The sequence below is a fragment of the Zea mays genome, chromosome 1 (assembly GCF_902167145.1).
Source record: "Zea mays cultivar B73 chromosome 1, Zm-B73-REFERENCE-NAM-5.0, whole genome shotgun sequence".
In the NCBI taxonomy this organism is placed as follows: domain Eukaryota; kingdom Viridiplantae; phylum Streptophyta; class Magnoliopsida; order Poales; family Poaceae; genus Zea; species Zea mays.
The window spans coordinates 301,652,044-301,722,589 of record NC_050096.1 but is presented as its reverse complement, the minus strand read 5'-3'; the positions used below and the strand labels follow the sequence as shown (position 1 = coordinate 301,722,589).

Genomic DNA, 70,546 nt, shown 5'->3' with positions numbered 1-70,546 from the left:
CTTTCTCCCATTAGTACCTGAGTGTGCAATAAAGGAGGGACATTGACCCTAAGAGCTAGTTTGGTGATCATAGAAATAGAGGGAATCTATAGGGGAGAAATCCTCTTGCTATTTAAAATCATCTTTCTAAAATAATTACACAAGATGTTGTAGTCATGTTACAATAACTACAACATATAACACATATTGTAATGAAGCCGCAAGATCTTGAACAAACAATTTCTATTTTGCTGACCTTACTGACATTCAATATATGACCATCAGACAATCATTTTTATGCGATCGGGAATGCTTAGCCTATCTTGTTATCCCCAAGCCTACGTATAGCAAAATTGTCTAATTTAATCTAATTCCAAGTGCATTTGTCAGCAATTTGACAGAGACTAAGTTAAACTTGATAGTATGTCAAGCCCACCTAAAGAGAGAACTAAAAAACTCATGTTTACATCAAGGTAATAAGTAATTAAATATCAAAAGGCATTTGAAACAAGTGAGTTAGTGGTACACTAGAAGCTTATGTGCCATCAAATAGAGGGCAACCATGTTTAGATTTGGTTTATCACTAGCATGTGTGATGTGCACTGGATATGGTACACCAGACAGGCACCCAAAAAGTTATACAAATGAGTGTTTGAACCATACACTCGACGAACGTGTACACTATAGCACCAGACAAGGCACCTAGAGAGGTTGCAAACTGAGTGTAAGAGATTGAGTACTCACCGGATGTGTTCAGTATGGCACCAGACAAAGCACTCAAGGAGGTATTGAAAGTCGCCTAGAGGGGGGGTGGATAGGCGAAACCTGAAAATTAAAACTTTATCCCCCAACTAGATCCTTTGATTAGTGGTTAGAACAAGATGAACAATTATTGAAGTATAAAAACTAAGTTCTTGCTAGTAAAGAGTATAGCTTTCAAATAATGCGGAAGTGATAAATCAATACAACTAATAATTCTATGATAACAAAGCAAGAAAGCTTAGATGAAAAAGGGCACTAACTCAAGTTCTTTTCTTGCGGAGTGTTGCTTCACTTAAATGATATTTTAACTTGAAGCAACACCAAATGATATGAGCAAAGAATAGTGCAAGAGAACTTAGAGTAAGGGAAAGCAAACAAATCACAAGCAAAAGCACAATGAACACGGGTGATTTGTTTTACCGAGGTTCGGCCCTCGAAGGCCTAGTCCCCGTTGAGGAGTCCACTTAAGGACAGGTCTTTTTCAACCCTTTCCCTCTCTCCCGATCACACAAGGATCGGCGAGCTCTTCTTCTTCTCAAGGATCACTCTCGATCCCACAAGGACCACCACAATCTTTGGTGTCTCTTGCTAGCTTTTACAAGCCTCCAACACTTTGGAGGAAGTTCGAATGGGAGTCAAAAACTCCACGCGCAAGTGAACACAAAGATGTAGCACACACTATCTCTCAATGAATCTCACAAGGCGCTAGGGCTAAACTCAATTGAGTAGCTCTCAATTGCTTGCTCTCTCTTTTGTGGCACTTGTGTTGGTTGTAGTGGACTAAATCTTGTGTATAGGATGGATCAATGAATATAGGTGGTTGGGAGGGCTTGAGTATGTCAACTAGATGACTTGGAATGTTGCTTGGACTCCCCCACCTTGAAGTGGCCGGTTGGGGTGGTATTTATAGCCACCATCCAAAAACTAGCCGTTGATGAAGTCTGCTGGCGATGGGCGCACCGGACAGTCCGGTGCACACCGGACATGTCCGGTGCCCCAGCCACGTCATCCTATCCGTTGGGGTTGGAGCTGGTCGACCGTTGGAGGCTTTTGTCCTCATGTGGCACCGGACAGTCCGGTGCACACCGGACAGTCCGGTGCCTCTCTGATCCTCTGCTCTGACTTCTGCCGCGTGTACTGTTCTGCACTGTATACCGTCAGAGTCGACCGTTGGCGCGAAGATGACCGTTGCTCCGCTAGCACACCGGACAGTCCGGTGCACACCGGACAGTCCGGTGAATTTTAGCGGAGCAGCCTTCGTGAAATCCCGAGGCTGTCGAGTTCCTGAGGCCGCGTTCCGTTGGAGCACCGGACACTGTCCGGTGTACACCGGACAGTCCGGTGAATTATAGCGCGCCGGCTTCCGAGAATTCCCGAGAATGAAGAGTTGGAGTCAGCGTTCCCTGGTGCACCGGACAGGTACTGTTTACTGTCCGGTGGCACACCGGACAGTCCGGTGCGCCAGACCAGGGGTGCCCTCGGTTGCCCCTTTGCTCCTTTATTTTGACTCTTGTCTTGTTCTTTTTATTGGTTTTATGTTGAATCTTTGGCACCTGTAGAACATATAATCTAGAGCAAACTAATTAGTCCAATTGTTTGTGTTGGACATTCAATCACCAAAATCATTTAGGAAAAGGTTTAAAGCCTATTTCCCTTTCAATCTCCCCCTTTTTGGTGATTGATGCCAACACAAACCAAAGCAAATATATAAGAGAATAATTGAACTAGTTTGCATAGAATAGGTGCAAAGATTACTTGGAATTAAGCCAATATTCATAAAATATGCACGGATGCTTTCTTTCTTTATTTTATTTAGTATTTTGGACCACGCTTGCACCACATGTTTTGTTTTTGCAAATTCTTTTTGTAAATCCATTTCAAAGATCTTTTGCAAATAGTCAAAGGTAAATGAACAAGAGTTTGTAAAGCATTTTCAAGATTTTAAATTTTCTCCCCCTGTTTCAAATGCTTTTCTTTTGACTTAACAAAACTCCCCCTAAAAGCGATCCACCTCTTAGTTGTTCAAGAGGGTTTTGATATACCATTTTTGAAATACTCCTTTCTCCCCCTTTTTGAACACAATAGGATACCAAATGATAAATACTTTTGGAAAGCACTAAGTTTTTGAATTTGGTGGTGGTGCGGTCCTTTTGCTTTGGGCTCATTTCTCCCCCTTTTTGGCATGAATCACCAAAAAAACGGAATCATTAGAGCCCTCGAAGTGCTATCTTCCCCTTTGGGCATAAATAAATGAGTTAAGATTATACCAAAGGCGAAGTCCGGTCCTTTAGCTTTGGGCTCTTACTCTCTTCCAGAGACGAAGTTCTTTTCTTTGATGCTCATTTCTCCCTCGAAGAATAGAGAGTTCCTTGGAGTGATGGCGAAGTATGATATACGGAGTGGAAACCTTTGTTTTCGCCGAAGACTCCATTTCCTTTTCAATCTACGACTTAGCATAGAATATACTTGGAAACATATTAGTCGTAGTCATGGTACGGGAATAATAAGATATATGCATTTGTACCAAAATGAAAGAGATATGATCAAGAGATATGTCAATTAAGCATGATCATAGTTCTATATAATATAGATTCCTCCCCCTAAATATGTGCCTTGAGAGGAATACATATTTTGGCCTTAAATGCCAAGTGCACATAATTAGGTTAATGAGAACAAGTCTATATCATAGAGAGAGTGAAGTGCATTGTGTCATAGTATATGAGTGATGCTCAAGACAGTTTATGCACTTATGAAAGCATGTTGCAAACATTTTAAGCATTTTCCTTTAAGGATTTCAAAAAGACTTAAGGACCATCCACCTTTGGAACAAAGGTAGCTTATCCTCGTTACAAGGTTAAGCTTTAAGCTCTTTGACAATAGAATCACTTCATCTAGTTTTAGCAAAGATGCAATAATGCATGAGTGAAATTTTAAGAGGTTAAACTAGGTATGAAGCAGGGATAAATGCAAAGGACATGCTTTCTCTTCCTTTTATACAATATATGCAAAGAGTGTATATAAGAGGAAGATTTAGGTACAAGTTTAAATGAAAGGAAGTGGTTTTACCCTTTTGTACCTTCTCATAGAGACGCTCTCTTCATTGTGCTTTGTCCTTAGTCTTAGTTGCTTAAGACCTATACTCAATGACAATATATGGAAATACTTTGCACAAGAGAGAGTTCTACAACTAGTGATCTTTTTCAAGTTATTGTTAGCATATATCAAATGGATCACAAGTTGCATAAATGAATCATGAATTCTCCTTTTTCCTTAGTGCTTATCAAGATAGATGTCAATTAAAATTACCAATTGAGATCAAATTGAAATTACATGAGGCACTAAGAAACATAAGTGATACTCGAAGTTGTTTAATGATCAACCAATATGCGATCAAGAGAGCAACAAGGACATTAAACTTTCAATCAAGCTTAAAAATAGGAGAATCCAATAAGCATGCTACTTTAGAAATGAAAGCAACAATCCTTGATAAAAGCGACATTATTTTAACAAGTTGGATTGATGTGTAGTAGCATACTAAATGAGAAACATTATTCTCAAGCAAGAGACTATATGAAATTACTAAGATAAAGCAATAGTCTCAAAATATAATAATGGACTCCCCCTAAAGATATGCATCAAGTAATTTTAAAGAAATGATTTCGATGCATTTACTTTAAAGAACATAAAGGGAGAAGCATTATACATTTTGATCAAGGCTCATAAATTTAGCAATAGACAACTTAAGCCTTGTAATCTCATAATGAAAAAGAATTTAGAATGCTTACAACCACACCATTGATTATTGCGAAGACCTTATTGTCCAAGTAGGTGTTGTTATCCTTGATGTTTTTCCTTTTTCATTTGAGTGTCCTCCCTTTGTATTTGTCTCTTTTTCCTTCCAAACTTAATGAAAATACTCAAGAGACATGTTAATAGCGCAAGGGAGTATATGGTGAAGGATGATTACTTTAGATAATTAGCATACAAAATTCATCATCCATAAGTCACACAGACATGAAGTAAAATCCTTAACATTAGTGCATTTCATTTGAGAAAAATGAGTGAGCACCTTTTAAGCATTTTAATAATCATCGGAGATTTTACTTTATCATATTAAAGTTAGTTAATCATCACTTGGAAGCAAATCAATATGATAACATATACATAAATATTGCAAAGGCATTAAATAGATTCTAATGGACATGAGCAATAAGAAAATGATATTTGAATGCACACTTAGTTAATTTTGGTCCAATAGCGAATCTATTCCTCACAAGGGTAGAATATGATAATTTAGATTAAATACCCATTGAGATGGGAACTAAATTTATCCAAGAAGATGAGTTCCCATACCTTTGCTTTTACCTTTCTTCTTTTGGGTGAAGGTCAACCCATGAGGCTTGTGTACTTTCCCTTCTATGCATATTTATAAGTAAGCTCAAGAGATACGTTAGTAACACAAGCACTAGTTTCCATTTAGTAATCATTTTGACAAAGAATGAAAAGTGAATTACTATTGGCATGGAAACTTTATAATATGAACTAGATTATTCCATGAAGTATGCCTAGTTTTAACTCATAAAACAAGCATGGTTAAATTCTTGAGACTTAAGGGAATAAATCTAATTCATAACATGGAGAGCGATAATTGTAGAAGAATCATATCCAATTTAAGCAATAAAACATACATTATTGGATTGATTTTCCTTGCCATGGTGGATTACGCATTTCCATAGAGAAAATTATCTGTACAAGTGAGACTACTTAAATTATTTAGATAAAAACAATAGTCTCACTTTTCTAGCTATAGAGAGAATTTTCCTTTTATAAGTGTCCTAAGTATTTGAATTCCTTACATGACACCTTATTCTTTTAAGAACATGAAATATCTCTCTATATCTAGAACATGGCAATAATAGAATAGTTAATGCAAGGACATGCCATGTGAACTTGCAACAATTTTAAAAACATGTAGATTGTCATAATATAGAATTTGATAAATACGCAATCTACCATATGAGAGGAATTTCTTCAAAGAATGATGACATAATTTTAAAACATCCTTAAGTGCTTTCTATTTCTATGTGACTACACAAGACACATGACAAATTAAGATAATTGCACTTAAGAATATAAATGTTACCATCCCTTGACTTTCCTCCATGTTGTAGGCTTTGATATTCCGCACATGATAATTCTTTAATTCCTACAACATCAATATCTTCCCCGAGATGATATGGGTTTTGAATAACATGTTGAAATAACCTTGGGTCAATCTTGAATATGTAGATTATTTGAAGATTGATAGCTTGAGTTGATAAGAATTGAATTAACTCCCTCAAGCACCCCAAAGGTTCATACCATCTCCTTCTCCTACAAATCTTGTCAAGCACATTTTGGTACCCATCGCTTGATGGGTCCGTTAAGGTTAGTAAACAAAGATCTAGGAACCCAAGTGTCCTTTGTGCTAGCGCTTGGTAAACTTGTTACCTTTCTAGCACAAGTTGCAACCTTGGGTTGCCTAGTTATATATGAATCAAATGACAAGTTAGGAGTGGGATTTTTACCAATGGGACAATCTTTGCATTGATGTCCCTTCTTTCGGCATGTGTAGCATAGGCGTTTTCCAAGTTTTGAAGATTTCTTCTTTCCTTGTTTGTTGCTTGCTACATGGTTAGTAAAAATTTTCTTTTCTAACCCTATGCCTCTTTGTTTTAAATGGGGACAAGATCTAAGTAAGTGTCCCTTCTTGGAGCATTTAAAACAAAGTCTATCATCCTTGTTAATAATCAAGCCATTAATATAGGGACATGACCTAATCAAGTGCCCCACTTCAAAGCATTCACTACACCTCTTAATGTGAAGTGTGGCTTGATCATTACCTTGGATGTTACCTTTTGTGGAGGCGTGGTTGAGGCTTTTGGAGGAGGTGTTGAATTTCATCTTTTGTTTCCTCCTCATGGCAATCCTCAAATTCTTGACATTTTCTTCAAGGGATGTAGTGCATGCCGCGGTTTTTCCCGTCTCAAGCTTCTTCACCATGTGATCACGGTTATCTTGAGAAGATTGGGCAATGCATTTCCCTTTTAGTTGTGTCAAGCTCTTCCTTAGCCTCTCATTTTCTTCTTTGAGCTTTTGATATGAATCATCATTTGTTCCTGCAAATTCTAGCTCAAAGGAAGATTTGCTTGTTGACACACAACAAGCATTAGCACATGGTAATATAGTATCAATTTGAATACATGTGCATGAGTGAGGTTGTTGGGATTTTAAATTTTCTATCACAACCTCATGAGCAATGTTTAATATGATATGATCATCTCTAAGATTTTCATGAGAGCATAGGAGCATATCATATTTTTCTTGAAAAGCTAGATTTTCAATTTTTAGCTTTTCCACTTGGTCCTTAAGCAAGGTATTCCTATTTACTAATTGAGCGATACAATGTGAAGCGTTATCTTGCTCAATTGAAATAGTTTCATACCTTTGGACCAAATCAACATGAGAGCACTTTAGCTCCTCATGTTCTTTAGTCATCTCGTCAAAGTGTTGCATCTTTATGAAGAGAATATCTTCTAGCCTTTGACGAGCTTCGCTTTGCTCTCTCGCTCTTTCTAGAAGTTTGAGCATGACCGCCTTATCTTCTTGGCTTAGGCGAGCGTAGAGATGCACAAAGCTTCTTTCTTCCTCCTCATCCTCATTTGTGCTTCCGCTATCATTTTCATTAGCCACACAACACATGTGGGAATCGAAATGGGAAGACAAACCTTTTGGAGAGGTGGATTCATCGTTTGGTCTCCATCGTTCATTTTCTCCTTCTTCCTTGCAAGGGTTAGTATCACAAAAACTAAAGGAAGTAGAGGCATCAAATGAACTATTATGTTTGGACTCATCAAACTTGATTTTAATTCTAGTCCAAATATCATGCGCATCGGGAATGGATTCGTCATAGTTTGATATGAAGGCACGATAATCTTCTTTGCTAAGAGAATTGTTTAAGATGTCAAAAGCTAGGTAGTTTAAGCGATAACATCTTTGATCCTCCTCGGAATTAATTTTTCCATTAAAACTAGAGGGAAAAATACTCTTGTCAATAATTTGTTCTAATTGAGGATGTATGGTTCTAAAGGCATTTATCACACTAGTAGACCATGAATCGTAATTAGAACAATCATCACATAATATCTCAAGAGTTACCTCCTTTTGAGTTGCGTTCGTTGGAGGAGTCTTCTTGTTCTTTTGGGATCTTCTACGAGCCATCACTTCGAGTTGTTAGACTCAAGATGAAGTGCCTAGCTCTGATACCAATTGAAAGTCGCCTAGAGGGGGGGTGGATAGGCGAAACCTGAAAATTAAAACTTTATCCCCCAACTAGATCCTTTGATTAGTGGTTAGAACAAGATGAACAATTATTGAAGTATAAAAACTAAGTTCTTGCTAGTAAAGAGTATAGCTTTCAAATAATGCGGAAGTGATAAATCAATACAACTAATAATTCTATGATAACAAAGCAAGAAAGCTTAGATGAAAAAGGGCACTAACTCAAGTTCTTTTCTTGCGGAGTGTTGCTTCACTTAAATGATATTTTAACTTGAAGCAACACCAAATGATATGAGCAAAGAATAGTGCAAGAGAACTTAGAGTAAGGGAAAGCAAACAAATCACAAGCAAAAGCACAATGAACACGGGTGATTTGTTTTACCGAGGTTCGGCCCTCGAAGGCCTAGTCCCCGTTGAGGAGTCCACTTAAGGACAGGTCTTTTTCAACCCTTTCCCTCTCTCCCGATCACACAAGGATCGGCGAGCTCTTCTTCTTCTCAAGGATCACTCTCGATCCCACAAGGACCACCACAATCTTTGGTGTCTCTTGCTAGCTTTTACAAGCCTCCAACACTTTGGAGGAAGTTCGAATGGGAGTCAAAAACTCCACGCGCAAGTGAACACAAAGATGTAGCACACACTATCTCTCAATGAATCTCACAAGGCGCTAGGGCTAAACTCAATTGAGTAGCTCTCAATTGCTTGCTCTCTCTTTTGTGGCACTTGTGTTGGTTGTAGTGGACTAAATCTTGTGTATAGGATGGATCAATGAATATAGGTGGTTGGGAGGGCTTGAGTATGTCAACTAGATGACTTGGAATGTTGCTTGGACTCCCCCACCTTGAAGTGGCCGGTTGGGGTGGTATTTATAGCCACCATCCAAAAACTAGCCGTTGATGAAGTCTGCTGGCGATGGGCGCACCGGACAGTCCGGTGCACACCGGACATGTCCGGTGCCCCAGCCACGTCATCCTATCCGTTGGGGTTGGAGCTGGTCGACCGTTGGAGGCTTTTGTCCTCATGTGGCACCGGACAGTCCGGTGCACACCGGACAGTCCGGTGCCTCTCTGATCCTCTGCTCTGACTTCTGCCGCGTGTACTGTTCTGCACTGTATACCGTCAGAGTCGACCGTTGGCGCGAAGATGACCGTTGCTCCGCTAGCACACCGGACAGTCCGGTGCACACCGGACAGTCCGGTGAATTTTAGCGGAGCAGCCTTCGTGAAATCCCGAGGCTGCCGAGTTCCTGAGGCCGCGTTCCGTTGGAGCACCGGACACTGTCCGGTGTACACCGGACAGTCCGGTGAATTATAGCGCGCCGGCTTCCGAGAATTCCCGAGAATGAAGAGTTGGAGTCAGCGTTCCCTGGTGCACCGGACAGGTACTGTTTACTGTCCGGTGGCACACCGGACAGTCCGGTGCGCCAGACCAGGGGTGCCCTCGGTTGCCCCTTTGCTCCTTTATTTTGACTCTTGTCTTGTTCTTTTTATTGGTTTTATGTTGAATCTTTGGCACCTGTAGAACATATAATCTAGAGCAAACTAATTAGTCCAATTGTTTGTGTTGGACATTCAATCACCAAAATCATTTAGGAAAAGGTTTAAAGCCTATTTCCCTTTCAGGTATATAAACTGTGTACTTTGAGTGGGCATCTTCGGTGATGCACCGATCATGGCACCAAATACTAGTACAATAATGACTAGTTTCTAAAACTAGTCGTTGGAGCTACACGGACATGTCCGGTGTAGAAAGTTGGTGTGCACCGAACACTCTTGAAAGCTGAATGGAGAGCCATCAAATAACTCCTTGGCTTAGGGATATACTGAAGGACGAATAAGCGACCAAATGGGCATGGATGTGAGCCAATAAAAATATTTACGTTGAGGCACTCTTGGATTGATTCCCAAATTTCAGTCCAAACTCATATGGCACCAAAAACCTCTCCAAAATTTTCAAATCAAGGATACCTCAACCAATTGGTGATTGGATGCCCAAAACAAGTTCCTAGATTATGAGCACATCAAAGCCAATGAAACTCAACTTGAACACTGGAAAGTTTGAGGAAAAAACAAAAGAGTTCTCTAGGCAGAGCTGCGGTGCCACTTGGATGGTCAGCCCCACTAGGGCGTGACAATGTCGTTCAGAGGCGCAACAGTGTCACTCAAGGAATAAAAAATGCTTCGATCGAACTCAAAATTTGTAGGCGAGCAACTTGAGCATCAAAAGATGAAAGCTTGAGAACTAGATTAGAAAACTCAAAGTCAAATTGTGGTTTTGTCAAAAGTACACAATTCAATTAGAAACCTGTCCACAAATTTGAATCGATCCATACCAGATGTGACAATGATTCCTTAATAGTTTCACAACTCAATCTCAACCCCACAATACTTCTCAACTAGAAAGGCAAAGATCAACCCAAAATCTTAAATAAAAGAGAAAGGGGGAGAGGATTCAACTCAAAACCAAAAGCCAACCATATTTGCATATGAATTGAAAGCTCAGATGTCAATGTGCGGTTACGACCACACTTCCTCAAAATCTCGAGTGCATCCTCCAGTGTTCAAAACATCTAAGGATCTCCTTACTTATGGAACTAGGGAAATTAAAATAATAAGCTAGAGAGATGGCTAAGTGGTTTAGCCCTCCCCTCTTGTTTATAGAGGGTTATTTCTCTTTCTTAATATATCCCTAGATTCATAGAGCTTATGCTCTTAACTGTGGCAAAATAGACTAACTCTTGATACATTGATCTGATGGCCACACTCTCTTCATAAAGTTGCTTTGCATTAACGCACCCTCTACGATGACTACATGTGTCGCCTCTAATTCCCTTCAAAACTATGTCGCCGAGTTCTAAGACCAAACCAGACAAAATCTACGAAACTATTGCTAGGTGATTTTGAGGCTCAACCACTAAACATCCACAAATATCGTACTCCGTAAGAATTCCCCACGTCCTATACACGTGTCTTGTTGGTCCTCAACCACATTGGCAACACAATCTGCTCTACCATGTCCTTGCACCCGTCGATTTACCTAGGTGTTAACTACCACGACTAGTCACCCAGCTTCTCCACTCCCTCGGTTAAGACCCAACACTCGTCCTTCACTGCTCTTGGTCCATCAGCACAAACCGGTGTAACCTTCACTATCAACCATCGTACTCGAACTCCACACCTGCACACACAAGTTAAGAGACATGTTGCACATACACACTCATGTCCCGGTTAGTCCCCTTGACTCAACCTAACATGCCACTCCATTGAAATTCACTCATCACAAACCCAACCTAAGATGCTACTCCATTGAAATTCACTCATCACAAGTCAAGGACACGATCAACCTTGTGTTCGCATATACACACTCTCGATCTCGTCCATGTGAGGTATCTTTCCCATTTCCATTTGGAGAGAAAGGGAATGTATTTTCCTAGTGAGATGATTGAGATTTGTCAATCATGATATTAGTGCCTCATTAGTGTATTGACATAAGCAAGTGTTCATCCACCATTCTCATTAGCCATGGAAAGATCAAGTGAGAGTTTGTGCTTGTTACTCTTGGTGGTATCCATCACCTAGATGGCTTGGTGATGACTGAGAGCTTAGAGATCATCCAAGTTGTGGGTGGCTAACTCAAATTGTAAATGGTTATGGGTGATTCAGTATGCCAGAGTGATGAAGAATCAACTCATATAGAACACTTGGTCCTTATGTGGATCAAAGGGAGAAACACCCTTGTGTGGGTGGTCCAACAAGGACGAGCCATTTGCAATTTTGTCATTATGATATGTGGGCTTCACCATTTTTTCATCGTCCCCACAAATCATAGACATAGATGGCATAATAGCAATTAGGCAAAACTATGACAAAATAGCAATTTTTCAACAAGGACTAGTGGAGAGTGTCGACTCTTTAATTCCTCAACAAAACATCATCGTTTCTCTAACCCTTTTACTTTGGGTATTTACACTTGAGCAATTCATATCATGTCTTTACTTTGTTAGAACTGTCATGTTAGAATAGGATTGGAATCTAGGATGCAAAACTTTTGGTAGTATAGAAACACTCTTAGGTTGAAAGGGAAATGGCCATAAACCATTTTCTATATTGATTTTGGTGCTTGATGACCATCACAATCATATGTACTAACTAGTTTGCCAAATTTGTGATACACGTGTTCATAAGATCAACTTCAGAGTTTCTAAGTCAGAAATAGCTCAAGTCTAGCCATATAGCTGTAAAACTTGGAATAGAAGAACTAGCATCAGTTCTATAGTTTGGATAAGTTTTAAATACCCATAGGAACCTTTATGACACATCTAGCAAGTTTGGAAAGTTTAGATTCAGCAAATCACTCCTTTAAAGCTAGTTTGAGCCAAATCTAGAATATAAGAAAGACAAGTCAAAATACCAAGTTTGTGACTTAGACTAGTTGGATAGTCTCTAGATATGTTTGTCTAAATCATGAGAACAACCAACCAAATCAACTTCAAGATCATTTTCTAATGTTTGCTAAAATTGGGCTATTGTTTGGTGCACCGGACCGCTTATGCAGAGAGCCTAAAACTTAGCTTATGCCGGTTGACATACCGAACCGCCTATGCAGAGAGGGTGTAAATGGACTTTGCCCAGCTAGCACACTGGACCCCCCATGGTCTGATGCATCGGACCTTCCAATAGCAACGGTTGGCTTCAACTTTTAATGATCAAATCTGACATGCCAGGGTACGGTGCTCCCTGACATGACTGTTGCCATCAGAAGGGTCACCTACTACAGTAGCTGTTAGAAGGTTCGGTGGTGCACCAGACCAGCACATAGGGATGAAAACGAACGGGAACGGGCAGGAAACTACCTCTCCCATTTTCGTTACCATTTTTTTACCGAAAACGGGAGCGGGAGCGGAAAAGGCGGTTGCGAAAACGGTTACGGAATATATGGGTATACGAAAACGAACGAATACAAATGAATATTCACCGAAAACAGACGGTAGCCGGACAGTAGTCGGAACAACTACATGCACACAGTAGTGACAGCACACAAGCGCTGGAAAAAAAAACAGCGCACTACATAGTGCGCCCACGGCCAATGCGAGGTTAACAGTAGTCCAGCATCCAGGCCAACAGCTTTACTTATTAGGGTCCCTAGCTCCATGAGGCACATGCACACTACAGAGTCACACAGGAAACAAAGCTACAATGTCTCAAGGCCTCAAGCACAGATGCAGTCGTCCAGCTGAGCAGAGGCAGAGCTGCTGCACACACACAGGCTATATATTCGTGCACTTGAAACTCCCTATGGGAAACGACAGTGGCCAATGGGCCAAGAATTCATGGGCTTTGATACATGCGCACGATCCGCAAAATGTAAAACGGGATAAAACAGGAAATTTCCGATACAATACGGGATACCGTAAATACGGGCGGGAAACACCTTCAACCGTTTTTTATCCCGTTCTCGGATATACCTATCCCGGTTCCCGTACCGTTTTCACATTTTCCCGATAAAACGAAAACGGACGGTTCTAAACGAGAATACGGGACGGTATAATTCCTGTTCGTTTTCATCCCTACCAGCACATAGGTGGTCCAGTGCACCCAGAATTTGCATAGTTTCGCCCACTTTATTCCAACGGTTATTTTGGGTGTTGGGGCTATAAATACACCCCTATTCTGCACTTTGAATACACAATAGTTGGGTATTCACTCCTATTCACTAGAGCAACACTCCAATAGAGATCAAAGCCTCACAAGCAATGTTTCCAAGTCGTCTGATTAATCGCAATTAGTCGCTATTAATCGTCCATGTCGGTTTGGACCAATCACGGTTAATCGCCCAAGTCGTCCGACTAAACGTGATTAGTCACGATTAATCGTCTTAGTCGATCAGGTAGAACGACCAACAAGACGTCCGACTTGAAAACATTGCTCACAAGTGCCATAAAAGAGAGAATCAGGCAAGAAATAGCTACACGTGTGCTTTGTTAGATAGTGCCTTATGAGAATACATAAGAGAGTGTTTGCCTCTTGTGATCATTTGTGTGTGGAGTTTTGACTCCCATTCATTTGTAAAAACTAGCAAGAGCCTCCAAATTTGTGATGAGCCTTATGGAGACTTCGGTCTCTCGATTCAAGAAGGAAAACTCAAGCTTCATCTAAGTGATACCTTAAGAGAGGGAAAAGGTTAAAACGATCTGTCCTAAGTGTACTCCTCAACGGGGACATATGTTCTTTGTGGAGCCTCTAAGTTCCCTTGCATTGATCTTTATTTATATTCCTTTGTGTTGCTTCAAGTTTATTCAGCATTCTTTAGAAGCAACACTTTTGCAAGAAAAAGAACTTAGCCCAATACTTTGATTATTGTTCATCTTGTTCTAACCGCTATCTAGTGGATCAAGTTTGTTTTAAAGTGTTAAAATTCAGGTTTCGTCTATTCACCCCCTCTAGGGGACTATCATAGACACATGGGGTGAAGTGAGCTATCTCATAGGATTTATTTTTTTCAAGAAGTTTTAGATAGCACAATTCATCCTGCCTCATGCACATCTTAATCCTTTTAGGTCTAATCATACTTCTCTAGAAGGTAGGGATAGAACTTTCGTGGACATGACATGTCCACCTAGCGGAGTGTGGGAGTAAGCGCCATGCACCTAGCCTCAACGGGGCAGACCAATTGAGCAACCTAACCTGCAAGCGAAGGTTGTTCTTAAGGGAGCGGCAGAAAACCGTCCGCCTCATTGCGATGGGAGGGCTTGATAGCAACCCACGCGTCCTATAGGCCACATTACTAGTGTAAATGGTGATGAAGGTCTTGGGGATATGGCTATGTAGGCTGAGGAGGTGGAGCCACGTGCGGTGGCTCTAGATCTTAGGACATGACTCCAGGAACTGAACCATGTCGAACCATGGATGGTGCATAAGAGCGTGTGGATGACACTTCACGCCTAATTGCAGCCCTCACTAAATGTGTTCGCATGGTTTGAGACGACCCAAGGCCATACTAGGTTACATGCCTACATCTATGAACTTGGGGACATATTGTCGACAGTATTCTACAACTGCCTCCCCGACATCAAGCTCAAGCATCGAAGGGTCGTGGAGAAGAGCCTCCATGACGTCGAGGGGCCTAACAAAGATAGCCATGCTAAAATCGAGGCACCATCATGCCAGTTCTGATGTCCAATGTGGAGATGGTCAGATAGGCCAACAAGCTTGGAAACTAACTCGATAGGGCCCTCAGGAGTGACACTCGCCGAAGGATGGTAGTCTCCCAACGCTTGGAGAGGTCTTACGCGTGCTAGAAGAAACATGGACAGGAGCAGGGCCAGCGGCAGAGCGCAGCATGTTCACTGTGGCTTCTACAGTATTTTATCTCTATTTGCAGCTGCAGCAGTCCGAACAACTACAACAGTTACAGCTCCATCTGAGGCAGCAGAGGTCTAGACTACGCTAGACCACCACGCCGTCTATGACATGGTGCACTGTCAACATTGCTAGAGCCGGTGTTAGAGGCCACCCCTCCATTGACTATGTGTGTCAATGAAGCCATGTTGGCACCAAAATAGCAAAGTGCGAGGTTTCTCCAATGTCAACAACATCCGCACAGACCCAGGAATGACAGGCTAGCATGAAAACAGGCTTAATATAGGTTTGTTTTCTACTAATAGTTATGAAGAGCGTTTTGACACAGTATCCGAGAGTTTTGCTTCTCCTCTCCGAGTGTCGCTTCTCTTAGAATCTGACAATTACCGTTTCCAAGGCCTACTGTAAACTCTCAATGGTGACAATATGCTTGTTCTTTGGGTGAGCCAATATTGAAAATGGCTGTGTACAAAATTGTTCTGCAGAACTAAATGGGTACATTGTAAAAAATATAACTATAATCCATGAAATGGTTAACTGTTGGGATACTACACTGAACAAGACATTTAGGTCATGGAGATGTTGGGGAGTCACTTCGTCAGCTTCAATGGGTCACCGGCATTTCACCACTAGTCGATATTCCGTGAAAACGATGGCAGCGGCGCACCTTCTTGGGGCCTCAAGATGACGAGAACACCAAACATTCCAAGCATTGGCAGTAGCAGAAGCCATTTCAGCAGCTTATAGTAATGCATGTGGAAGGTGAGTGAGAACTCGTCGGAGAAGTACAGCCCATTTTTATCGATCATCTCCACGACCACAGTTCCAGTAGTTCTAACAGGAACAGTGGGAAGCATCATCCGTTGCTTCCCTGGTTGATGATACACACCACTGACAACAATGCGCCTATCTCCTTGATAATTCCCCGGAACAAGTAAAGTTACCTGAAAATTAACCATAAAACGAGGGTAGTTGAAGTTAGTGTGCATATTTTAGCTCATTCCTCACGTGATACTTTGGGCTCGGAATTTACCGTCACGTTATAAGGAGCTTGCTTCCCATAGGGCACCCTGTACTTGTCAACGATTTCAAACTCTATCCAGAAATTCTTGCCCTCTTCGTCACGGAAGGTCCTGGAACCATGCTTAACATAGATACCTTCACGGTTGTACTGATATGCAGCATTATTCCTTCCTTGGTTTGATGACCTCCATTCCTGCCATCAAATAAAATAGAAGTTTGGTTGAGAAAAGATAGATTGAGAAATTCACGCTATCATGTTAACCAAGCGTTTTACAGATTAAACATCCAAAAACTGAAACAATGAAAACCTTAAAGGGGGTATGTGATTCTGAAGTTCAAGCATATAGGTTGCAAAGGGTTAACCGAGAGATTAATGCTTTATCCGAGATGTGTTATACTGTAAAGTAAAATGAATACCTAAAGAAACAGATTGCCTACCTTAAGCGGATGGTGTGGTGATTGAGTGGAGAAGCAGAAGACGTTGCCATTCATAGTGGTAACAATAAGATCAAGGTCATCTCCACCATCCACGTTATCAGCCAAAACCATAGTGTACCTGACAGTCAAAGTGCAACAATCAGCCCACTTTATGGAAATGATGTACCCAATCCCCAGCAATGATATCAAACATCTAGAAAAGCAAAGAAGATAAGGCATACGAGGTCTCTCCAATGTCAACAACATCTGCACAGCCACTCGATCCCTCAATCAAATATAAATAACCATCAAAGGACGTTGTTGCAAGAGTTAGCCCTTTTGCATTGTCTCCATGTTTGCTCATGTCGAGAAGTAGAACAGGACTCATGATTCTTCCATGTGTTCTATATGGGAAAGGTTGGATTTTTGACCCATCCTTTCCACTAAGAACATAGATGTTTCCTGACACAGTTGGGACCACAACATCAGTGTGGCCATCTCCATTGACATCACCAACAGTAGGTCTCTGTCATCATATGATAATAATCAGACTGCATTGTAAAAACCATGGCCAAGTAATAGCAAAAGAAATATAAAGTAAAGGAAATTGTGGGGTTGAAAGTATATATGATATCTCCTTTTGGCCTGAAACTGGCCTATAATGTCTCAGTCACAGTCAGTCAAAATAGTGCTGACCTCATTTGGGGGGGAGCTTCTGGGGTTTGGAGCTTTCTGTGGAAGCAGAAGCTGGCAAAAAAAACTCTCACAAACAGGGTCATAGGATAATGTTATGGTCGCTAGATCGGTGAAAGATTGGAGAGGGGTATCGATGGGCAGGAACGTCGGCCGGGGGCCTCTGCCCACGGCCGAGCAAGAGAAATCCCTTCTAATTCTTGCCTACTTTATTTCTCATTCATTGTTTACATAAATAGGTCAGCTGGCCGCCCCTATCTAGCTAGAGATCCTTATCTCCTTAAAACTCTCCTAAAAACTCTCAACAACTACTAACTGATAATCTCCCTAGATAATCTCAACTAATCTCCTAGATAATCTCAACTAATCTTTTAATCTTATCTCTAACTATCCTTATCTAATCCCCTTTGTAGGGCTCATGGCTGCTGCTGTCGCAGCCCCTCCGTGGGCCTCCTTAGGCCCTGACACTACACCCCCCTAGACAAGCAGCTCGTCCTCGAGCTACAGCATCCAAAAAACGACCTGTAATGACCTATCATCGAAAAATGAATCTTTTACATCTCGACTCATCTTTAATTTTTCTAGATATACTGCAACTGCAAGCATCATCCTGTGTCCCAAGGAAATGTTGCACAGCGAAGAGGAGGGCGCGAGCTGGAATCACGGAGGTAAAGACACAGCAGCCTTTGGAGGCGGACCCGTGGAGGCCAACGTTGGTGTTGCTTGCAGCAAGTGAATCCCGTGCAGTGCAACCCCTCATGGTCCTACAGCCACCATGCGCAAAGGGTGGTGTGGCTGGAGCAGATGGCGGCGAGGCCAACAGACCCCCTTGTACGAAGGAGAGTAGTCGTGGTAGTTGCACGGTCGCCGCAGATGAGGGCCAGCGTCGGACGGAGCGTTGCAGAGGGGCACCATGCCTTGCAGCCTCTTGTACGCGGAGGTGAACAACCACCACGTTGCTCGGGCGCGCTGGTGCAGCTACGACTCCCCCGCAATGGAGCACCCCCATCATCTGCTTCACCCGCCGACGCGCTAGGAAACTGCGTGCTGCAGCCTGCAAGTGGACGGTAGCCGCCGTCTGTCACGAAGCAAGCACCCTCTCCTGGACATCGCTCTTGGGTTCAAGGGTAGCGGTAATGGCTGCCCCTGATGACGGTAGCGGCCATGGCTGCCCCTGATGACGGGGGCGGTGTCGGCGATGAGGGCACGACAAACGTGGCAGCAAAAGTCGCCACTGCTGCAAGGGAACCAAAGCGCTGTTGGCGCATGATCTTGAATTGTGGCCACGTGACCTCACGCTCGTCGTGTTCCAGCCGCCAGAACCAAGTATGTGCATGGCCGGTGAGGTGATACGATGCCAGCCAGGCCTTGTCGGACTCCAGAGTGCGCTGGTTCCAGAAGAACTACTCGCAACCATTGAACCACCCCAAAGGGTCACCATTGTCGTCGTAGATGGGGAAGGAGGGGGGTGCTGCAGTCGTCGACATGGTAGGGTCGACGCCAGGGGCTGGTACACCGGTGCTGGTATATATGGTTGCCCCTAGCGTCGTAAGCCATGCAGCTGGTGATGAAGACAGCCCTGAGGGCGCAACGCAACTGGTAGGCATCTCGCCGCCCACGAAGATGTAGATGCCGGAGCGGGCGACGACGGCCAGGCCACTGGTGCTGGCGTGCTGCTGGAGAGCGCCATGTTGATTGCATTGAGCCTCGCAAACAGATCGTCGAAGTACGCTTGGTCGGGAACCCAAGGACCCACGAGAGGCAGAGGCGCAGCCGTGGGCCGCTCATACTACGTGACGTTGGTGTAGGGGTTCCGGTAGTAGAGGTAGCCGGTGATGCCGTCGACGAGGCCGCACCAACGACATCGGGTCCGGTTGGGTCTAGGCAACCCGCAATGGCGTGTACAACGGGGCTGCGACGGGTCTTCAGGCGCGTACAACGGGGCTGCACGCCCGGACGAGCCACTACCGCTCGACATCGGGTCCGGTTGGGTCTAGGCAACCCGCAATGGCGCCCACAGCGTGGTGCGGAGGTGGCGTCCCGGCGGCGCGGGGCGGAGGCGTCCCAACGACACGGAGGGTGACGTGACCTGTCGATGTGGTGACAAGACCTGTCGATGTGGAGGTGGAGGCAGCGGCGGTGGACCCATAGCGGCGAGGCCTCCGGTGTGGAAGTGGCCTGGCGGGGGGCGCTGAGTGGGTCGCCGGGCTGCGCGCGAAGGATCGCGCGTCGGCGCTGGCGGGTCGGCTGTACGCGCGCTGGTTGAGGTGTGGTGGTGAGCGACGACGTAGATGTGGCGGACACATGGCGGAGATGTGGTGGCGGCTGCGTGTTGCGGGCGAACAGGGCAGGAACAGACGCGGTGAAAGGGCGATGGGAAAAAAATTGGCTCTGAATACCAAGTGTTATGGTCGCTACTCGCTAGATCAGTGAGGGATTGGAGAGGGGTATGGATGGGCAGGAACGTCGGCCGGGGGCCTCTGCCCACGGCCGAGCAAGAGTGTTTCTCCCTTCTAATTCTTGTCTACTTTATTTCTCGTCCATTGATTAAATAAATAGGCCAGCTGGCCACCCCTATCTAGCTAGAGATCCTTATCTCCTTAAAACTCTCTTAAAAACTCTCAACAACTACTAACTGAAACCTTCCTAGATAATCTCAAGTAATCTCCCTAGATAATCTTAACTAATATTCTAATCTTATCTCTAACTATCCTTATCTAACCCCCCTTGGAGGGCCCATGGTTGCTACTGTCGCAGCCCCTCTGTGGGCCTCCTTAGGCCCTGACAGATAAGTTTAAGCCAAAATGGGAGAATCTCTAAGTAAGCAATCTAAGCAAGATTCTGGATGTATACATTGCTCTGAGCTAAACTAAGAATGCAACTTCAGCACATGCATCAATTGCAGTGCATAGATAATCACACGGAATGTAGCGCCTTGCCATACAGATAGATAATGAGCTAACTAAGCAACCATCAATCAACATCTTACAAAAAAAATACATGAAACTTGCCTGTGGAATCAGACTCTTTAGATGCACTTCCCAGATTTCTTCTCCCTCTGCAGTCCATGCTGCTACATTTCCATGGGAATCAGTGGTAACCATCTCGATTTTGCCATCATCATTGATGTCCGCAGCAATGACTGGTGCGTGAATCTCAGCCATCTCAAGGGGGAATTTGTTCCTAACCTTACCTAATTCACAAAATCCAAATAAGAAGGCACGGGTGCTTTTACGTATATAAACAGCATAGCAGCGCACAGAAAGCAAGAGGATAAAAAAGACAGGAATTCATTGTATTCTAGTGATGATTCAGTGCATTGCAGTATAATTTCCAAAGAAATATGGCATGTCACAGATTTTTTTTCTTTCTCAAACACCCATGGGAGCTGTGTGTCATTTCATTAAGAAAAAAGGGTACCAAATGTACAGCACCACACATAAAAGACACAGAATCCACCACAGCACTACAAAATTTGTATTACCTTTTTTTTCTCCTTTAATCAACCAATGCAATTTTTCTCATAGCCCGACTAGCAAAGCTAGTTCAATATAGACCACTAATTTCATTCGATAGTCTTCTTTTTTACTAGGGTATCAAATGGGAGCTGCATGTCATTTCACTAACAAAGGTACCAGATGTACAACATCACACATACAAGCCACCCAGAACAGAACCCATCATACCACTGCAGAACTTGTATTACCCACCACCCCTCTTTCAATCAACCAATGCGATTTTCATAGATGGACCAACAAAGATTTGATTGAATATAGATCACTAATTTCATTCAGTAGTCTTCTGTTTAACTAGGGAACAAATCCCTTTCCTCTTTTTTCCCAAGCCACGGAATGACGGAATAAATCATATTTTCTTTCAAGGTGGTGCCTTAGCCAAGAATGGAATACTAACCAGTGAAGTGGTGTGTTCTACCCTTTACCAGGGTGGATTATTAGTTATTATACCACTATTTGTGACTACAACAGTAAATACCACTATTCTCGTAATGAAAACTATTATATAGAAACTTGATATGTGCAAAATATAGGAAAAACCAGCTCAAAAAAACTTCTTTTGGATCCAATCCTTAAAATATTAAGAGACCAAAAACTTACCACGATGATCAATAACATAAAACAAGCCATAAGCAGTCCCAATAAGGATGTCCAAATATCCATCACCATCCAAATCAACCACAGTTGGAGAGGAAAACACATGAGCACGGAAATTTACAGCATCCGTGCTCAAATCAAGATCTGCAGCCCATTTAACTTGCCGGGTGTCAAGGTTAAAAACAACTATACTGCTCGCGACATATTTTCCCATGTCAATTCCTTCTAGTTCTTTCGCATGATCTGAATCACGATAATATCTGCCAACAAAAGCCAGCGAAGATAAACAAAATATTCTAAAGTGGTAGTTTGTGGTAGCAAAATATAAAAGAAGACTAACAAACACCTAGCATTGGCACTTAAGATAACACATCATAAGTCCACCAAAAACAAACACCTGGTTTGGCACAATTTTGTTCACAAAAAATCTGCACATACCAGTATTGTGAAAGTAAAGTACAAAATCTGGTGATAAAGCTTATTAAAAAGAATCAGGGAAGCTAAGGTTCAATCTGAATAAGACCTACACATGATAATATAGAAATAAAGTTTTGTGAGTTTGTTCTTGGGACACAGATTGCACATATATTTCTTTTTTTTTCATTTTCAAGGCCACAAGTACAAATTTCATTGATAAACAAACTGTTATGCTTCAATTCTATTATGTAAGTAAACCAAATTTTAATCAATTTGAAGTCATAATTAAGAGGTCATGACTAACTTCAACAGAATGTATTTGTAGCAAAGAGAGAATACTTACTCATGATCAAAGAAGTATGATACAGCAATCACCATTTCTTGTACACCATCTTTGTCAATATCTGCAATTACCTGTAGCAGGAATGAGGATAATAACTCAGAGCCTATTTATGATACGGATATAAAAAAACATAAGCAAAAGCAAATAGGGCATCACTTACTGGGGTGGACAAGATGTGGGCATCTATGCTCACATAATCTTCCTCTTTCTCATGTTCTTGCTCTTTCCAATCCTCATCTCCCCACAAGCGATCATCAACATAGTCATCATAATCATAATTGTACTCATCAGGAAGATCTTCTGGGTCCCGAAACAAGTCAAATGATGCATCTGCATCTTCGTCTAGGGGTTCACTATTTTCAACAGTGGCTGCTGCTTTTGCCCCCGAATCACTTTCATGAGTTTCTGAGCTTCCTGTTTGATCATCACTCTTGTCGGCTGTTTCAAGCAAGCGTCTCTGAGTATGTGTTTGCGATGTATTCTCTGCTTTAGTAGTGACACTAGAGATGCTCTCAGAATGAGTGTCGTTTACATTGTTTGGCAACTGTACATTCTCTTGCACTTGCGTAGAATTAAGTTTTGTTTCAGCTGAGTGTTGCTCGGATGAATTTTTCAGGGCCTCACCTCCCTTCATACTTCCTACAATAATAAGCAAAAGTAAATAACAACAAAACGGATATTTCTTACAAATTCTACAAAAACAAATGCATAGAAGGTTCATATCCACATAAGTTAGTAACTTAGTATAGTTGGTACTGCTGAAACATGCATGCAATTCTTTTTTCCTTAAAGCAAGTCGATGGAATCAGAGAGTTCTGCTAACTGAAACCATCAAACCAAGGTAAGCTTTATCATGAGATTCAAAAACAAGACATTTCTATCAATAAAGTAACATATAAGACTGCACTCCCATAGAAGATTATTGGATACCTGATTTATTCTGATCTATTAGGGGAGTTTCATTAGAAGTAGCCACTTTGGCAATTGAACTGTCATTAACATCTGGATGGGAGCGGTCAACTGGATCTGGATTTAGCCCAACATACCAATCTTTACGTACTTTTCTACGAGGTACCTCAAGCTTGTCCATCATCATATAACCTGACACCCTACATAATAAATAAATAAATATTGCTACATTTGACAGGGATAAACCTGTACATCATAGTCATAGAGTTCCTTACCTAAAGAAATTTACAACACCGTTGTAAGTAGCCAAAGCTATTTCCCGTACACCATCCTTGTCAATGTCATACAGAAGAGGACTTGAATGAACATTTGACTGATGAAATGCAGGCCATCCTGAAAAGTGTATAACAAATATATATTAACAGGAACAATACCCAAAACCAATTTATTTTAGCATGTCCTAAAAGTTCAAGAGAAATCTCCTAAAACTTTTCCAGGAGCTAAAAAGGTATTACGGCATCACTTAAAGTACAGAGAAGACTTCTTTTCAGAATCTGCAAGGAAGAGCTAAGAATGTAAAATGGCATTGAAACAACACCTGGCAGTTTGTCTCCATCAGTGCCTTCAAGAACTTCTAAGTAATGAACAAATGATGGCACCACTACTTCCAATTTTCCATCACTACACAACAGAAAAAGGTTCATCAACAGTGTGTCCATAACGAAATCTTTTGAAGGAAAATGCATTCAAATATTAAGTGAGAGAATGGAAACATATGTGTTTGACCTTTTAAAAACAACTTTGTGAAAACTGCATATAGCATTCACTTGACTGGTGGTTTGGGAGACAAAAAAATTAAGTACAAGAAACAATATGGTCTGATATATTGTAATGGCAATGCTGTACTCATTCAATTTTGCATAAAACACTAACAGTTACAGAATGCTTGTTGTGAAGCTGACATTGTTTCATGCATGACGCAATATCCTCACAAGAGCAAAACAAATGAAAGACTAAATGATTAAGGTGTTCAGCAACAGCAAAAGACAGACACCAAATTAAGTGACAAATACCTGTTGATATCAGCGATCAAAGGAGTTGCATAAATGCTGGAACTAACTTCAGTCTGCCATCTCAGCTCCACATGCTTCGGACATTTGGTTTTCAATAAAGCATCTTCATCTCTATAACACAATGTATAGATAAACTTATTGAGTGTGTTAATCAATTCATATAGACAGCCAGTATTACTTTACTTGACTTTAAAAGGTGTGATTTTCAATTCAGATAGTACTTAAGCATGTGTCAGAAATTTAGTGACAAGCATAATTAAACTTACATCCTAAGTTCACTTTGGCAGATGGCAACTTAGATGAAATTAGTTGGATGCATATAAGCTATTCTAAAAAGAAGTTTCACCTACTTTTGCAGATGTTAACTTAGCTGAAATTAGTTGGGTGCATAGAAGCTATTCAAAGAAGAAGTTTCACCTTGGCAGCTCTACTTTCTAATTCTTGCGTTGATGCACTTTCAAGCTATTCAAAAGACGCCATAACGCTCAGACTCAGAGCAAACAGCAGTTGCTCACTTTCACTATCCACTATACGACGTGGTGCTTAAACCCCCCGAATCACTCAAAACCAAATGCGAAATTGAGACCACGAGACTCAACGAACAACAAACAGGTGATCACTAGACAAATCCAACGCCCAAATCAATTTCAGCGGCACGCTCGCGTATTAGCACCCAAAGGCAAAGCTCGTTGGTCTCATAACCCGCAGCACGCCCAAAACGACACCAGCGGCATGCGCGCCAGGATCCAGCAGCAACCCCAAATCTAGAGCGGCTCGTAAACCGCGGATGGGAGGGATTTTGGGAGAAGCGCGCGGTGCTCACAAGTGGGGGTAGGCGAGCATGTCGTCGCTGGCCTCGCGCTGCCGGAACTTGTTGGTGGAGTTCTTCGCCTGCTCCGCCGCCGCGGCGCCGGCGGCCACGAGGAGGGCGCACGCGGCGGCAAGGGCCAGGAGGGGACGCATCTGCGGGTAAGTCTTCAGCTCCTCCCTAGGGCAGGGCTGACGCGGCCGCGCCGGGTGCCGGGAGGCGGGCGCAGGGGAGAAGGGGGATCTCGCGCGGTTGCGGTGGGCGAGTGCGACTAGCGGGGCGGGGGCAGTGGCCAAGCCAAGCGAGGGAGCAGGAGCACGAACCAGACCGAACCAGCCGATCGGAAATGCCAGCGCCCACTATCAGGTATATTACGGTCTTAATTATTAGGGCATGTACAACCCAGATACTGCTGCACTGTACTTCAAGTACAAGATACAACTAAAACACAACATAATACAGTGGTCATGTCTAAAACATGTGTCTTACGATATTCATTGTACCAATCAGAGTATTCAATAAATTAAAGTGACCAATCAGATAGTCTCCTGTCTCGAACATAGAGCTAAGGGTCTGTTTGGTTGAGCTGTGGCTGTGAAAAAAGTTGCTGTGGACTGTGAGCTGTGAAAAAAGCTGTTGTAGGCTGTGAGCTGTTAAAAAGCTAAAAACCGTTTGATGAAAACCACTAAAACTCGTTAAAAATTCTTCGATATATGTTTTTATAGTTCCATCCGAAAAGCCACTAAAAGCAAGTCCAGGGGTGCTTTCAGATTTGCACTACGAGAAAGTCGGCTTTTAGGAAAAGCTGCTTCCTGGATCCAGCCCTTTGGTTGGCTTTTGGCTTTTAGGGGGCAAAAGTCAAAGCCAAAAGTCAAACCAAACACACCCTAAGACACTGTGTCTTCGTCAAGATATGTGTCTTGAGTTTTTTTACATTCACCCCCCTAGACACACTGTAAGACACAACTTAAAACACCCACTGTACATGCCCTTAAGGTATACTGAGATATAACTTAACTAATTTATAAATCAATATCTCTACTACTAATTATGTGTGGACGGTGCATGGTTCTGCCCCGCCGCGACACCGTGCCCCCGCGCCCGTCTCTCCGAAGCTGCCCGCGTCTCCACCCAAGACCCCGACCCACCCCTGTTGTGAATCATCTAGGCCTCTTTGGTAATGTTTTGGTAATTAATGACAACTGTTTGTGGACTAACGATTCTTGGAGAAATAAGAATGCAGGGTTGGACCACATAGAACAGGAAATGTTGAAGAATCATACGCATTAGTTGTGGATCAGATGAAGGGAAAGGTATAATATAGGTTTCACTTTTGCCGGTCATGAGGAGTTTAGAGAAGATACCTGACCGGATTAGTAGGCTAGATAGTCGTACTATTAAGAGGGGTCAATGACTCAGATCTGTGTAAAACTTAGTGCCTCATAGAGCATCAAGTAGTTGCATTTGCATGAGGACTAACAGTGCTTCTCATTTCGTGAGTTAAAAGTTCATTCAAAAGCATGTTTGAAAATTGCGAAGTCTTGGTCGCGCGGACTGTCCGGCCCTTGGGGGTGGACCGTCCGCGATCCTCCAGAGGGTCCGAAGTCTGACCATTTGTGTTGACACTGTGTTCTATTGCACTGCGGACCGTCCGGGCCTTAGGGCCGGACCGTCCGCAGTCCTGACCAGAGGAAGGTGGCTTCGGGTCAGTCCCTGAATTATAGGCGGACGGTCCGCCTGTGAGGGGCGGACGGTCCGCATGTGTCTAACTCGTTTTTGGACAGGGACTGTGTGTTTTTATAGATTTGTACTACGGACGGTCCGGGGGACCAGTCCGGACAGTACTGTCTCAGGTCGCGGACGGTCCGGGATTTATAGCCGGACGGTCCGCGTGTGTTAACTTCTCTTGATCCGAGGCTCGGGTGTTTCAGGCTGCCAGGTCGCGGACGGTCCGGCCCTGGAGGGCGGACTGTCCGGACCCACCTTTTGTGTCAGCTCTGACAAGTTTCAAACGGTCAATATAGCCGTTACTTGTACGGCGAACCGTCCGGCCCTAGGGCGCGGACGGTCCGCGTGTGCGCAGAACTGCCCCCTTTTGCACATAACGGTTGGTTTTAGATGGGGGACTATAAATAGAAGGGTAGCTCGTGTGAGAGACCTCTCTTGGCCATTCCTTGCACACATTGAGCTCACTTGTGATCCTCCAACTCACTCTCTCACACTCTTTGCTTGAGATTGCATTCTAGTGAGAGATTGAGGGTTTCTAGTGCATTTGCATCATTTGGTGATTCTTGAGGCACTAGGTGGTACACCGAGCAAGCGTCGTTGGCTTGTTACTCTTGGAGGTTGCCGCCTCCTAGACGGCTCGGGTGATTGTCTCCGTCGAGCTCTCCAAGAAGATTGTGGAGAAGCCGCGGTGTTGATTGTGAGGGGTTCGCGCCTACCTCGCCGGAGCGGCAAAGGTGACATTAGTGGAATCGAGGTATTGAGTGATTTCTTGTCCACTTGGCTCAAAGATCAAGTCGTGTCTTGATAGAGGAGCAAGTGAGAGCTTGAAGTCCACCTCAACGTGGATTAGGGGTGATCGGCAAATCACCGATACCACGGGATAAATTTCGGTGTCTATTCCTTCTAGCATTACTTATTGCCTTACAATTGATTAGTGTTTTGCTTATTGTTCTTCAAGTATTCAATCTCCGTAGTTGTCTTTCATACATTGTTTACTTATTGACACTAGTAAATTTATTTCTCTTGTTGTACTGATTAAATTTACTTAGTATTGTTGTTTTTAGTCAAAACCGTCTATTCACCCCCCCTCTAGCCGGTGTCCTAGATCCTACAAGTGGTATCAGAGCCGAGGACTCCATTGTTTGTGGATCTAATCATCCCGGAGTGGGACAAAATGGCTAGTAACAACAATGTGCACATTGGGAAGCCACCGCACTTTGATGGAAACAATTATGATTATTGGAAAATAAGAATGTCAATGCATCTTAGAGCAATGGGTGGAAAAATTTGGCCAATTGTTAGAGATGGATTTGTTGTATTGAAGGAAGATGAACCATCCGTTAGTGATAATGAGAATATCCTCACAAATGATCAAGCCATGAATGTTTTTTATGATGCTCTTGATATAAATGAGTTCAATCGTATCAAGAATCTCACAACCGCTCATTAGATTTGGATAAAACTAATGGAGATTCATGAAGGAACTACAATTGTGAAGAGTGCCAAACTATATGTGTGCAAAGGGAAGTTTGAGCAATTTATTATGAAAGAAGATGAGAGTGTATCCGATATGTTCAATCGGTTGAATGAGATAGTAAATGAACTCAAAGGACTTGGTTTTAATGTACCGGATGTGGATTTCACACACAAGTTCCTTAGATCACTTCCGGAGAAATATGAGACTATTGTGACAATGCTAGTAAGGAGTGATCTATCTACAACTTCTCCAACCGAAGTATTGGGAGAAATTCTCACTCAAGATATATTTAAGAAGTCACAAGCCGATGCTTTAAGTTTGGCAAAGAAGGTGAAAAATGAATCTATTGCTCTCAAAGCCAAGGCCTCAAAGGCAATTGAAAAAGAAGATAGCAATGATGAAGGAAATGAAAGTGAGAGCGATGGTGACATGGCTTTATTTGTAAGGAAATTCAATAAATTCATGAAGATGAAAAGAGGCCAACCTAGAAGAGGTCAAACATCTAGAAGAAATGCTTTCAATGATAGAAAATGTTTTGAGTGTGGGGAACCCGGTCACATTGCCATGAATTGCCCAAGCAAGAAGAAGAAGGGCAAAGATGAAAGTGACAAGAAGAAAAAGAAATACTATAACAAGAAGAAAGATGGCAAAGCCTACTTAGTTGAATGGGACTCGGATGATAGCTCGGATGATGATGATGATGACACCTCATCCAAGCTTAATGCCGGAATTGCCATCAAGGAAGCTCCCTCACTCTTCTCATCCCCCCATTGTCTCATGGCAAAGGGAGATGCTAAGGTAAAAATCATCACCGATTTAAATGATATAAAAGATGATGATGATATCGATGATGTTGATGATGATGGCTATTCATATGATGATCTTGTTAGAATGTTAGGTGAGGCCGATGACTACATGCACAAAGAAAAAGAAAAATTTAAGACCTTGAAGGAATTGTATAAAAACCTCCAAGTGTCTTTTGAGGAGCTCAAGACCTCTCACAATGACCTCAAAGAAAATTGTGAGAAGCTTGCGGATGCTCAAAAATCATCTATTGTGCATGAAGTTGAGGTGGTCACTAAGGATGTTGGAGTCACTTGTGACTTACTTGATAGTCTTACAAGTGAACCACTACCTACTAACTCTATTTGTGATAAATGCAAAATTTCTCTCAATGATAACATTGCTCTTGATGAATCAAAAATTATTGTTGAGAATGAAGTGTTAGTGGATAGAATAAATACTCTAACTCATGACCTAGAAAAGGCATATGGTGGTAAGACTAAATTGGATTTCATATTGGGAAGTCAACGATGCTCTCTTAACCGTGAAGGTCTTGGATATGTTCCCAAGAAAGGAAAGAATGCTTTTGTAAAGCAAAAGACATTGTTTGTGAAAGAATGTGACAAAGTGTGTCACAAGTGTCACAAAAAGGGACATGTTAAGAAAAATTGTCCCAAGTTCAAACATGTATCCTCCACTTGTTTTGAGCATTGTTATGTTCTTTCTCATAATGCAAAAGGTGTTCATGCTAAATTTGTTGGTACTTCAATTGTTGGAAACAAAAAGAAAGCTATTTGGGTGCCAAAGACCTTGGTCACTAACATCCAAGGACCCAAGCAAGTTTGGGTACCTAAAAGAGATTGATTTCCTTTTGTAGGTAAACTACAAGGCGGGAGGGAATCATTGGGTGTTGGATAGTGGATGTACTCAACACATGACCGGGGATATGAAGATGTTTACCCAAATGAGTGAGGAAGATTGCTCAAATTATGATAGTATCACATTTGGAGATAATCGTAAAGGAAAGGTTAAAGGTTTGGGTAAAATTGCTATCTCAAATGATCATTCTATATCAAATGTGTTATTGGTTGAGTCTTTGAATTTTAATTTACTTTCCGTAGCTCAATTATGTGATTTAGGATTTTGTTGCAATTTCACGGTTGAAGATGTTATTATCTCTAGTGTTGATGGTAGCAATCTTAAATTTAAAGGTTTTAGACATGAAAATCTTTATCTTGTTGATTTCTCATCTAATGAGGCAAAGCTCACAACTTGCCTATTTTCAAAAGCTTCACTAGGTTGGTTATGGCATAGAAGACTTGGTCATGTTGGGATGAAGCAACTCAATCGGTTAACCAAGCATGACTTAGTTCGAGGCTTAAAAGATGTGAAGTTTGAAAAGAACAAATTGTGTAGCTCTTGTCAAGCCGGTAAGCAAGTGGCAAATACTCATCCAAATAAAAGTCAAATGTCCACTCATCGACCTTTGGAATTACTTCACATGGATTTATTTGGGCCCACATCTTTTGTAAGTATTGGTGGTAATTCTTATTGTCTTGTGATTGTGGATGACTATTCAAGATTTACTTGGGTTTATTTTCTACGAGACAAATCCAATGTGTTTGAAACATTCAAGTCATTTGCTATATTGGCCCAAAATCAATTCGATTTCGACATAAAAAAGGTTAGAAGTGATAATGGGTCGGAATTCAAAAATGCAAGAATTGATCAATATTGTGATGACAAGGGTATCAAACATGAATTCTCTTCCAAATATACCCCGGAACAAAACGGTATTGTTGAAAGGAAGAATAGAACTCTTATTGACATGGCTAGGTCTATGTTAGCGGAATATAGTATATCGGATTCTTATTGGGCCGAGGCAATAAATACCGCTTGTCATTCATCAAATAGACTATATTGTCACAAGCTCTTGAAGAAAACTCCATATGAATTGCTCATTGGTAGAAAGCCAAATATATCATATTTTAGGGTATTCGGTTGCAAATGTTATATTTTGATAAAGGGGAGCCGGCTTTCTAAATTTGAGAAGAAATGTGATGAGGGTTTTCTTCTTGGATATTCATCAAATAGTAAGGCTTATAGAGTCTTCAACAAAACTCATGGTATTATTGAGGAAGCATATGATGTTGAATTCGATGAAACAAATGGGTCTCAAGATGAGAGTGAAAATCTCGATGATGTTGGGGGAACTCAATTGATAAATGCAATGAAAACAATGGCCATTGGTGAAATAAAACCAAAGGAAGATGATGATGAAAATAGCGTGGTTGTCATTCCTTCATCCTCAACTATAAATGAGGAAGATCACCAAAGCCAACAACTCAATGAAACCATGGATACTCATGATCAAGGTACTTCAAGACCTTCGGTTCCTCCTAATGCTTCAACAAGCAATTATCAAACGGTATCAAGAATTCATCATTCCATTGTGAAGGATCACCCGGTTGATCAAATTGTGGGTGATATTAGTAAGGGTGTTCAAACTCGCTCTCGCATAGCTTCATTTTGTGAACATTTCTCTTTTGTATCTTGTATGGAACCTAACCGTGTAGATGAAGCTCTACTTGATGTTGATTGGGTGAATGCAATGCATGAAGAATTAAATAACTTCGCTCGAAATGAAGTTTGGGAGCTTGTTGAGAGACCAAAGAACCACAATGTTATTGGTACAAAATGGGTGTTTCACAATAAGCACAATGAAGATGGTGTGGTAGTAAGAAACAAGGCAAGATTAGTTGCACAAGGATATACTCAAATTGAAGGATTGGATTTTGGGGAGACATTTGCTCCCGTAGCAAGATTAGAAGCAATCCGGATTCTACTTGCTTATGCTTGTGCACACAATATCAAGCTCTACCAAATGGATGTAAAGAGTGTCTTCCTAAATGGTAAGATTAGTGAACTAGTGTATGTTGAACAACCTCCCGGTTTTGAGGACCCCAAAAGACCTAACCATGTGTTCAAGCTTTCTAAAGCTCTCTATGGGCTTAAGCAAGCTCCACGCGCTTGGTATGAAAGGCTTAGGGATTTCTTGCTTTCCAAAGACTTCAAAATTGGGAAGGTTGACACTACTCTATTCACTAAAAGAATTGGCAAAGATTTATTTGTCTGTCAAATCTACGTTGATGATATTATTTTTGGATCTACTAATGAATTATTTTGTGAGGAGTTCGGAAAAATGATGTCAAAAGAATTTGAAATGTCTATGATAGGAGAATTGAGCTTCTTTCTTGGCCTTCAAATCAAACAATTGAAAGATGGAATTTTTATAAGTCAATCAAAATATTTGAAGGACATGCTCAAGAAGTTTGGTTTAGAAAATGCTAAGCCTATCAAGACTCCAATGGCAACAAATGGTCATCTAGACTTAGATGAAGGAGGTACTATGGTTGATCAAAAATTTTATCGTTCAATAATTGGTAGTTTGCTTTATATTACCGCATCTAGGCCCGATGTTATGTTTAGTGTATGCATGTGTGCTCGATTTCAAGCTTCTCCTAGAGAGATTCACTTGAAGGCCGCTAAAAGAATTCTAAGATATTTGAAGTATACTCCCAATATTGGTCTATGGTATCCCAAAGGTGCTCAATTTGAATTAATTGGATATTCGGATTCGGACTATGCGGGGTGCAAAGTTGATAGAAAAAGCACCTCCGGTTGTTGTCAATTTCTTGGTAGATCTCTTGTTTCATGGTCTTCTAAGAAACAAAATTCGGTTGCTCTATCTACCGCCGAGGCGGAATATATATCGGCCGAAAATTGTTGTGCTCAATTATTATGGATGAAACAAACCTTATTGGACTATGGAATTATTTTCAAGAATGTGCCTCTCATGTGTGACAATGAGAGTGCGGTAAAATTGGCTACCAATCCGGTCCAACACTCAAGAACCAAGCATATTGATATACGGCATCACTTTTTAAGGGATCATGTTGGCAAGGGAGATATCTCTATTTATTCCATTGGCACCGATGATCAATTAGCAGACATTTTTACAAAACCTTTGGATGAAACAAGATTTTGTTCTCTAAGAAGTGAAATGAATGTGATCGATATCTCAAATGTGGCTTGAAGTTGATCACACATGTGTCGTCTTGCATCTCGGGTCTAAGTATGCTCTTTATGCTATTTATTTGGTATTATTTGTGCATTTTTCATTTCTAATTGCTCTAGATAGTTTAATTCAAAAATTTTGCATTACTCAATTACATCATATGTATATGCATGCATACCAACTCTTGGATTGGTCAAAATGTCCATATATGAGCACCAATTCGGATTTGAAATTCAAAATCAGAAAGTGGACAGCAATTGGAAAAATGAGTATCAGGCCGCGGACCGTCCGCCCATGGACCGCGGACCGTCCGCAGCATCAGGAAATGGACAGTCTGATCAGCCTCGCAGACCGTCTGAGATCATCAGGGCGCGGACCGTCCGCCGCCCCAGCGCGGACCGTCCGCGACAGGGCAGTAAAAAGGGCAGTGGCCGCAGACTTGCCAGTTGTGCTCATTCGCTTGTTCACTCTTGCTCTCCACTCGCCAAATATTCTCCTGTGTCGAGTGTGCGCGGACGGTGAAGTAAAGTTGCGCGCGGACAGTCCGGCAGCTTGTGGCAACATTCCATCAACATGTCTTCATCACGGTATCTTCAAATCTTGTGGATTTCATCAAATTTCTTCAACTTTGAGATTATTTGGGTTTCCTCTCTGATCTGAAATTGAGCAGTGGGTTTCAAAATCTGATTGGTGGGATTGATAGTTCTCCTCAATATCAATGCTATGCAAAATTTTGAACTTGTTTGGCTGGGTAATCTCTGCAAAATCATCAAATTAAACTTTTGTGGCGGCTAGGGTTCTTTGGAATCGCCCCTGGTCGGTCGCGGACCGTCCGCCTGGTGGACGCGGACCGTCCGGGCCTCTGGCGCGGACAGTCCAGCCCCCTAGCGCGGACAGTCCGGACCCTGGCAGAGCATTACAGTTCCATTCCTTTTTATAGTGGTGATTGGTATCAATTATTTATCTATGGATGTCTGTCACATTGTTGCAGTGGTTTTGGTGGTCTTCGCAAGAAACTTGCAGGTCGCTTTAAATCCAAGCGCCCTCGTGGAAATGATGATGATTATACACCTACCACTGATTCAGAGGCCCAATCCTCAGCTGGGGGCACTGAATCCATGGATGTTGAAGATTTTCCTCATGTTCATCCCGATTACCCTATTGATACCCAAGGATGGACTTTTCCAAAGCGGAGATTTTCTATGGCTGAGTACTGCTCTAGACGGACTGTGAACCAGTATACTCTGCCATCTGATACAAATATCCAGTTTTTCCACACTCAGCTGCAGTTTGATGTCTTTTGGGGCACCCTGGTGGATACAAATTTTCATAAGCATCAGGTGATTGATTGGTCCTTCTTGCTAAGTCAATCAGTCATGGAGGGTCTGATCCCCAAGTTTGAAACATGTGGACTATATCAGTTTATGGGACAACGCACAGATTTCAATGAAATGGCTGTTAAGCAATTCCTGGCTACCTCTGAGATTGATATTGAAGAAGAATCTATCACCTGGATGACTGGCTTCAAGCGCTATTCTGCTTCTTTTGCTGACTTTGCCGCTGCCAACAGTCTGGACTATGGCACCATTTCTGCTGGGCTGGATCTTTATACTGAAGATAATTTTGAGGATTTTGTGCAGTTTTATGAGCCAGCCAGGCTCGGTATACCCAGGAGGTTTGGAGAGACAGCAGGACTCAGACATCATCCTGCTGTCATCAACAAGATTGCCAGAGTCACCATTCTTCCCAAGAGTGGTGATAAGAGTAAAATTCGAGATAAGTTCTGGAACATAATCCAGCACATCATGAATGGTGAAGTCATGAACATTGTTCTTTTCATGATGAGGCAGCTTAATGATTTGAAAATGGACAAGAATCAAAATTTGGCATATGCTCCATACATTATGGCTCTCATCAAATCCAAGACAAGATTTGAGGGCCCATGCGAGATTGTTCACACCTCATTCAGGCCTTTTAAGAATGAGATCGGGTTTCTCACCAGGCCACTCACTCCCTTCCCAGATGATGAGGAAGACCCTGGCTATGAGGGTGGAGCAGCTCCTAATGTTGAGGGACAGCAGATGCCTCCTCCTCCACCTCCTCCTCAGCCTCAGCACTATTGGGAGCCTGCTCCAGGATACTTTGATCCTTATTTTCACACTATGCAGCAAGGGCTTGAGACTCATATTGATACTCGCTTTGAGGGCCTGATGACACATGTGGATCACCGCCTCGATGACATGCAGTCTCGCTTTGACAGTAACTGGGATGCGCTCAACTCTGAATTTTCTGACTTTCGTGATCAAATTCACACTAATGTCACTGATCACATCATGTCCAGGCTGAATAATATGCAACAGAGTTTTCAAGATAACATGGGTGCTCTTTCTAGTCAATTTGACAATCTTTCTACAAATGACAACATGCATGATATAAGTCAGAGGCAGCAGCAGCTCCAGCAGGATTTTGGCCAGTTCTCCTCCCTGTTTGACACCTTCAGCACTCATTACTACAACATGCATCCTCCGCCGAGTGATCAGTGAGGCCTCTCCTTTGTGGCAATTGATGCCAAAGGGGGAGAGAAGTGATGAGAAGTTGTCTGGCATCTCCTTCAGGGGGAGTTGGTGGTTCTATGTGGACATTAAGACCATGCATATGCATTTTACCTTTTCATGCCGCTTGCATTAGTTTATGTCTTACGCATTTGGAACTTGGTTTGATCTATTAACTCTATGTCGTATGTCTGTGGACTATTATCTGTAATATTCTGTGGGATGAACTATGTTTTAGTTCAAATTACTCTGTGGTTGGTTAATCGAGGTGTGATTATAATTGCTGCGCTCACTCTACGGATCATCTCTTGTATGCCTCGATAACCATAATTGTAGGAAAGTCTCCATCAAGCTCCAATATATTATGTGTGTTATATCTTTAACTTCAAATAATCCTGCACACACTTAGGGGGAGCCTTTCTTACATACTGAGTTTTTATTGGGATTTATCTATCTCTTGGACAGAACTTCAAATCAAGATAAGTCCTATGAAACTCATCTCCAAGATCTATCTTATACCTTAGGTATGAGAGAGATTTGGAGAAACAAAACTTCTCTTTAATATACCATGTGGTGTTGTCATCAATTACCAAAAAGGGGGAGATTGTGAATCATCTAGGCCCCTTTGGTAATGTTTTGGTAATTAATGACAACTGTTTGTGGACTAACGATTCTTGGAGAAATAAGAATGCAGGGTTGGACCACATAGAACAGGAAATGTTGAAGAATCATACACATTGGTTGTGGATCAGATGAAGGGAAAGGTATAATATAGGTTTCACTTTTGCCGGTCATGAGGAGTTTAGAGAAGATACCTGACCGGATTAGTAGGCTAGATAGCCGTACTATTAAGAGGGGTCAATGACTCAGATCTGTGTAAAACTTAGTGCCTCATAGAGCATCAAGTAGTTGCATTTGCATGAGGACTAACAGCGCTTCTCATTTCGTGAGTTAAAAGTTCATTCAAAAGCATGTTTGAAAATTGTGAAGTCTTGGTCGCGCGGACTGTCCGGCCCTTGGGGGCGGACCGTCCGCGATCCTCCAGAGGGTCCGAAGTCTGACCATTTGTGTTGACACTGTGTTCTATTGCACTGCGGACCGTCCGGGCCTTAGGGCCGGACCGTCCGCAGTCCTGACCAGAGGAAGGTGGCTTTGGGTCAGTCCCTAAATTATAGGCGGACGGTCCGCCTGTGAGGGGCGGACGGTCCGCATGTGTCTAACTCGTTTTTGGACAGGGACTGTGTGTTTTTATAGATTTGTACTACGGACGGTCCGGGGGACCAGTCCGGACAGTACTGTCTCAGGTCGCGGACGGTCCGGGATTTATAGCCGGACGGTCCGCGTGTGTTAACTTCTCTTGATCCGAGGCTCGGGTGTTTCAGGCTGCCAGGTCGCGGACGGTCCGGCCCTGGAGGGCGGACTGTCCGGACCCACCTTTTGTGTCAGCTCTGACAAGTTTCAAACGGTCAATATAGCCGTTACTTGTACGGCGGACCGTCCGGCCCTAGGGCGCGGACGGTCCGCGTGTGCGCAGAACTGCCCCCTTCTGCACATAACGGTTGGTTTTAGATGGGGGACTATAAATAGAAGGGTAGCTCGTGTGAGAGACCTCTCTTGGCCATTCCTTGCACACATTGAGCTCACTTGTGATCCTCCAACTCACTCTCTCACACTCTTTGCTTGAGATTGCATTCTAGTGAGAGATTGAGGGTTCCTAGTGCATTTGCATCATTTGGTGATTCTTGAGGCACTAGGTGGTACACCGAGCAAGCGTCGTTGGCTTGTTACTCTTGGAGGTTGCCGCCTCCTAGACGGCTCGGGTGATTGTCTCCGTCGAGCTCTCCAAGAAGATTGTGGAGAAGCCGCGGTGTTGATTGTGAGGGGTTCGCGCCTACCTCGCCGGAGCGGCAAAGGTGACATTAGTGGAATCGAGGTATTGAGTGATTTCTTGTCCACTTGGCTCAAAGATCAAGTCGTGTCTTGATAGAGGAGCAAGTGAGAGCTTGAAGTCCACCTCAACGTGGATTAGGGGTGATCGGCAAATCACTGATACCACGGGATAAATTTCGGTGTCTATTCCTTCTAGCATTACTTATTGCCTTACAATTGATTAGTGTTTTGCTTATTGTTCTTCAAGTATTCAATCTCCGTAGTTGTCTTCCATACATTGTTTACTTATTGACACTAGTAAATTTATTTCTCTTGTTGTATTGATTAAATTTACTTAGTATTGTTATTTTTAGTCAAAACCGTCTATTCACCCCCCCCTCTAGCCGGTGTCCTAGATCCTACATCTGCCTCCCTCGCCGCAGCGCTCGCGCTCCCCCGCGACAGCCGCCATGCGCCCTATCTCTGCCGTGCCTACGCCTCCTCCCTCGCCCGCCCGAGACCCGCCACACTCCCTCTACGCGTCTGCCTCCTCCTCGGCCCGGATCCCGCCGCCAGCGCCTGATATGGAGATGAAGGTGTCGGCCTCCGATGAAACCCTAGCTGTCGTCTTGGACCACCTCAAGCCCCACACCGTCGGCACCTTCCTCCCCCTTCGCCGCGTCGGCCCTCAATCTGCGTCCGCGACAGGTACCCCTCTGCCCCGGATCGTCGCCCCCGCCCTCGATCCGTGTCCGCATTGTGGCGTCCATAGTCTCCATGGAAGGCGAGGCCACACGTGGATTGGGTACCCCTCTGCCCCGGATCGCCGCCACCGCCCTCGATCCGCGTTCGCGCTCCATCCCTTGCCACAGACCGAGTAGGAACAGGAAGCGTCGACAGATCCACTTTGGGAGAAAAGGAAGTGAAAGGGAATTAGGCTTACACCTAGTTCCTAAATAATTTTGGTGGTTGAATTGCCCAACACAAATATTGGACTGACTAGTTTGCTCTAGTGTATAAGTTATACAGGTGGAAAAGGTTCACATCTAGCCAATAAAAAGACCAAGTGTTGGATTCAACAAAGGAGCAATAAGGCAACCGAGGGCACCTCTGGCTGGAGGCACCGGACTGTCCGGTGTGCACCGGACAGTGTCCGGTGCGCCCGTAGACTTCGTTTTCTACCCTTCGCCAGAGGACTTCGACTTCAACCCTTCGCCCTCGGGAATTCGCGGAGGCCGGCGCGCTATAATTCACCGGACTGTCCGGTGTGCACCGGACATGTCCGGTGCGCCAACGAACCGCGGCCTCCGGAACTCGTCATCCTCGGGTTTTCACGACAGCCGCTCCGCTATAATTCACCGGACTGTCCGGTGTGCACCGGACTGTCCGGTGTGCCAGCGGAGCAACGGCTCTCTGCGGCGCCAACGGCTCCCTGCGCAGCATTAAATGCGCGCGCAGCGCGCGCAGACGTCAGGGCTGCCCATACCGGTGCACCGGACATCAAACAGTGCATGTCCGGTGTGCACCGGACACCTTGGCAGGCCCACAAGTCAGAAGCTTCAACGGTCAGAATCCAACGGCAATGGTGACGTGGCAGAGGCACCGGACTGTCCGGTGTGCACCGGACTGTCCGGTGCGCCATCGAACAGAGGCTGCCAGCAACGGTCACTTTTGGTGGTTGGGGCTATAAATACCCCAACCACCCCACCATTCATTGCATCCAAGTTTTCCACTTCTCAACTACTACAAGAGCTCTAGGCATTCAATTCTAGACACATTCAAAGAGATCAAATCCTCTCCAATTCCACACAAAACCCTAGTGACTAGAGAGAGTGATTTGCCGTGTTCATTTGAGCTCTTGCGCTTGGATTGCTTCTTTTCTTTCTCACTTGTTCTTGAGATCACAACTCCATTGTAATCAAGGCAAGAGGCACCAATTGTGTGGTGGCCCTTGCGGGGAAGTTTTGTTCCCGGCTTTGATTAGAGAAGAGAAGCTCACTCGGTCCGTGGGACCGTTTGAGAGAGGGAAGGGTTGAAAGAGACCCGGCCTTTGTGGCCTCCTCAACGGGGAGTAGGTTTGCAAGAACCGAACCTCGGTAAAACAAATCTCCGTGTCTCACTTGCTTATTCGCTTGGGATTTGTTTTGCGCCCTCTCTCGCGGACTCGTTTATATTTCTAACGCTAACCCGGCTTGTAGTTGTGTTTATATTTATAAATTTCAGTTTCGCCCTATTCACCCCCCCCCCTCTAGGCGACTATCAATTGGTATCAGAGCCCGGTGCTTCATTAGAGCCTAACCGCTCGAAGTGATGTCGGGAGATCACGCCAAGAAGGAGATGGAGACCGGCGAAAAGCCCACTACAAGCTACGGGAGCACTTCATCGGAAGAGTCCCGCACCAAAAGGAGGGAGAAGAAGAAGAGCTCCTCCAACAAAGGGAAGGAGAAGAAATCTTCTTCTCACCACAAAGAGAAGAAGGAAAAATCTTCTTCCCACAAGCCGCATCGGAAAGGCGACAAGCACAAGAGGATGAGGAAGGTGGTCTACTACGAGACCGACACTTCATCAACATCGACCTCCGACTCCGATGCGCCCTCCGTCACTTCTAAGCGCCAAGAGCGCAAGAAGTATAGTAAGATCCCTCTACGCTACCCTCGCATTTCCAAACATACACCTTTACTTTCCGTCCCACTAGGCAAACCACCAACTTTTGATGGTGAAGATTACGCTAGGTGGAGCGATTTAATGCGATTTCATCTAATCTCGCTCCACAAAAGCATATGGGATGTTGTTGAGTTTGGTGCGCAGGTACCATCCGTAGGGGATGAAAACTATGATGAGGATGAGGTGGCCCAAATCGAGCACTTCAACTCTCAAGCCACAACCATACTCCTTGCCTCTCTAAGCAAGGAAGAATACAACAAAGTGCAAGGGTTGAAAAATGCAAAGGAGATTTGGGATGTGCTCAAAACTGCGCACGAGGGAGATGAGCTCACCAAGATCACCAAGCGGGAAACGATCGAGGGGGAGCTCGGTCGGTTCCGGCTTCACAAAGGGGAGGAGCCACAACACATGTACAACCGGCTCAAGACTTTGGTGAACCAAGTGCGCAACCTCGGGAGCAAGAAGTGGGACGATCACGAAGTGGTAAATGTTATTTTAAGATCTCTCATTTTTCTTAATCCCACTCAAGTTCAATTGATTCGTGGTAATCCTAGATATACCAAAATGACCCCCGAGGAAGTTATCGGGCATTTTGTAAGTTTTGAGTGCATGATAGAAGGCTCGAGGAAAATCAACGAGCTTGGCGACTCATCCGAAGCCCAACCCGTTGCATTCAATGCAACGGAGGAGAAGAAGGAGGAGGCTACACCAAGTCGACAACCAATCGACGCCTCCAAGCTCGACAATGAGGAAATGGCGCTCGTCATCAAGAGCTTCCGCCAAATCCTCAAACAAAGGAGGGGGAAAGACTACAAGTCCCGCTCCAAGAAGGTTTGCTACAAGTGTGGTAAGCCCGGTCATTTTATTGCTAAATGTCCTATATCTAGTGACAGTGACCGAGGCGACGACAAGAAGGGGAGAAGAAAGGAAAAGAAAAGATACTACAAGAAGAAGGGCGGCGATGCCCATGTTTGTCGGGAATGGGATTCCGACGAAAGCTCAAGCGACTCCTCCGACGACGAGGACGCCGCCAACATCGCCGTCACCAAGGGACTCCTCTTCCCCAACGTCGGCCACAAGTGCCTCATGGCAAAGGACGGCAAAAAGAAGAAGGTTAAATCCAACTCCTCCACTAAATATGAATCTTCTAGTGATGACAATGCTAGTGATGAGGAAGATAATTTGCGTTCCCTTTTTGCCAACCTTAACATAGCTCAAAAAGAAAAATTGAATGAATTGGTTAGTGCTATTCATGAAAAGGACGACCTTTTGGATTCCCAAGAGGATTGTCTAATTAAATAAAACAAAAAACATGTTAAGGTTAAAAAGGCTTATGCTCTAGAAGTAGAAAAATGTGAAAAATTATCTAGTGAGCTAAGCACTTGCCGTGAAATAATTGACAACCTTAGGAATGAAAATGCTATTTTAAATGCTAAGGTTGATTCTCATGCTTGTGATGTTTCAATTTCCACTCCTAGAGATAATAATGATGATTTGATTGCTAGGATTGAAGAATTGAACATTTCTCTTACTAGTCTTAGAATTGAGAATGAAAAATTGCTTGCTAAGGCTAAGGATTTTGATGTTTGCAATACTACCATTTCCGACCTTAGAACTAAGAATGATATCTTGCATGCTAAGGTTGTAGAATTAAAATCTTGCAAACCCTCTACATCTACCATTGAGCATGTTTCCATTTGTACTAGATGTAGAGATGTTGATATTAATGCTATTCATGATCACATGGCTTTAATTAAAAAACAAAATGATCATATAGCAATATTAGATGCTAAAATTGCCGAGCATAACTTAGAGAATGAAAAATTTAAATTTGCTAGAAGCATGCTTTATAATGGGAGACGTCCGGGCATTAAGGATGGCATTGGCTTCCAAAGGGGAGACAATGTCAAAATTAGTACCCCTCCTAAAAGATTGTCCAATTTTGTTAAGGGCAAGGCTCCCATGCCTCAGGATAACGAGGGTTACATTTTATACCCTACCGGTTATCCCGAGGACAAAATTAGGAAAATTCATTCTAGGAAGTCTCACTCTGGCCCTAATCATGCTTTTATGTATAAGGGAGAGACATCTAGCTCTAGGCAACCAACCCGTGCCAAGTTGCCTAGAAAGAAAACTCCTAATGCATCAAATGATCATGCTATTTCATTTAAAACTTTTGATGCTTCTTATGTGTTGACTAACAAATCCGGCAAAGTAGTTGCCAAATATGTTGGGGGCAAGCACAAGGGTTCAAAGACTTGTGTTTGGGTACCCAAAGTTCTTGTGTCTAATGCCAAAGGACCCAAAACCATTTGGGTACCTAAAGTCAAGAACTAAAATTGTTTTGTAGGTTTATGCATCCGGGGGCTCAAGTTGGATACTCGACAGCGGGTGCACAAACCACATGACAGGGGAGAAGAAGATGTTCTCCTCATATGAGAAAAACCTAGATCCCCAACAAGCTATCACCTTCGGGGATGGAAATCAAGGTTTGGTCAAAGGTCTTGGTAAAATAGCTATATCTCCTGACCATTCTATTTCCAATGTTTTTCTTGTAGATTCTTTAGATTACAACTTGCTTTCTGTTTCTCAATTATGTCAAATGGGCTACAACTGTCTATTCACTGATGTAAATGTCACTGTCTTTAGAAGAAGTGATGATTCAATAGCATTTAAGGGAGTGTTAGAGGGTCAGCTATACTTGGTAGATTTTGATAGAGCTGAACTCGACACTTGCTTAATTGCTAAGACTAACATGGGTTGGCTCTGGCATCGCCGACTAGCTCATGTTGGGATGAAGAATCTTCATAAGCTTCTAAAGGGTGAACACATTTTAGGACTAACCAATGTTCATTTTGAGAAAGACAGGATTTGTAGCGCATGTCAGGCAGGAAAGCAAGTTGGAGCCCATCATCCACACAAGAACATCATGACGACCGACAGGCCGCTTGAGCTACTCCACATGGATCTATTCGGCCCGATTGCTTACATAAGCATCGGCGGGAGTAAGTATTGTCTTGTTATTGTGGATGATTATTCTCGCTTCACTTGGGTATTCTTTTTACAGGAAAAATCTCAAACCCAAGAGACCTTAAAGGGATTCTTGAGACGAGCTCAAAATGAGTTCGGCTTAAGGATCAAGAAAATAAGAAGCGACAACGGGACGGAGTTCAAGAACTCTCAAATTGAAGGCTTCCTTGAGGAGGAGGGCATCAAGCATGAGTTCTCCTCTCCCTACACGCCACAACAAAATGGTGTAGTGGAGAGGAAGAATCGAACTCTATTGGACATGGCAAGAACCATGCTTGATGAGTACAAGACACCGGACCGGTTTTGGGCCGAAGCGGTCAACACCGCCTGCTACGCCATCAACCGGTTATATCTTCACCGAATCCTCAAGAAGACATCATATGAACTCCTAACCGGTAAAAAGCCCAACATTTCATATTTTAGAGTTTTTGGTAGCAAATGCTTCATTCTTATTAAAAGAGGTAGAAAATCTAAATTTGCTCCTAAAACTGTAGAAGGCTTTTTACTTGGTTATGACTCAAACACAAGGGCATATAGGGTCTTTAACAAGTCCACTGGACTAGTTGAAGTCTCATGTGACATTGTGTTTGATGAAACTAACGGCTCTCAAGTAGAGCAAGTTGATCTTGATGAAGTAGGTGAAGAACAGGCTCCATGCATAGCGCTTAGGAACATGTCCATTGGGGATGTGTGTCCTAGGGAATCCGAAGAGCCTCCAAATGCACAAGATCAACCATCATCCTCCATGCAAGCATCTCCACCAACTCAAAATGAGGATGAGGCTCAAGTTGATGAAGGGCAAAATCAAGAAGATGAGCCACCTCAAGATAATGGCAATGATCAAGGGGGAGATGCAAATGATCAAGAAAAGGAGGATGAGGAAGAACCAAGACCGCCACACCCAAGAGTCCACCAAGCAATACAACGAGATCACCCCGTCGACACCATCCTCGGCGACATTCATAAGGGGGTAACTACTCGATCTCGGGTTGCACATTTTTGTGAACATTACTCGTTTGTTTCCTCTATTGAGCCACACAGGGTAGAGGAAGCACTTCAAGATTCGGATTGGGTGATGGCGATGCAAGAGGAGCTCAACAATTTCACAAGGAATAAGGTATGGCATTTGGTTCCACGTCCTAATCAAAATGTTGTAGGAACCAAGTGGGTCTTCCGCAACAAGCAAGATGAGCATGGTGCGGTGACAAGGAACAAAGCTCGACTCGTGGCCAAGGGGTATTCACAAGTCGAAGGTTTGGATTTCGGTGAAACCTATGCACCCGTAGCTAGGCTTGAGTCAATTCGCATATTATTAGCCTATGCTACTTACCATGGCTTCAAGCTTTATCAAATGGACGTGAAGAGTGCCTTCCTCAATGGACCAATCAAGGAAGAGGTCTATGTTGAGCAACCTCCCGGCTTTGAAGACAGTAAGTACCCTAACCATGTCTATAGGCTCTCTAAGGCGCTTTATGGGCTCAAGCAAGCCCCAAGAGCATGGTATGAATGCCTAAGAGATTTCCTTATTGCTAATGGCTTCAAAGTTGGCAAGGCCGATCCTACACTCTTTACTAAAACTCTTGAGAATGACTTGTTTGTATGCCAAATTTATGTTGATGATATTATATTTGGGTCTACTAACGAGTCTACATGTGAAGAGTTTAGTAGGATCATGACACAGAAATTCGAGATGTCGATGATAGGGGAGTTGAAGTATTTTCTAGGATTCCAAGTCAAGCAACTCCAAGAGGGCACCTTCATTAGCCAAACGAAGTACACTCAAGACATTCTTGCTAAGTTTGGGATGAAGGATGCCAAGCCCATCAAGACACCCATGGGAACAAATGGGCATCTCGACCTCGACACGGGAGGTAAGTCCGTGGATCAAAAGGTATACCGGTCGATGATTGGTTCATTGCTTTATTTATGTGCATCTCGACCGGACATTATGCTTTCCGTTTGCATGTGTGCAAGATTTCAAGCCGACCCTAAGGAATCACACCTTACGGCCGTAAAACGAATCTTGAGATATTTGGCTTATACTCCTAAGTTTGGGCTTTGGTACCCTCGGGGATCCACTTTTGATTTGATTGGTTATTCTGATGCCGATTGGGCGGGGTGTAAGATCAATAGGAAGAGCACATCGGGGACTTGCCAGTTCTTGGGAAGATCCTTGGTGTCATGGGCTTCAAAGAAGCAAAATTCGGTCGCTCTTTCCACCGCCGAAGCTGAGTATATTGCCGCAGGTCACTGTTGCGCGCAATTGCTTTGGATGAGGCAAACCCTGCGGGACTACGGTTACAAATTAACCAAAGTCCCTTTGCTATGTGATAATGAGAGTGCAATCAAAATGGCCGACAATCCCGTCGAGCATAGCCGCACTAAGCACATAGCCATTCGGTATCATTTTCTTAGGGATCACCAACAAAAGGGGGATATCGAGATTTCTTACATTAATACTAAAGATCAATTAGCCGATATCTTTACCAAGCCACTTGATGAACAATCTTTTACCAGACTTAGGCATGAGCTCAATATTCTTGATTCTAGAAATTTCTTTTGCTAAGCTTGCACACATAGCTCATTTGAATACCTTTGATCATATCTCTTCTATATGCTATGACTAATGTGTTTTCAAGTCTATTTCAAACCAAGTCATAGGTATATTGAAAGGGAATTGGAGTCTTCGGCGAAGACAAAGGCTTCCACTCCGTAACTCATGCTTCGCCATCACTCCGAGCAACTCTCTATTCCTTGGGAGAAATGAGCATCAAAAAAAAGGACTCTATCCTTGGGGGAGAGAGTAAAAGCTCAAAAGCAAAAGGACCGGACCTCGTCTTTGGTATAATCTTAACTCATTTACTTATGACCAAAGGGGAGGAACTTACTTCGAGGGCTCTAATGATTCCGTTTTTGGCGATTCATGCCAAAAAGGGGGAGAAATGAGCCCAAAGCAAAAGGACCGCACCACCACCACCAAATTCAAAAACTTAGTGCTTTCCAAAAGTCTTTATCATTTGGTATCCTATTGTGTTCAAAAGGGGGAGAAAGTAGTATTTCAAAAATGGTATATCAAAACCCTCTTGAACACTAAGAGGTGGATCTCTTTTAGGGGGAGTTTTGTTTAGTCAAAGGAAAAGCATTTGAAATAGGGGGAGACAATTTCAAATCTTGAAAATGCTTTGCAAACTCTTATTCATGTACCTTTGACTATTTGCAAAAGATCTTTGAAATGGATTTACAAAAAGAATTTGCAAAAACAAAACATGTGGTGCAAACGTGGTCCAAAATGTTATATAAGAAAGAAACATTCCTTGCATATCTTGTAAGTAGTTATATTGGCTCAATTCCAAGTAACCTTTGCACTTACATTATGTAAACTAGTTCAATTATGCACTTCTATATTTGCTTTGGTTTGTGTTGGCATCAATCACCAAAAAGGGGGAGATTGAAAGGGAATTAGGCTTACACCTAGTTCCTAAATAATTTTGGTGGTTGAATTGCCCAACACAAATATTGGACTGACTAGTTTGCTCTAGTGTATAAGTTATACAGGTGGAAAAGGTTCACATCTAGCCAATAAAAAGACCAAGTGTTGGATTCAACAAAGGAGCAATAAGGCAACCGAGGGCACCTCTGGCTGGAGGCACCGGACTGTCCGGTGTGCACCGGACAGTGTCCGGTGCGCCCGTAGACTTCGTTTTCTACCCTTCGCCAGAGGACTTCGACTTCAACCCTTCGCCCTCGGGAATTCGCGGAGGCCGGCGCGCTATAATTCACCGGACTGTCCGGTGTGCACCGGACATGTCCGGTGCGCCAACGAACCGCGGCCTCCGGAACTCGTCATCCTCGGGTTTTCACGACAGCCGCTCCGCTATAATTCACCGGACTGTCCGGTGTGCACCGGACTGTCCGGTGTGCCAGCGGAGCAACGGCTCTCTGCGGCGCCAACGGCTCCCTGCGCAGCATTAAATGCGCGCGCAGCGCGCGCAGACGTCAGGGCTGCCCATACCGGTGCACCGGACATCAAACAGTGCATGTCCGGTGTGCACCGGACACCTCGGCAGGCCCACAAGTCAGAAGCTTCAACGGTCAGAATCCAACGGCAATGGTGACGTGGCAGAGGCACCGGACTGTCCGGTGTGCACCGGACTGTCCGGTGCGCCATCGAACAGAGGCTGCCAGCAACGGTCACTTTTGGTGGTTGGGGCTATAAATACCCCAACCACCCCACCATTCATTGCATCCAAGTTTTCCACTTCTCAACTACTACAAGAGCTCTAGGCATTCAATTCTAGACACATTCAAAGAGATCAAATCCTCTCCAATTCCACACAAAACCCTAGTGACTAGAGAGAGTGATTTGCCGTGTTCATTTGAGCTCTTGCGCTTGGATTGCTTCTTTTCTTTCTCACTTGTTCTTGAGATCACAACTCCATTGTAATCAAGGCAAGAGGCACCAATTGTGTGGTGGCCCTTGCGGGGAAGTTTTGTTCCCGGCTTTGATTAGAGAAGAGAAGCTCACTCGGTCCGTGGGATCGTTTGAGAGAGGGAAGGGTTGAAAGAGACCCGGCCTTTGTGGCCTCCTCAACGGGGAGTAGGTTTGCAAGAACCGAACCTCGGTAAAACAAATCTCCGTGTCTCACTTGCTTATTCGCTTGGGATTTGTTTTGCGCCCTCTCTCGCGGACTCGTTTATATTTCTAACGCTAACCCGGCTTGTAGTTGTGTTTATATTTATAAATTTCAGTTTCGCCCTATTCACCCCCCCCCTCTAGGCGACTATCAGGAAGGCGTCTGACGACAACGACAGAGATGAAGAAGAAGCTTTGTCTGGGGCATCGCTTTCCTCCAGTGAGATGCACGCTACCTCTGGTCTCCATTGCGATGCAGCTTTGTTGCGCGCATACGATTTGCGGCGGCGATCGGAGCTGCGTACAGCCGCCGCTGGGATGACGAAGACTACAACACCGTGGAGGGCCGCAGGCACGACGTACAATGAGCTCAAGGTAAAGCTTACAAGGTTTATTAGGGGTTCTTTTTTAATGCTGGATATTTGTCTTGGTTCTTACAATTTGTGTTCATTACTCGTAGGAGGCAGGAAAGTTTGACGCCTTCATGGAAAGACGGCGGTGTAAGAATGCTTCTAAAGATCATCGGTACATGCCATACCGATGGAATGGAGATGGTGCGTAATAATTTCTTGATTCTTGAGGCGAAGGGTGATTTAGGGGATGATTTTATGATGGTCTTTTCATGGTGGATGAAGAGCCGGTGTCTTCTCTCACGTTGTTGCCCTAGTTGTACATTCGTCAGCTCCGTGCACAATCTACATAGAGCTTAGTAACAATGCTTGCTAAATTAAATTATGGATATATATTTTGTTTTGCACAACCTCCTTCCATCTTCATGCAGACCAACCTAAAATCGGTAGTACTTAGTCTTGAATTGGGCATGAAGAAGGCTGGTACCTAGGCAAGCTCTCTTAAACTTTAGTAATGCTGCCACCGTCTAGATCTATGCTTTTTGGAGTCGTAAGGTGCGCTGTTTCGCGCACCTCCGTGACAATTTGGTTGTATTGCAGCGTGGATTCAGGTTTCTTCGTGCTGCATTGGTGGCTTGTGACGCGTCAGAGTTTTTTTTAAAACATGTGATTCTTTTTTATACCTCTGCAAGGGGTTGCTTTCGTTGAATGGAGACCCTACGAGCATGAAATGAAAAAGGCGAGGGGTCAACCAGGGGATATAGAATAAGGTCAAGACTTTTATCCAAAAAAATGTAAATATTGGTTGGACACCATGACCTGACGACCAACCATATTGGTGAAATAGGAGAATCCATAACCTACATTTTTATCACAGCTTCTTGGGTGAGTGGGGATCGATTTCTCTGCAGTCGAAGTCATGGTGACTTTTGTCACTGACAGGTGAGGTGAGCCTGACCTTGAGGCATCCGAATTAGGCTGGGTAGCAGTAAATGGCAACCTTTTCATTTTAGCTATGATTTTTTGTTTCATCCATCTGTTTCTGTATGCATTTTGCAAATACATGTTTAATTTAGAGTAAACTTAACTATGCATTTACAAACAAACACACATATGATGAGGTTAATAGAAGTGTTGGAGCAAGTACTGAAGCTTCAAGTGAAGCCAATAATGTGCCTAGAACTGAGAAGACATAGGAAGCAGGTTCACTTGATTATGTATCCAAGTCTAACAGGAAGAGGAGAACTAAACAAATTGCATTTTCTGATTTAGATTCAGAAGACCTAGACCTATCAAAGGAGGACCTTGTGAAGCTGCTTCTTGAGAAAGACGGATCATTGAAGTCTAAAGATAAATAGTTTAAAGATATGAAGGATAAAGTCCTACAACAAGCGTGATTAATGGCCTTGCCACAACAAGCGTGAGTCAGAGAACACCAAAAAGTATGCCATACAGGTTCACACATAATATCTACTCGTTTGATTTGTATGTCTTTATTGTACAAGGATTTGATAATATTTGGTTGTCCCTAGAAACATGCTCATACTTGACGGTTCTTGGTTCACCCTATATATCTACTAGCTTGATTCATAATCACTGTTTACTGTGTTGTTACTCACTTGACAATTAACATAGTAATTAATGGTCTGTTTGAAGGGAAGGCATGTTCTAGAAAATTTTAGTATTTAGTTCAAAACTTTATACTAAATTCATGGGATTTGGATCTCACTACCTTTCCAAATAGGATATGTAGTCCTTACAAGTTACAACCTAAATTGCTACACACTAGTGGTGAGATGTCTCAAATTGCTTTACATCATTTATGAACAAATGAGTTCCCTGTGCAAAAGGAGAGGTGCCACACTATCAGTAGTTTGTTCATTTTGTTTACTGGAGGTAACGGCAGAACCCCTAATTGGTGATGTTTTTAAATGTTCGATTTTTTTGCTTCTAGCCTTGTAACTGAGAGTTTTTATCTGATAAAAATAGTATGCCTACCTAATAAGAACAGAGAATGGATTGGGTTCAGGCGTTCAGCTTCTACATGTACTATCTAATTAATTTTGGAAGTCTATCCACAAGTTACATTGCAGAGTAGAGGCAACATTCTCAATATATGCTTGGAAGTCCGTTGCATTCTTTTATTCTTGATTTGTTACAATTATGACACATGATTGTAGAATGAGGTTGCCTGTTTTGTGGAATCTGTGTTGCTTATAGGTACTCTCAATAAGGTATCCTCATTGGAACCCAACATTATAAATGACATCATTGAGCATAGACATATGTCCAAGCTAAAACTGAACGCATGAGCCCACAAGACAAATATTTCTGCTATCTAAAAGGTAAACTCCCGGGGCCTTTCCGTGTGAAGGGAATCCATGTTTTATGCATAGTAGCTTTTCACTTAATGAATTCTCACTTGACTTCAATTATTTGTCACTAGGCTTCAACTACTCGAAAAGTGAAGATGACCTTAAACAGTTTCATTTGGCCTTATTACCAGAATACTTGATGCGAGATCATGTCATTGCAAACTGTTGAGGAGGAATAACTATTTGGCAGATGCAGACATGTTGTAGCTTCACACTTCGTTCATCGGACAACAGTTCTTTGACCTAACACCCATCCATGACCTAGCTTACATATAGGCAAGTTTTATAACATAGCCTGCTTCAAATATAACTTTTGAGCTTGAGTTATGTATGCTTTCAGTCACTACTCTTCAACTATGCTGGTTTAGTTTACTATTACGTGTCCTTTGGATACATTCAATTTGGACAAATTGAAATTTACTTAATAAAATAACCTGTAAGAGGTAATTTGCAAATTCGGTTCTGGTTATTACTGATTAGTTAATCTTCTTTCTTGCTCTGTTACTGTAAGTTGTTCTGTGAATTATGACATTCTTTTATAATTTTACTTTATGATTTTTGCAAATTCGGTAACTTCCATGGTCATCAAAGGGGATGTTGCATGTGCTTTGGTTGTGGCCCATGAGTTCGCACATAGCTGGACTGTCAATCTGATTACTACAAGACCAATGAGGATTTTTGGCTAAATGAGGTGACTGAACACATGTTGTTGTTGATGTTGTCACTATCAGCCTTTACATGGTGTGCAAATCATGGCTACCTTAAAAACATAGTATAATTCATGATTTTTGCTCAAGGAAATAATCTATATAGAAAAAGGTCTACTTGATATGATTATCAGTCATGATGCACTAACTTGTTACATCTATAGCCTACCAATATGATTTTATTCTGCTCTCTATCTACATGGGTATCTTCATCGCAGGGAGCAGCCTCGTCGGGGTCGCCACCAAGGCGCCTAGGATCATGTCTAAGAACCTCATTAGGTACGGAATCTGGAGCCTTCGGTTTTTTATTATAAGTTCAAGGTGTTGTTGTTAGATTTAGCAGCTATACTAATACCTTGTATTTTATTACACCTGAAGCTTGATACTGGTCTGAGTATATTTATCTCAAAAAGGAATCCCTCATTGGTGACTTCGTTTGCCTTCCTTTTCTGTGGATATCTCCTGAGTTAGATCTAATCTTAGCTAAAAGAAAACTCTTCCTAAACTATTGTTTGTTAACTATCAAGCTATGTAATTATATGGTTTGTTATATTTGAAATTGAATTTATTATTATTTGTTCGTTTGACTTTTTGAGTGATTAATATTATAGGATATAAGACTTTTCTAGCGAATACTAGTTACCCGACGATGAAATTACCCGCACGATATGGGTATGAGAAAATTTATATACTCGCGAGCGAATATAATTAATGGAATAATTAATCCAACGAGTATTTGTATGAATACATATATGGAATGGTACTACTCAACGGGTATTCTTTGCCATTCTAATGTCCCTAACTCTCTATAAGATCGCAGTGACTATAGATGTGTAAACAGACAAGACCCGTCGGGCAACCCATGGCATGTCACGATTTTGAGTATTGACATGTCATGAACACGCTCCGACCCAACCATCATGTTGTCTCTAGGCCTTAAGGTCTTGTTTGGATAAAGGGGGATTGAAGTGGATTGAAGTGTATTTTAGAGATTGAAAGGGAAATTAGTTCATATTACACTTCAATACACCTTATACCACCTCAATCCACTGCAATCCAAGATTACCCAAACAAGCCCTAAATGAGATACAGCGGGCTATGCCTAACATGAACATGACCTCATTTTTTGTGCATTTTCCCATACTAGTATCTATATCATAATCAATTAGAGATAGAATATAAAGCACAAAAACATGTGTGCTCTACTGGCTACGTAGATACGGATGTGTGTTTGAAAAAAATACGTATAATTTTAGCTTGTTTTGTCATTTAAAAGTCATGAGCTACTATGATCTGTTTTTGTCATTTAATGGTGTGTTTGGTTTGAGGTCAAAGTAGGATGAGTCGGGGGGCGCCACCGTCCTCTCGATTTTTTGGGATCACGCCGCCCCGAAAAATCACTCTGGTGTTCACCTCGCTCCGCTTGACTCTTAACCAAACACTATAGAAAACGTGACCGCCTCATTCCATCCCTCTTTGTACATTCAACCAAACGCATCCTAAGCGTCTTGAGGAGTTGAGGACTTGAGGTGGCTCATCATACCATGGACCGGCGCGGACCATGAGCTGACATAATAGGCTACGGTCCAGTCTGGTCACACAACAACACGGCTGATGTGGGAGAGTCATACCTTGCCGTGACTGGCACTGGCTACGATCAGCTGGTGCTAGACTGCTAGCCATGACTGCCTGATGATCTAGACGTGGTGGAGAATCGAGAAAAAGAATATAACTTCTGATAAAAATGTATAAAGGGTGAAAAAAGTACAATTGTACAAATGTAGTCGAGTTGTTGTAGAAATAATTTAGAATTCTTAATGTAAAATTGGCTTCTAACTTCTGAAAACATAATACGAAAAATAGATGAAGAAAGCTAACAAATAATATGCTTTATATTATCTTATTGATTTAGAAACCTTCTTATTTTACTAATTATTTTTAGGAACTTCTGCATATTAAGCGATTACAACCCAACGTTTACTTTCACGCCGCGAGATCAACGAGTTTCACTATTTTTTTCGTTTTCGCCACTGACCGAGAAACATATTTCGGTCCAGTTTTAAATAGATTTTGATTTAAAATACAAAAAATACAGAAGTCAAATTTTAGTCAACAAAACGAAATTTAGATCACCCAAAACGAAATTGTGAACGCTGTTGCAACCACATGATGCAAAGGACGGAGGGCGGGACCCGAGATAGTAGAGCAACTGACACAAGACCACGTGCGTCATCGTATGATGCGGGCTAAAGAATCTGGAAGTCAGAGGTGCGTACAATGCTACAACACGTCCTTGCCTTGCTACATGTGGTTATGAGAAAACTCTGAGCTGGCTCGGACCGCGACAGCAAATGATATAGGTAAAAACTAAGTACGTCAGCACAGATCACTGTACGTTTTTTAATCTTATTCCGAAGGTGGTGAACCGTGAAAACCCACTAGCCCAGTAACTAAACAAGATCCTTTTGGACAAAACTGTACATTTTATCAGGATCAGTAGACCTTTTCTATCCGGAGGAGAATTGATGGTGCATGTTTTTGTTATTCTAGCATGTACCATGTATTCCCCAGCTCCAGTGCCTTTTGTCGTGTTCTACCCGACGCTGCGTTCAACAGGGCATCTGTCTCCTGAATTTGGCTAGCCTCTATTAAACCCACCCACCAACGCACACCCGTTCCGTTTCTGGCGCACAGCACAGTCACAGTGAGTGCACGGCATCTTTTCCGCTCCGCTCTCCCACTCCCCCACAGTCCCACGCCCTCCAGTCAAAGCAAGCCGCTGCTTGGCCGGCCGGGAAGGCTCGGTCGCAGCGCCGAGGAATGGCGGCCAAGCCGGTCACCGTCGGCGACCTCATCCACCGCGTCGCCTCTTCCTGCCTCTCCAACCGCCTGCCGTGCAACCACACCTTCCGCGACTCCGTGGACAGTGACTTTGACGACGACGACGACGACCCCTTCGCCGACGCCGTCTCCAGCAGCGAGAAATGCCGGCGGTCCCCGCCCGCTGCGGAGGTCGAGGAAGAGGAGGACGAGGACGAGAAGCTCAAGATCTGGGAGGAGAGGGAGCAGGAGAAGGAGAGGCTGGCCGCCGCGTCCAAGGGCGCCGAGCGCGCCCGCGACGCGGACGCGCTGATGGCGGAGGTGTTCGACGCCGTCTCCGGGGTGCGCCGCGCCTACGCCGCGCTCCAGGACGCGCACTGCCCCTGGGACCCCGACAAGATGCGGACTGCGGACGCGGCCGTGGTCGCCGAGCTCCGCCACCTCGCGCGCCTCCGCGACCGCTTCCGCCGCTCCGCAGCCGTGGGCCACATCCCGCGCCCGAACCCGTCCGCGCCGCCGCTGCGCGAGGCCGTGGCGCCGTACGAGGCGGCGCTCGACGACCTCCAGCGCCAGCTCCAGTCCAGGCAGGCCGAGGTGGACGCGCTCAAAGAGAAGCTCGCGGCGGCCACCAGCCGCCGCAACGGGCGCCACCACCACGTCCCGCCCTCCAAGCAGAACGGCGGCGCGCCGACGGCGGAGCTCTTCACCACCTGCGCCGAGCAAGCCCGCGCGGCGACGCGGGCCTTCGCGGGGCACCTCGCGCACCTGATGCGCGCGGCGGGGCTGGAGCTCGCGGCGGCCACCCGGTCGCTCACCAAGATCCCGGTGTCCTCCCCGCAGCTGGCCAAGCACGCGCTGGAGGCGCACGCCACGCGCGCCCTCCTCGGCGGCTTCGAGCACGAGTCCTTCTACCTGGACGGCTCCCTCTCGTCGCTGCTGGACCCCGCCGCGTTCCGGCGGGAGCGGTACGCGCAGTTCCGGGACATGCGCGGGATGGAGCCCGCGGAGCTGCTGGGCGTGCTCCCGACCTGCGCCTTCGGCCGCTACGCCGCCGCCAAGTTCGCGGCGCTCCTGCCGCCGCGCGTGGAGGAGGCCGTCCTGGGCGACGCCGAGCACCGGAGGGTGGTCAACGCCGGCGCCCACCCGCGGACGCCCTTCTACGGGGAGTTCCTGCGCGCGGCCAAGGCCGTGTGGATGCTGCACCTGCTAGCCTTCGCGCTGGAGCCGCCGCCCAGCCACTTCGATGCCGGACGCGGTGCGGAGTTCCACCAGGAGTACATGGAGAGCGTGACCGGCGCGCCACCGCACGGCGGCGCGGGCCTGGTCGTCGGGTTCGCCGTCGCGCCCGGGTTCCGGCTGGGGAACGGCGCCGTCGTGCGCGCCCGGGTCTACCTGGTGCCGCGTGGTGGCCGACCGTGACAGACCCATGCATGGCGTGACAGACCGCGTGGTAGCGTTGCATAGCGCCGCGGCCCACGGATCACCTCCGAGAGTTGTTGGTGGGTGCCAATGCGCACCCTGCTGGAGCCTGGAGCTGGACCTGCGGAGTAGCTGCTGGCTGGCTGCGTTGGTGAAGAACAGACAAAGGCTCATAGCTACTGTACTAGTGGCTCCGTAGATTTTATTTCATTTTACTTCTCCTTGTTAATCTCAAAAAAAGTAATAATCGCCATGTGTAAGAGGACTTTGAATTTAATTCTCGCATCAACATCGTTTGTAATCATCACCTTGAGATTTGACTTTGTAGTTAAGAGGGACAGTTAAGTTCAGCAGTGCATTGCGCGTTCCAGGACTCTCGATCTCAAGGACCACATCTCTGCTCTTCTCATAAAAGGGCATTCATGGTGACGACTGTGCTTGCTGCTCTGCGGCTACAGCTCTCCTGCAGCTGCAGGAGCAGGCGCATGGGAAACTCATAATCGTCACCCATTAATTTGTATGAACATTATTGCAATCATGCCCGTGATAGAGCAGCTAGGGCGAAGAGAATGCATATTTTGTCTGAACATTACTACTACTGGATCTTGTTTGAGGGCAGATCTGTGGAAGCTGCCCGGAAAGCGAAAAGCAAAAGGAGGAAAAGAAGATTGTCTCGTTCCTAATCGAAAGCTCTTGGCCCAAACAACCGAGCCGGGCCTCTTTCCACAAAGCCATTTCTGTCTGGTGTCTGCCACAATGCAGCGAGCGAAGCGAAGCAAACCAACGAAAGCCCCGGGGCTGCTGCTTATAGCATATTCAAAGTACACTCCAATAATTTGTAATGTTTGTTTGCCTTTTAACTTATTTAAGTTGGATTGTATAATCTAGAGGGTAAACAAACTAGACCTAAATAAGTTTAAATCGGAATAGAATTCAAATCTTTCTGAGATTGTGTTCGCTCGAGTATATGGATCAACAACTACCATCTCCAACAACTTACCTATACCTATATTCAAACTATAATCTACAAACAGTACAATGTAAAATAATGTTTTTGGTAACCATATGAGTGAACTACTATACATTGAACCATATGGTCGCTAAAAACATCGTTTTGTACCGTAGATTGTAATATTTGTAGAGTGTAGTTTGAATATGGGTACATGTATCGGTAAGCTGATGGAGATGGTCTATAAACGAAGACAAAGTGTGAAATGAATGGCCTAAGGGACTGCTTTCTGCATTCGAGCACAGGGAAAATAATGTGAACAGCCTAGTGGAAATCAGCGAGCTTTCTAACCTCAGCATCCTCATTGTTTATAAACTTGCATTTCAGTAACCCCGACAAACAGGAAAGAAGAAGAGGGGAAATCAATTTCAATGTAATAAGGTTATAGAACACGTGCTGGCGAACTCAGTCAGAACTTACTGGTTAATTTTGACGGTAGCTCATGCGCAGGTGTGCTAACTGTTTCTCTTGCTGATAGCTGGGTCTTCAACGGTCCACTGCCCACCCACTGAAGTTCCTGCTTCATTCACTCAGGCCCAGCTGGAGATCTGGGTTGTTGATAAAAAGTTATCGGCTACTGTGATACATAAACACAAGATTCCTGTCCACACATTAAACAGAAGTGAGACACTGTAGCAGAAAGCCACAATTTTGGAAATTTCCTCTCCTGAATCTGAAGTATGGAGGAGGCTCAGATAATCTCATAAGTAGAGAAAAAAATATGTGACGGAATCGTGAAATTATGTCAAACAATGGAAAAATTACTTATCATCATGGTGGAGCACAAATCAGAGAGTGCAATAATAATGATCACAAGTTCTACTATACAATCTTTGGCTAACAGAAGAAAACAAAACCATGGTCCAGATCTATCGTTTCTTCTGTTAGCCTACTAAGTATTACCATAGTTAGATGTCCTTTTCTGATCACCTCTACAATCATAGCATGCTTGCCAAAATCAAAAGCGAGGATTTCGAGGCGTTTTCAGACCTCATAGTTTACTATCATCGTCGTCCACTTCAACTACCTCAATTTGATCAAAATCAAGATCCACAAAACTCTCTTTCCCAAAAAGTGACAACTGTACAGTGGCCTGTGAGAGGTAACACTTCTTAGACAACCAAAAAATACCAGAAGAATAGGTATTGTAAAATAATAACCAGTTCGCTAAGATGAATCTGTAATCAGCTCAACCTTCTTGTTTTTGCGATTCACTTCCAGGATGGAACCAGTGAAGTCTGCAAAAGGCCCGGAGAGAACATGAACAGTTGCACCAGGCGAAAAAGCACTGTGTCTAGTGCCACCCTGTGAGGACGATTTCTTAAACTGCTTCTTGATCTTATTCATTAACATAAGTTCAGATTCTTCAACGGGTTTACTGAAAGGCTCAATGTTTCCCATATTCTCCATTTCTTCAAATTCTCTGTCAACTCTCTCTTGTTCCTCCTTCTCTTCTCTAATAATTGATTCAACTTCATCAACTGGAATAGGTTTTGGCTTTTTAATCTGCCTCTTGCTTCATAGCAAGACAGGTAAAACAAGTTAAAAATCACAAAAACTGAATAACTGATCACATTAAGAGATAAAGAAGTATATAAATGTGATTAGGATACTTCACATCATCACATGCCCTTGTTACAATTATGTTAGGCAAAATACTGCGATCATCATTTTTCTGGCCAAATAATATCCTGATCACTGAAGTATGTTGAAGGATGACATATATTTTATTTGGACATAGTGACCCATATCCAAGCAACCGCTATGGTTTCAACTTTCAAGTCTTCTTCAGAAAAATTACAGGAGGAGATGATGTCTAAGGTTGTCTCCAGCAACGTCCTCTAAATTTCATCCTCTAAAGGAATATTCTCTGTCCTTTATAGCATCCTCTAAAAGATTTCATCCTCTATATCTTCTTCATCTCCAACAACGTCCTCCAAATTTCATCCTCTATATCTCATCTCATATATTTTACCCACGATATTAATAGAAAATATCAGAAATTGATTCTTGTTTGGACGTAACCCTATCCCCAAATTCCCCAAACCAGCGTACGTATTCTTCTTCTAGTTCGTTCTCCAAGTTGTTAGCATATATGGCTGGCTAGGCCCATGTAAAAGACTATATAGCTACTCTCTAGGGTTAGCCCCAATAATCAATCTATTGTCTCTAACATGGTATCATCGAGCTAGGGTTTCCTCCCTCCCTTCCCTCCAGCCGCCACCTCCCTGCAGGCGCTGCCGCCGCCACCCTCCTCGTGCGCGCGCCCGACGCCGCACCGCCCCTGCTCGCGACCGTCGCGAGGGCGCACTTCCCAGTCCTCCGCGCCTCCTCCGTGCCGTCGTCCGCGCACCGCGCAGCGCCGCCGTCCCGGCGAGGGACTGTGGAGCTCGGTGAGGAGCTGCCGGAGCCATGCAGCCTCCGCCACGCCGTTGGCCATGGCACGGTACTCCTCACCCTTCGCCGCTACGCCCTGGATGACCACGTCCTCTGCGACCCCACCGGCGTGGCGCCGACTGCCGCGTGGGTGCGCCATGACAACATCGTGCTCACCTGGATCGTGGGGACGATCTCCGTCGACCTCCACAGCCTCCTCCGGAACCTTCCTCACGCTCGGGCTGCTTGGCTTGCCATCGAAGGCCAGTTCCTGGGTAACGCCGAGGCCCGGGCTCTCCGCCTCGACGCAGCTTTCCGCACCTTCGTCCAGGGGAACCTCAGCGTCAGTGAGTACTGCCGCAAGATGAAGACCATGGCGGACTCCCTTGGCGATCTGGGCTGCCCCGTGGAGGACCGCATGCTCGTCCTCAACGTCCTCCGGGGCCTCAGCGATCGCTACACCCACCTCCGGTCGTTGATCATGCGCCAGCGCCCCTTCCCTACCTTCCTCCAGGTCTGCGACGACCTTGCCTTGGAGGGATCACTCTGGGTGCTCAGGCTACCACGGTCTCCGGCCCGGGGTCCTCGTCCTCCTCCGCTGCACTGGCGACTATCACCCCGACCCGTCATCCTACTTTGTCACAGTCTACCCTTGGCCCGAGCAGGGGCGGCGGGGGTCGTGGGGGCGGAAGTGGGGGCGGTGGCGGCCGTCACTGCCGTGGTGGTCGTGGTGGTGGTTCCGGCGGTGGTGCCCGTGGCAACGCACCGACGTCGGGACCCCAGCAGGGTGCCCCTTGGTCCACTTTCCACCACCCGTGGTCAGGGTGCGTCTCCATGTGGCCGTTCCAGGGGCCTGGTTCTGAGGCTCGTCCCCCGGCGGCCATGTTCGCTTGTGTGCAGCCAAGGTTCACCTCGCCACCGGGGTTCGCCTTTGCCTCTCTGTCGCCCTGGACCTCGGGACCTGCCGCTTCGTCGTGGTCCCCGCCGCCGGCGGCTCCACCGTCCGGGCTGGTTGGCTGGGACGCGGCCGCCCTAGCTGCCTTCCAGACTCCCACTCTGACTCCGCCAATGGGTCCCGAGTGGATCGCGGACACCGGCGCTACCTACCACACCACTCCCGACCCCGGTATACTCACCTCTGTTCGCCCTCCTTCCTCTCTCCCTTCGTCCATCATGGTGGCGAATGGCTCGTGCCTTCCTGTCACATCTGTGGGTGCCGCTGGACCTCCCGACTCTTTTCGCCTTCCCGATGTTCTTGTCGCTCCTTCTTTGGTCCACAATCTTCTTTCTATTCGTCGTTTTACTGCTGATAATTCTTGTTCTGTCGAGTTTGACTCTTCTGGTCTTACTGTGAAGGACTCGGCAACTCGGTGCCCCCTCCTCAGATGTGACAGCACCGCCCCCCTCTACACCCTTCGGCTTCCGCACGCCACCTCTGCTTCGTCTTCGTCACCCGCCACTGCTGCTGTTTTTGCTGCCACAACGTCTTCTACCACCTGGCATCATCGCCTTGGTCACCCCGGACGCGATGCCTTGATGCAGCTTACTCGTAGTGCCACTATCCCATGTACTAGATCACATGATGAGCATCTTTGTCATGTGTGCCAATTAGGTCGCCATGTTCGTCTTCCTTTTTCTTCGTCTTCCTCGCATGCTACTCATGCCTTTGATCTTGTACACTGCGATTTGTGGACTTCACCTATTACCAGTATGTCAGGCTACAAATACTATCTTGTGGTGCTTGATGATTTTTCTCATTATGTGTGGACTTTTCCTTTGCGTGCCAAGTCTGAGGCTTTCCCCGCCCTCCGCCACTTCTTGCTTGGGTGTCCACTCAGTTCGGCCTCACCATTAAGGCCGTTCAGTGTGATAATGGTCGGGAGTTCGATAACTCCACCTCCCGCGACTTCTTTCTCTCCCACGGGATGCAGTTGCGTATGTCTTGCCCGTATACCTCCTCCCAGAACGGCAAGACTGAGCGCATGATCCGCACGACCAACGACACCATCCGCACTCTTCTCCTCCAAGCGCACCTACCGGCACGCTTCTGGGCCGAGGGCCTCCACACCTCTACCTACCTCCTCAATCGTCTCCCTTCCACTGCGTGCCCGGTCCCCACTCCTCACCAGACACTCTTCAGTACCCCTCCGTGCTATGACCACCTCCGTGTCTTCGGGTGTGCTTGCTACCCGAACACCACTGCCACTGCTCCTCACAAGCTAGCACCCCGTTCCACCCTCTGTGTGTTTCTCGGGTACTCCCCGGACCATAAGGGCTACCGCTGTTTTGACCTCTCCTCTCGCCGGGTCCTCATCTCTCGCCATGTGGTGTTTGATACTTTGATGAGTCCGTATTTCCCTACTCCTCCACCACCACACCACCCTCCTCCGACCCTGACCTTGACCTTTTCACTCTCTTTCCGACTGACGCGGTGGTCGAGCCACATATCCTTCCTCTCTCTGCAGGTACTCGCTCACCGCCTGTCGGTCCTACTCCCGGCCCGGTGCCCTACCCGGTTCCGGTGGTGTCGCCTACGGTGGTGTCGCCTACGATGGCGTCGCCTCTCCGCGGAGCCCCGTCTCCAATCGCCCCCGGGTCGAGCGGGCGGTGGGACTGCACCGCCTACGGGGCCGTCGGTACCGACCCCTCCGGCCCGCTTCGCCCAGCCGGTGCGGGTCTACCAGCGCCGGCTGCCGTCGCCGGGGTTCGCACCTCCACCGCCGCCGTCGCCGTCCCCACCGGTGCCCTCTCCTCCGGCGGCAACGTCGGTGGCCCAGTCCCGCCAGGGACACCTACACCTCCGCCGCGGCCACCCGCGACACGTGTCGAGACGCTGGTGTACCACCCACCGCTCCTTCACCGCGACCCGCGGCACATCCACCCGATGGTGACGCGGCACGCGGCTGGTACCCTGCCGCCCCGAGTCCTGGCGGCCACGACCGGAGACTCGCAGGTTTCTCCGGTACCCTCCTCCGTCCGCACTGCCCTGCTGGACCCCCACTAGCGGCAGGCAATGGAGGATGAGTACGCGGCACTCGTCGCCAACCAGACGTGGGATCTGGTGCCCCGTCCGCCCGGCACCAACGTCATCACCGGCAAGTGGATCTAGACGCACAAGCGGCAGGCCGATGGTACCCTGGAGCGGTACAAGGCTCGCTGGGTTCTTCAGGGCTTTACTCAGCCCGGTTGTGAAGCCGGCCACCGTTCGCACGGTGCTCTCGCTGGCCCTTGCTCGCTCCTGGCCAGTTCACCAGCTCGACGTCAAGAACGCCTTCCTGCATGACACCCTCACCGAGGCCGTCTACTGCTGTCAGCCGGCGGGGTATGTGGACTCCTCTCGCCCTGACATGGTCTGCCAGCTCAATAGGTCCCTCTACGGCCTCAAGCAGGCCCCCGGGCGTGGCACTCCAGACTGGCTACGTTCCTGGTGACACTGGGCTTCGTGGAGGCCAAGTCAGACACGTCTCTGTTCGTCCACCATCATGGAGCAGAGATTGCCTACTTGCTCCTCTACGTGGATGACATTGTCCTCACCACCTCCAGTCAGTCACTTCTTCGCCGCCTCGTCGACGCGCTTCAGCGGGAGTTCCCGGTCAAGGATCTGGGTGTGCTTCACCATTTCCTGGGGGTCACTGCTGAGCCTCGCCCCTCAGGACTCCTACTTCACAAGCGACAATATACTCTTGACATTCTGGAGCGGGCCAAGATGATTGACTGCAAGCCCTGCTCTACCCCAGTCGACACGCAGGCGAAGCTCTCTGAGGCCATGGGTGACCCAGTCGAGGACCCCACCGGGTACAGGAGTCTTGCCGGTGCCCTTCAGTACCTCACCTTCACTAGGCCGGACATCTCCTACGCCGTGTAGCAGGTCTGTCTCCATATGCACGACCCCCGAGAGCCCCACCTCGCGGCTCTCAAGCGCCTCCTCCGCTACCTCTGGGGCACCGTCGACTACGGGCTGCTTCTTCACCGGTCTACCTCCTCCGAGCTGGTCGTCTACACCGACGCTGACTGGGCCGGGTGCCCGGACACTCTTCGCTCCACCTCTGGCTACGCCGTCTTCTTAGGGGGTAACCTGGTGTCCTGGTCGTCGAAGCGCCAGCCGGTCGTCTCCCGCTCGAGCGCCGAGGCGGAGTACCGTGCCGTGGCCAACGGCGTGGTGGAGGCTGCGTGGCTCCGGCAGCTCCTCACCGAGCTCCACAGTCCCCTCTCCAAGAGCACGTTGGTCTACTGCGACAACGTCAGCGCCGTCTACCTCTCCACCAACCCGGTGCAGCACCAGCGGACCAAGCATGTGGAGATCGATCTACACTTCGTCCGAGATCTGGTCGCGACGGTGATGTTCGGGTCCTCCACGTCCCGACCACCTCCCAGTTCGCCGACATCTTCACCAAGGGTCTTCCGTCCTCGACCTTCACCGAGTTTCGCTCCAGCCTCAACATCAGTAGTGGCTAGTTGAGTCTGTGGGGGGATCCTATTGTGTGATGTACTTCTTTTCGAGTTCAGTCTGTAAACTCCGCTGCGACGGAAGTTCAGACTGCGGGGGGTGTTAGCATATATGGCTGGCTAGGCCCATGTGGCCCATGTAAAAGACTATATAGCTACCCTCTAGGGTTAGCCCCAATAATCAATCTATTGTCTCTAACACAAGTCCTGACTGCAGCTCGCTGCTCCAAAATCCGTTGCATTGAGCTTCTTCCCGGGCAGCAATGGCGTCCCTTCGCGGACTCCACATTGGGCGAGGCCGGGACGTCCATGGAGGCCTCCCCAAGCTTCATCACCATGCTGGTGCTGCCTCCAGCGTGCGGATGCAGATGCCGCGGCCAGGTGCGCGCGACACAGCGAGGAAGCTCCGCCCCGACGGCCATGGCGCGGTGGTTCTCCTGCTGCCTCGAGTGTGGGGTTGTCAAGTCGGTGGTGCGCCTCTGCGGTTCAAGTTGCTCGAAGACGGCGACGCGTATGGATAGCAGATAAATAGGAAACCACCAGATTTAGCGGTCGTCGGGCTGCCTCTATATTTTAGAGGATGTTTTACCATTTGTTGTTGGAGGCATAGAGAACACGGACAACCGCTAAATTTACCGTAGCGGACGCTTTAGCGTCCCTTGCTGGACACAGCCTAAGGACTAAGGTCAAGTACTACTGGGTAATTCAAGAATACGGAAACAACCACCTAAAACAAGAATCACAACAATTGCTGATAAAACATTGCATCAACAAAAGAAGAGCAAAAGTGAAGGAATGGAAAGAATTCAGTGAGTTTCTCACATTGAACCAACTGTAGCTCCAATAAAGCCATAACAACCCTCTGTGTCTCTGATAAAGTCATGAAGCTCCTTGTTTAAGGTACAATGCAGAAAGACCAACCCGGCATGCAGAGGCTTCGATTTAACACTGATTGCACCACTTTTTAATCTCCTCTTTACTTGGATTGATGGATTGTAAATCTGCAGGTAACTTTTGTGAGAAACAAAATGCTGAAAAGAAAATGGTTTGCCACTGAAATAGTGAAGTCATTCAGATGGACTAGTACTAAGGCATTTCCTATAAGTCTATGATAAACAGTAATCAGGAGAACTTCATTGTCAGCAATCAGCATTCAGATTCGTACTAGATCTTTTACTCCAAGTTTCTCCACAATTAAGAATCAAATCGACAATCTGTAATCTTAATGTAGATTTTCTTGTCACAATGATTATACTGTCCATGTAAGAGAGTCACAGTTGCAAGTTTGTAAGACATAAGTACAGTTTCACAGTTAATATCCTCAATCGCTTTAAACGTAGTAATCTAAGATTCAAATGTTAGGTGTGAAATTATATAAGCCGCACGAATACTGCAGCGTAATGTTGCTCATAAGTCATAACATAATCGGTATGAATGTGACGCGACAGCCTAAAATTACGCCAAGTGTTCGGCCTGCAAAATGCTCGTCAGGGAGTGCTTAATTCGCCGCACGAGAGCAATCAAGCCAACTAACTAACCATCAAGGACAGGAGGAAGTGAGACCTTGAAGGGGACTTCCGAGTAGCGCCGTGAGATAGCCTTGGTGAGGAGGTCGACGTAGTCGGTGCCGGGCGCCATGGAGACGCGCACGAGCCACCACTGCGGCCCCAGCTCGGCGAGGAGGTCGAGGTTGAGCTCCTCCCTCCACGAACGCTTAGGAGGCTTCTTCCGCCGCCGCGCTGGCTCGTGGATCAGCCGGTCCTGCACCTCCTCCTTCCAGTCCGTCGCACGCAGCTCCCGCCGTTCCCGACGCTGCGCTCGCTTTTCCCGCGCCGTCAGATCGCCCCCTGCATTTGCGGAAGCCGAAGCAGATAGACACACCGGTGCGGGGAGCTGAGACGCCGGCGCCGGCGCCGGCGCGATAGAGCAGCGGCACGGGAGCCGGAGGAGCGGATAAGCCAAGCTGCTCATGGCTAATGGCGTCTTCGGTGAGGAGCGAGCGGTTTGGATTTTGGAAGACGACGACTAACGTTCAGGCCTTACCCATGGACCCCGGTTGCAATTGCAAGTGAGTATACTTGGGCCTCGAGGCCATCGCCCCATTGGGATTCAGGACGATGCTGGTTTCTGGGCCACAGAATACAATGCGGGCTTTCCGATGGACTTTTTTGTCAGTGAGCTGGCCCTCAAGCCATGTGGCCTATTCGTGTACGGCCCATGTGAGAAGGCGCGCACCTGCTCCTCACCTGTGTTTGCTTCCGCCGCCGGCAAGGAAGAAGAGAGCAAAACCCTAGCTAGAGTTGGCGAGTGGGGGTGGAGGCGCGGCTGCTCGTCACGACATCGAGTTTCAGCGCCGCCCGCGAGATCCCCGGATTTCGTTCTCTACCCCTGTTAGGGTCTGCTTCCCGTGTTGCTTCTCAGCTCCACCCCTGACGTGTTGTACTGAGTTTCTGCTCTGTTGGTTCGCTCTGTTCTTTGCAGGAGAGCTGCGGCAATGGCTGGGAAAGGCGGGTCGACCAACTTAGAAAAGGAGCAGGTAGATTGGTACATCTGGCTTCTTTTTTGGGTTTCGGTTTCTGGATTTGATGCTATTGCTCAAATTGGTGCTGTGCGCCTTTCACCGTACAGATGTTTGGGATGGCGGAGAAGGAGATGGAGTACAGGGTTGATCTTTTCAACAGGTTAGTGATATGCTTCTTGCTTGCTCGAGATCATTAGTTCGCAACAAGTAGTACCATTTTATCTCCTCATTTCCAACTAACTGAAGGAATTGAATATGTTCCCAAGAAAAGGTGAATGTGGTGGCTTTTCCTAAATAGTCATCCAAATCCTCAGACAATTAGGCTTGAATCTTCCATTATCTGAAATGTTAATCAGTTAACGTAATCTTAGGTTGTTCCTGGGCGTCAGAAATGTGTGTGATGTTTATGTTAATTAACAACTTAACAGTTGAACAACTCTACACTTATATTATATCACTCCTCTCAATCCAGGTCTTTTACAGGTGAATCATTTAGGTTTTTGTTTGATTTATTTATGCTTGTTCTGATGTGTCTTTATGCTTTATACAGGCTTACACAGACCTGTTTTAACAAGTGCATTGAAAAAAGGTACAGATATTATCAGGTTACTTTTAAAAATCTATTATTTGTAGTCCTGTTGGCACATCCTTATTTCTATGTAACACATAATGTTCTACAACTACAACATAGCCTTTTGTTCCCAGCAAGTTTGGGTAGGCTAGAGATGAAACCCAAAAGAAATAAGGATAGAAAAAAAAGACACTGAAAGGGTAAAAAGAAAGACGGTAGAGTTAAGGGTAAACAGAAAAAAAAGACAAAGATCATGGTTCGGACACGTTGATTACTAGTCTCCAAGCGCGCCCATCCTTAGCTAATTCCATGGAGATATTACACTCCTTAAGATCTCTCTTAACCACCTTGTCCCAGGTCAATTTAGGTCGATCCCTACCTCTTTTTATATTATCGACCCGCTCTAAAACTCCTCTACGCACCGGTGCCTCAGGAGGTCTCTCTTGGACATGTCCAAACCATCTCAACTGATGTTGAATCAATTTCTCCTTTGGATGTAGATATAATGGTCTATGGTGTTAAATATGGATAATCACCAAATAATTTAACTAAGTTGCAATACATTACACCTCAGGCTTGGAACTTTTCATGGCATGTTAATTGATAGTCAAGAAGGATCTACCCATATGTTAGATTGAGCAATGGTTTTTTCCCTGTGGATTTGTTTTATTTCAGGTATAAAGAAGCTGAGCTCAATATGGGCGAGAACAGTTGCATTGATCGATGTGTTTCAAAGTATTGGCAGGCATGTTTGTTGATACTCTCTCTTTGGCCTTCGCGGATTCATTTTTATGCTTATTCCTAGACTATGGAGTACATCATAACTTGACTGTGCACTGCTTGAATTTGTCAAAACAAATTGTTCTTGGTGGTGTCTTTCCTACTTTAGGACTTGTGTTGGAAAAGAATGTTGTATTTCTAGTGTACCCCAGCACCTGCTTATTGTGAACAAATAGTTTGTGACCTCCATCTGCAAACCGCAGATGCCTGGAGATATGCTCGATCTATGTTTTTTTTTCTTTAGCATGGTGATCTTGATGCAGTAACATTCACTTTATATATCTAAAGTAACAGTGCTACTTGCAGATTTATAGTTCTGCTTATTCCATAGCACAATAGTTTTCCTGCTGCTCCACCTCTGCCCGATTACCCATGTTGATATACTGGCAATAATTCTCCCATTTGATATGTGATGTTTTCTGGTTTGTGTCTCACCATATTAACCCTTATATTTTGGGCAATTCTTTTCAGGTGACTAATTTAGTTGGTCAGATGCTTGGAAACCGGCCTCAAATGTGAACTGAGAAGCACTCGTTCCATTTTGTAGCAGAATTCTATTGCTCTGTTTCTTCTTTTTGGTTGGTTGTAGAATGCCGCACCTGTTCTAAGTACACCAATACAGCAACAGACATGCTACTGCGTGGACCGCTTTAAAGAAAAAAAATCAGTGATGCGCATTCTCTCTGAATCATGAACTGTAATAATTTGATACAGCTCTAGGGCAATTCTGTTTCGAAAGCTCGTCCTGTTTCGTAGTAAAATTCTGGATTTGTGTTCCTCTGAGGTAATTAGAGTATAATATTTTTCTTTGCGAATCAAAATAGTAGTCTATGTATATCATCCACAGTAAGGTTGTTAGGATCGTTTTTTCCTGACAGCGTTGGATTATATCAATTATTATTTATCGTCAATCAGATATAATATGTGTATCAACACAGTAAGGTTGTTAGGGTCATTTTTTTCTCACGTGTTCGGTAGCTTTTGACATATTAATAGCCAATATTTTCTTTAAGAAAGAATCTTGTTTAGTGAACGGTTAACATTATAGTCAGATTAATTTTGTCCTCAGTAGCATGTAGTTTTTATTAATGCTACGATCTTGGGAGGAGAGAGGAGTCAATGGTAGCGGTGGCACGGGGGAGGGGGTGTTGACGGCGACAGCGACGTGAGTCAGGGGATGCAGAGACATGGGAGGAGAGAGGGATAGGGGTCACGGGAGAGGGATGAGGGATTATTCAATAATATTAACAATTGGATTTGAGTAAGGAAGAGGAGATTATCTAGCGATCTTAAATGTTGTTATGATTGTGTGTTAAGTCTGGGCATGATTTGTTTGATGGATTTAGTAGCGGTTATGGGTGTGAGAGTGATTTGGTTGGGTGAGTTTTGTAAAGTTTTAAAGTAGTGGATTATATAGTAGTATAGATAAGAAGAGATGAACATGCTTGTATTATAAGGTGATACCTTGGAATATGTTGTTCTTTAATATAAGACCCCGTTTGTTTCCCTTCATTTTGAGGAATTGAAATCTAACTAATGGAGAACTAATGGAGTAGGCTATTTTTTAGAATGTGACATTCCACAACTTTCTAAAGTTTATATATTAGCATATCTCAAATTCATGGGGTGAGAGATGAAAATTGTTTCTATAGATTTACACGCTACTTTTCTAATGTACAACTTATAGCAGACTTTTCTACTTGCTTCTCTATAGAATAAGTATAATGTATAACTATCTCTTTCATATGGTTTAGGATAATATAAAAATATATTACATATACAAATATATTAACTTAATTAGATTGTGTCTAAATTATGATTTTTAGAATGAAATTCAATTCCAACAAAACAAACAAGGTCTAAGATCATGGTGGTAGTCTTTCATTTTTAGGTGTGTATCTGTTGACACCTTTTTGGAGGCGCCAATCACTCAAAAGAACCAGCGGCGGTGCTCTCTGGTCAGGCGCGGACGGTCCGCGGCCTGGGGCCGGACGGTCCGCGACCTGGCGTGAGGCGGCGGTGCTCTCTGGTCAGACACGGACGGTCCGCGGAACAGGGCCGGACGGTCCGCGACCTGGTGCAGGAGCTCGGGTTCCCTGCCTGACGGCCGGACGGTCCGCGCCCTAGGGCCGGACGGTCCGCGCGTGCGCAGGGGCGGCGGAAGATCGCCGGCGGCGCCTAGATCTCGCTCCCGGGAGGGACCCCGTCGGGGAGGAGAGATCCTAGGAGTTGTTTAGGCTCGGGCAGACCGACCTAGACTCCTCTAATCGACGCAGAGTCGAGGAGAGGCAGAGAATTTGGGATTGGAATACTAAACTAGGGCTAAACTAGAACTAGACTAGAACTACTCCTAATTGTGCTGGAAATAAATGCGAGATAGAAGTGGTATTGGTTCGATTGTTGGGGGTTCAATCGGCCGTAGCCCTTCATCTATATAAAGGGGGAGGTCTGGATCCGCTTCAAACTGATTTCTGAGTTAATCCCGCAGTTTTAGGTAACAAAACCCGAGAGAAACTAGGAACCCTAACTGACTCTGCGCACGCGCGGACCGTCCGCGCCACCACCACGGACTGTCCGGACCGCGGACCGTCCGGCCTCGGGACCGGACCGTCCGCACTGCTCTTTTTAGAGCTCAACATATGCCCCCCTGCCTTTTGGTGAAGGTTGACGAACCAAAAGCATATGAACTAAACCTGATGTAGGTCACCGGCTTTTCGATATGGAGATTATTCAATAAAGTACCAATATAAAGGCCGTTTCGGATTGTATCTTTCTCGGCCATGACCATTTGATCAATGGATCAAAAGGAATAGAATGGAGGTGCCCCCCAGTCTGGATAGACGAAGGGACTATACATGTACCATGGATTCATCATCGTGCCATTCCATGTTTGAACAGGATAATATACCGACGATGAGTAAATAGGTGGAAAGTACCCTGGTCTCATAGAATGAATAGGCGATGCTTGTTGTGTCACCTTTCGGGTCGTTTTGTTTGACCGTTTTGTTTTAGCAGGTGACCAGGGTTTCTTTGTTGACCGATCACGTGGAACAATCTTTTTGCTAGTATTTTTGGAGAGCAACTGATCAAAAGTAGAATCGGCTTTGATCAGCCGATTATATGTGCTTTGACCTTGCGTCTTTT

At 45.1% G+C, this 70,546-nt stretch overlaps 4 protein-coding genes across 13 annotated transcripts; 2 read left to right on the top strand and 2 right to left on the bottom strand.

Annotated features, from left to right (window-relative positions):
- Nucleotides 1-15,696: 15,696 nt before the first annotated feature.
- On the bottom strand, nucleotides 15,697-25,597 carry LOC103645720 (protein DEFECTIVE IN EXINE FORMATION 1). Its single transcript, XM_020547033.2, has 13 exons — nucleotides 25,230-25,597; nucleotides 24,407-24,517; nucleotides 23,932-24,014; nucleotides 23,609-23,726; nucleotides 23,355-23,533; nucleotides 22,585-23,063; nucleotides 22,425-22,495; nucleotides 21,668-21,924; nucleotides 20,564-20,745; nucleotides 17,102-17,385; nucleotides 16,881-16,998; nucleotides 16,453-16,635; nucleotides 15,697-16,363 (listed from the first exon to the last, which is right to left on the bottom strand). Exons 1-13 carry the CDS (start codon nucleotides 25,367-25,369, stop codon nucleotides 16,049-16,051), a joined length of 2,520 nt encoding a protein of 839 aa, XP_020402622.1. The 5' UTR covers nucleotides 25,370-25,597; the 3' UTR covers nucleotides 15,697-16,048.
- A 28,086-nt stretch (nucleotides 25,598-53,683) lies between these two features.
- Nucleotides 53,684-56,052, top strand: LOC109943563 (protein GRAVITROPIC IN THE LIGHT 1). Its single transcript, XM_020547032.3, has one exon. It carries the CDS (start codon nucleotides 54,281-54,283, stop codon nucleotides 55,697-55,699), a length of 1,419 nt encoding a protein of 472 aa, XP_020402621.1. The 5' UTR covers nucleotides 53,684-54,280; the 3' UTR covers nucleotides 55,700-56,052.
- Nucleotides 53,730-65,601, bottom strand: LOC100284988 (transcription termination factor nusG family protein). Of its 7 annotated transcripts, none has more exons than XR_004858173.1 (6): nucleotides 65,094-65,570; nucleotides 64,353-64,531; nucleotides 57,903-58,224; nucleotides 57,612-57,801; nucleotides 57,129-57,309; nucleotides 53,730-56,168 (listed from the first exon to the last, which is right to left on the bottom strand). XR_004858173.1 is itself a non-coding variant. In NM_001157883.2 (5 exons), the coding sequence occupies exons 1-4, from the start codon at nucleotides 65,499-65,501 to the stop codon at nucleotides 57,700-57,702; spliced, it is 1,011 nt and encodes a 336-aa protein (NP_001151355.1). In that variant the 5' UTR covers nucleotides 65,502-65,565; the 3' UTR covers nucleotides 56,915-57,309; nucleotide 57,699. The 7 variants fall into 7 exon arrangements, 2 of the variants coding, with proteins under 2 accessions (XP_008679478.1, NP_001151355.1); XR_002269396.3 differs by having other exon boundaries at nucleotides 55,957-56,168; nucleotides 57,699-57,801; nucleotides 65,094-65,601; XR_004858172.1 differs by lacking the exon at nucleotides 53,730-56,168 and adding an exon at nucleotides 56,910-57,023.
- A 212-nt stretch (nucleotides 65,602-65,813) lies between these two features.
- On the top strand, nucleotides 65,814-68,210 carry LOC100285900 (uncharacterized). 4 transcript variants are annotated; one of them, NM_001158789.3, is made up of 6 exons: nucleotides 65,814-65,920; nucleotides 66,012-66,066; nucleotides 66,159-66,211; nucleotides 66,602-66,640; nucleotides 67,298-67,367; nucleotides 67,874-68,210. In NM_001158789.3, exons 2-6 carry the CDS (start codon nucleotides 66,025-66,027, stop codon nucleotides 67,919-67,921), a joined length of 252 nt encoding a protein of 83 aa, NP_001152261.3. In that variant the 5' UTR covers nucleotides 65,814-65,920; nucleotides 66,012-66,024; the 3' UTR covers nucleotides 67,922-68,210. The 4 variants fall into 4 exon arrangements, with proteins under 4 accessions (NP_001152261.3, NP_001403140.1, NP_001403141.1 ...); NM_001416211.1 differs by having other exon boundaries at nucleotides 65,814-65,926; NM_001416212.1 differs by lacking the exon at nucleotides 66,602-66,640.
- Nucleotides 68,211-70,546: the final 2,336 nt, after the last annotated feature.

Bases quoted from the DNA above. Each gene is read 5' to 3' on its own strand.
- LOC103645720 (XM_020547033.2), bottom strand. From the start codon at position 25,369: ATGCGTCCCCTCCTGGCCCTTGCCGCCGCGTGCGCCCTCCTCGTGGCC. The intron at 22,496-22,584 runs GTAAGTGATGCC...TTCCTGCTACAG, and splicing joins CCCACATCTTGTCCACCCCA to GTAATTGCAGATATTGACAA. The intron at 16,636-16,880 runs GTAGGCAATCTG...ATTTGATGGCAG, and splicing joins CACCACACCATCCGCTTAAG to GAATGGAGGTCATCAAACCA.
- LOC100285900 (NM_001158789.3), top strand. From the start codon at position 66,025: ATGGCTGGGAAAGGCGGGTCGACCAACTTAGAAAAGGAGCAG. The intron at 66,641-67,297 runs GTACAGATATTA...GTTTTATTTCAG, and splicing joins AACAAGTGCATTGAAAAAAG to GTATAAAGAAGCTGAGCTCA. The intron at 67,368-67,873 runs GCATGTTTGTTG...AATTCTTTTCAG, and splicing joins GTGTTTCAAAGTATTGGCAG to GTGACTAATTTAGTTGGTCA.
- LOC109943563 (XM_020547032.3), top strand. From the start codon at position 54,281: ATGGCGGCCAAGCCGGTCACCGTCGGCGACCTCATCCACCGCGTCGCC.
- LOC100284988 (XM_008681256.4), bottom strand. From the start codon at position 65,501: ATGAGCAGCTTGGCTTATCCGCTCCTCCGGCTCCCGTGCCGCTGCTCT. The intron at 58,225-64,352 runs GTGAGAAACTCA...CTTGCTATGAAG, and splicing joins GGAGCTACAGTTGGTTCAAT to CAAGAGGCAGATTAAAAAGC. The intron at 57,802-57,902 runs GTTGAGCTGATT...TACCTCTCACAG, and splicing joins TGAATCGCAAAAACAAGAAG to GCCACTGTACAGTTGTCACT.